This window comes from Aristolochia californica, unplaced genomic scaffold (assembly GCF_029961685.1).
Source record: "Aristolochia californica isolate CCGP_79_NKW_82.1479 unplaced genomic scaffold, dmAriCali1.0.hap1 SCAF_4, whole genome shotgun sequence".
Classification (NCBI taxonomy): domain Eukaryota; kingdom Viridiplantae; phylum Streptophyta; class Magnoliopsida; order Piperales; family Aristolochiaceae; genus Aristolochia; species Aristolochia californica.
In genome coordinates this window covers 5,262,735-5,334,823 of record NW_027182103.1, presented here as the reverse complement: position 1 = coordinate 5,334,823, position 72,089 = coordinate 5,262,735, and the positions used below count along the sequence as shown (strand labels likewise).

Below are 72,089 nucleotides of genomic sequence, written 5' to 3'. Positions count from 1 at the left end.
CCCTCTCCCTGCCGAGTCCCTATCTACCGGCAACAGTCACGAACAACAACTCTATTCGGTCGAGTGCCGAGTTCCGCTGGTAGCAGTGTCGTTTCTCGGCGACGGTGTCGACTCTGCCCTAGCTGCTTCTCACTGCACTGTCTTCGGCGAGACCCAAGTTTCTCCACCCAGCCTGATGCTCTGATACCAACTGACGCCGAACAGGATATCGATTATCTTGTAGACAATTCCAACTGATGATTCACGGGAGGAACACAAGAGATTCACCCCTCAAAGCACAGAGAAACCCTGCCTGAAGTTTGATTCAAAATAACTCAATCAATATCTACCCTGTTCATAGAACATAGTCTTAAACAAAACTCCACGCCCCTGACAAGCTCGGGTTGCAGCTAAAAAAAAAATAAACCCCAAACCCTCAAAATTCTGGTCGGTCCAACCCGGGTTCAAGGAAAAGATCTTACTACTTACCCGCTTTGCACTGATCTGTCAACTTGAGGTATTTCAATGCCAACAACGTGCTATCTAACAACTCAGCATCATCTGACTCAGCTTCTCCAACATAAAAAATGGAGAGAACCAAAAGAGAGTCTTTTGGTTTTTTCTTGGTATGATGAAAGAGAGAATCTTCGGGGTTGCTCCTCGTTCGTCTCCCTTTGTCCCTCTCAGGAGAGAAATTCAGGCAACAAAAAAAAATTAAATCCTTGAGATTTTATGAAGAGAGATAGAAATGGGAGTGAAACATTCTGTTCCTTCCCTCCCTCTTCGATTCCCTGATTTCCCCATTCTCCCCCAGTTTGCTTGCCACTTCATTTTATTTGATTCATGAATCCTGTATGGATCCAGTTTGGATACCCATGATACTTTATTGTATGTTATTTTAATCTCTATCTTTTTTCTTAAGAAATATTATGTTTACACTATTTAAATGTTTTAATCTCTATTTGTTTTGCTAATTTAAGGTTAGCTTCATTTATCACTATGTTTGCACTATACAAATGTTCTGTTCTCTTTCAAATTCTGAGTGACTTCTCGTTCATTTACTAAATGCTCATTCCTTCCCATACATGTTATAAGGATATGAGTATACTTGGTTTGGTGGATTGACTTGAACATTAAGAGTTGGTATCTTTGTCAAGAAACCTACAATAACCACTAAAAAATTATATTACTTGTATTATGTTTCTTTATCTATTTTTTTGGAAAACTAAAAGCATATGTATGAAGGACAATCTATGTTTTAAAATACAAACTTCTATTATTTGTTTGTTTTTTGGGAAAAAAAATGATTAATTCATTTCTTATCTTGACAATTAATCTACTTTAATTGTAGTGAGCACACTTTGATCCTGAAATAGCTTACTTTTGTCGTGAAATGGAAGTGTGAGTGACTAAATTACTATACTTGCAAAATTTGCGTAGATGATAATTGATTGCAGACTAGCATAATTTTTTTTTTCTTTTAGAACTATTAAGTGTAATCTTGGTTTGGTATCTTCTTGGTGTGCGTGGATTTGTAGCATGTGAGGCAGTTTAAACTTATGTACTTTGTATGTTTATCCCTCATGATGTATTATCGAATATAATGTCATATTCTCAGCATGGACCATGAGCATTTTGCATTCGATTGGCAAATTATGCAATATCTAATGTCACTTCATCAAGCAACAACATCTGGAGGGACTGGAGGGACTGTGACTTACAAGGTTTTTGTTGAGAAAACTCATTTTTATTATTCTTGCTAGTTTTTCTAATTACTTAGCATTGTTTTGATAGAAGGGGAAAATGGTGTCAAACATTTGGTTGAACTGCATTTAGAGGATGTAGATTTCTAATTGTTAATGTTGGCTAGCAAAGAAGGTTTGAAATCTTCTCGTTTCCTAGTTCATTTATGCTCTCTTAAAGTGGAGCCTAACACAACCAAATCTGTGGATTGAGTATATCACTTTCAGGCCCTGATGGTCATGTATTAGGCGGAGTGGATGGGCTTCTTATAGTAGCATCCCTAGTGCAAGTTTGTTTACAATAATTCTTTGTTGTTGTTGTTGTTGTTGTTGATGATGTCTAGGTAAAAATAATTTTAAATAGTTTTCTAATCCTATTTATGTTACCGTGTATGAGTTTAACATACATGTTAAGGTAATGAGTTTCTCATTTTCCACAACGTACTTGCTGTTGTTTTGAGTGTTATGAAGATAAAGATCAATCTTCAAGTGTCTAGTAGTCTAATAAAAAGTTTCTAAATGTTAATTTGTGGAGCCTAATCAACGCCCTATGCTGAGTTAGTACGTGGATCGACCTTCGCAATAAGGTCGCTATGGGGGTTGGAAGGGGGCGGGGAGCCCCCTCCTGGGGGTGTGGGGGGGAGCCCCTGCTAGGTCCACGATATATTAACTGTTGTTTCATTAAGGGCAGTTTGGGAATTTTATTGTTGTATCGCAGTTTCCCTAGTTTCCTTCTTATATTTGGGGCGCCGCTATTAGGTTTTGATCATCCGAGGAACATCATTAGTTGCGGCCTGAGAGAGAGATTAGAGAAAAACACATGTAAGTGTGTGTAATCTCTCTTGTAAACTACTGCAGTGGCAGAAGACAGGACATAGTCTCACTTTGAGGCGAACCTGTATAAATCTTGTGTTTTTTTCGTGTTCGCTTTGTTCTTCTTCTTCCATGATTATTATTATTGTTGTCGTTAGTTTGGAATTAGGGTGTCTAATTCCTAATACTAAAAGCATTTGAAACAAAAGAAAGTTGTTTTAGCTATATGAGATATTTGTGGTAGTTTTTATTTTTGGGAATAATGAGAAGGAAGATTGCATTAACGGGGCCCAAATGTGGAATCTTCCTGGGTGATGTTGCTACTATCGCCTAACACCTACTCGACATCCTCATAAAGAAAGAGTTGTTACCAAAATTCTTAGAAATAATATAAGAAACATAAAAACGGAATGGTTGACCTCTCAGAAGGTATGAGAAATGATTTCTCATAGATATAACTCTCTGATCCTTGAGGTTTTTTCATTTGGATCTAAAATAATGTACAACCATGCAACATTTTGAACTTTTCTATGAATTTGGTCATGAAAGTTTAGCCTGTTTCTGGGTCAATAACTAGTTATGTGAATTTTTGTTTAATTTCTTTGTTTGTTTAGATTTCTAATCTTTTGTTCCTTGTTCACTAGCTTTATTCTTTATTTGTATTGTCGCAAGTTCATTAATGAGCAGTCTTTTCAATGGGTGCAAAGAAGTTATTTATTGGTTAGATTGGTGGATAATGACAACATCCATGGAGATATCTTTACTGTATTTAACAATATTTGAAGAAGTGCTGCTTTTTTGAGTACACAATGTGACATTAATGAACTACCCCAAGGAGAAACACCCATAATGACTTAGTGAACCCTTAACTAAACCAACATTGACCAAAAAACAACTTACTATCATAACCCAGCCCTACATTTACAATGACGTTATTCTCTTGTTGGCCTCCAATAAATGTTTGATATGAGTATGATTGGATTACATGGGTAGAAATGATGTTTGAGTTGTTAGTTTTATATGATTACGATAATTTTTATTTTCCTAATTTAGAAGAGTATGGAACAAAAAAAAAATCGGGTTAAAGCCTACTAAGTCATAATGGTCTTTGAGGGACTCATTTTTCTTGTTTTTTTGAATGTGTCTTTGACTTTTTCTATTCTTCAATAGTTTTATTTGACTCTATTTTTTAGTGGTTTGGTTTGAGTTTAACAAGACTAATTTGTTTTTAAATATTTTTTTATTTTTTTTGTATTTGACATTTTATTTTACTGAAAATTTAGCTAATAGGTATGGTAATGTATGCTATTAATTATTAAATTCTATTTATTTCCATGGAAAAGGCACTAACAGTCTATTTAATTTTTCATGTAATTTCTTAGTAAGGCACTAAAAGGAATTTATTTGAAGGTTTCTTAGAAATGTGTATCCTAGGAAAAACATTTCTAGCTTTTCTTGGGATATAAAATTTCAACCAGGAACATTAACTGGTCCTTATTTTTACGGTATAAGCTAGTCAATCACTTGAACTACTGGAGATTGGGCTTATTGACATAGCCATAACTCCTTAGAAAAAAACACACACCCAAGAAGTTGATGTGACTCAAGACGAACTTGAGAGCATACCAACCTTTCACTAGTGGTGGAGGTTACCCAACCCCCAACCTAAGTGCAAGAGGAGTCTTGTAAGAGTTTGAAGCCCCTTGAGAATACTTGAGGGGCCATCTAGCATAGCTAGAGGCTCCTAAGTGCAAGTTTCATAAACTTGAAATTTCAATTCTTGATGGATCTTTTGCCATTTTAATCAAAATTTAAATAGATTCCTAACCTATGTTTTATAATAAATCTTGCATCCTGAGAACATGCTTATCTAGCCTTGACAACAATAAAAAGACAAATAACAAAAAATTATGCAAGAAAGCATGCTTCTAAATTGAAAAAGATCCATAGATGCTTTAAAAAAGGCTGCTTGTATTTAGTTTCAATGTATTCAAGATGTTATGGGTCACAATGGGCTTTACTAGACAAAATAACAACATTCTTTGTTAAGGGGCTTATTTGGTGAGCACATAGTGATTATCTTGTCATGTATGAGGATCTGACTATCACAAGAGACAATAAGAAATACATTGTAAAAATCAAAAGGGCCTAGAGTATGAATGTCAGGTTCACATTCGCGATTTGCTTCGATGCTCAAATGCTATGATGGGAAATGTACTAAATGAGACAATAGGTATGGTAGATGCAGATGTAGGCATTTAGATCCCCTAAGGAATAAACTTAGAGGGAAAGAGGGAGTAGGTTTCTTAATTTTGCTGCTAATGTTTACTCTCTTTTTAAAATCTTATATATGCTCACAACGTGGATTTCAAACTCAAAGTTCAATCACATGAGAATTTATAGTGGTTCACAAGCCTATCTTGGATATCTAATTCATTCCCAAGATATTTGTACCTCAAAGTTAATTCACTATGTGTTTTATTATGATAGTCACATCAATTGTCTCCATAGAAAATTACAATGCTGCCCAAAATAGGGACTTCTACACCCACCAAGGGATTTGTAGTAACTCACTAGATACATCGATATAAACCCACACAAGGACTTTTACCAAACACCAGCTAGGGGCTTATTGTCAATAAGAACAAACAAGGCTTAAGACTCGTCACTCCTCAGCCTCATAGGCCTTTGTCGAGAAAATTGAGATGAGGAAGGTCTTGCCTAAACAAGGCTTGATCAATTTTGTAAGGGTTACTCGCTTACACTTCAGCTAGATACAATAGCCTCTAATATAGGTAGATTTTACAATACAAGTATGGGAAATAGAGATGTTAATTCTAATTACCTATTCTGTGTAAATAGTAGCCCAATAAATCTTTATTTGATTGGATTTCAAAATTCAAAGCTCAAAATGAAATCAGATTGGTTTTTCAAATATGGGGGACACACATGAAAAACAACTCAATAGAGATACATATTTCACGGTTCAAGCCCAAAATTAATATTTTGAACAAAGCAATTTTGATTTCAAAGTAAGGGAGCACTTGTTTAGATATACCTAACGAATTCTAATCAATTTATTTCAAAATACATGCAATTAAATACTTAGATTTTGAAAGTTCAGCCCCCAAATTATAATACTAATAGACAATCCTTTTAAATCCAAATGCTATAGTGAATGGTATGATTTTAAAAGTATAAGAACAATGATTCTAACACAAAAGATGTTAGCCAAATAAATATTTTACATTAAAAGCTTACAAATACTTAGTTCTTTGGAGAATTGTCTTTTGAAGCTTAAATTCAAACTCCAAGCAATGCGTCCCGAGCAAATGAGAAAAAGGAAAGGAAAGTGAAAAGATCCAGAGCTCGAGAAGGGACAAAAGACAGAAGAAGTGGAGGCAAAAGAGAAGAAAAAGAAGAAAGAAGCACAAACAGAAGAGTTGTTAGAAAATGAAGAAGAAAAGGTACAAGGAAAGATAGAAAATGAAGAATTAGAGGCAAAAGAAAGGTTAGAAAAGGAAGCAGAGGTAGAGAAGGAAGTGAAAGTAGGACTGGACAAAGTAGGAGAAACCATTAATAAACTATAGAAGAATTGGATAAGGAAGAAGATAGTGGAGAAAAAGGACTCCATGACATAATTGATAACCTAAGCAATGACACACTTGATAAGGTTGTGGAAGAGAAAAAAAAACAATGGTAGTAGAGAAGGGTGAAGACAAGGAGGAAGGCAAGCACTTAAATATTTTCAGATAAAATGAATTCAAGGGATAAAAGAAATAACTTAGGGGGGTTAGTCAATATTGAAGTTGAAGTTGAAGTTAAACTTCAAATTCAAGGCAATGATGTGATTCAACTTCAACTCTTCCTTGGGTATTAGTGTAGACAAGTTCAAGTGCACTAGAAAACATATTCCAATGTTGGTGCCCGAAAATGAAAAATATGATGTAAACAAGAGAATGAGTAAATTTTTATAATATACTTAAATATAAAATATACCTAAACAGATAATTAACCAAGATAAACATGGTTACTACACTAATAAGTAATTTACTGTAATATTAAAATATATTAATATACTAAATACTATATTATATTAATTAATTATTATAGTTTATTATAAAATAATATACTAATTAATAAAATACTATATTATATTAATTAATTAAATACTATAATATTAAAATAACGTTGGTTTAATTTTTCCTAACTTAGGAAAAATTAAATCAACAATGTCGTCTTCCTCACAACGCCGATAATGGTAGGGAGACAACAACAGGCCAGTAGGCAATGACGACGGAGGTGGCGCTTTGACGGTACGCTAGAGGCGACGGTACGTTGAGAGCGAGAAGAGAGGGAGGGTGAAAGCTCTGTGATGGAGCGGCGGCAGGCAACTGTGACGGAGGCTCAACGATGGTGGCGCTGCGATGGAGGCGCTGCGATGGAGGCCGAGAGGGAGAAAAAAAAATTGAGGGAGGAAGGTAGAGAGGGAGAAGAGACGAAGGAGGAAGAAGATGAAGGGAGTGCGAAGATGAGAGGAAGAAGAGAGCGGGAGAAAAAAAATTCGGGGGATGATGGCTAAGAGGAGAAGAGAGTGCCAAAGTGAAAGAAAAAAAATTCGTCGGGGGGAGGGAACGACGCATCCCGAGCGACGCTTCAAGTGGATGATTCACAAAATTGGGCTAAATCACGATTCCACGATTTTATCTTGAAACGATTACCTGCATTTTTCAGATGATGCTTGGTGCTCATTTACCACTAACAACCTAATTGAATGAACTATATAATGCACATGAACTTCATTTCAACTTCATTGTTGACTAACCCCCCCTTAATTGTTTCAAAAAGATATGCATTAAACTTGGGGGAGCAAAGACACAAAGTAAGTAAATAGGTGCATTCACCTATTAAGAGGCTTTTATGCTATAATTTTAAAACAAATAGTCCTTGTAATTTGTAACCAATAAAAAAAATCCTTCTGTGAGTCCAGGTGTTTGTACCTAGTTGTTAGTGACAAGAAGTCCTTGTGTGAGTTGGTGTTGCAATCTATAAATTTGTGGACTATAGCTATAGATGTTGTTAGACTTTTGAACATAGTGAATTAACTTTAAGGCGCAAACACCTTCAGAAGGGATTAATAATCCAAGATAAGTTTTTGAACTAATAAAAAGTTATTGTGTTTTTGTAGTTGCATGTTGTGATTGTTTATTGACTTGTATGGGTGTTGAGGTGCATTAACTTGAGTTAAAATAAAACTACCGATAAAAGTTTGACAAACCTATTCATTCCCCCTCTTAGTTTATTCTTGTAGGACCCAACCACAACTCCTAATGTCTTTTTCGAACCACTAAGCTAAACTACCAATCGCTAAATTATATGCTAAATTTTAGCTAGGCCAAATTTATTTTTGATAATATTAAAATTTTTACCATATTTTTATGTCCTATAACTCATATAAATCCTTTTTTATCTTTTCTTATATGACAAATATTTATTAACCGTTACGGCGTTAGGCCCTTATGCTGATTCAAAAACATTTGAGCCCAGCCGGTTCGGTTGAAAGTCCCGTGGGCCGTGGGGTGGTTTGGCGGAGTCTCCTTTCTCCAAGATCACCCCATCGGAGCGATAACGAAGTAGCTCACTCGAGCTGACTACAGTTTTATCCGCTGCAGGACTAGAGCAACTACTACAAATGGCTCTACATATAAAGCAAGTGACACGCCTGCCCTCTTATTCCATTCCTCGCCCATTTATAAAATTCGCCGGAAGAACTACACTCTCTCCTCGAACGCGTTCTGTCAAAAACTTCTCTGCAACATCTATGGCATCGAAGGTACTAAAATTTGACTCTTCCATGTCCTTTCTTTGTTTTTTCAAGAGTTCACGTTTTTATGTAAGTTTAATTGACAAACATTTTCTTGCACCAGGTTTTGGTTCCGATCGCCAATGGAACTGAGCCGATAGAGGCGGTGGTCATCATCGATGTCCTCCGACGAGCGGGAGCTGATGTTACCGTCGCCTCTGTGGAAAAAGAGCTTCGAGTTGATGCGAGCTGGGGGCTGAAACTCGTTGCCGATAGCCTGATTTCCGACTGCGTCGATACTGTTTTTGATCTTATCTCGCTTCCTGTATTCTCCTTGTGATCTTCTCCTTGTATGACTTACTCGGTGTATTGGATTTATTATCTGAACTCTGAAGCCTTTCGATCTCTCTAGGGAGGAATTCCTGGTTCCACTAACCTCAGGGATTGTGGTGTTTTGGAGAGCATAGTGAAGAAGCATGCAGCTGAAGGGCGGCTACACAGTGCAATTTGTGCGGCGCCTGCTGCTGCTCTGGGGCCCTGGGGCTTGCTAAATGGATTAAAAGTGAGCTGCCATCACATTTTCTCTGAGATTATTCAACTTCATAATTTCATATAAATTATCTCATCCTTTTCCCTTGAACTTGGTAGGCTACTTGTCATCCTACATGGATGGAAAAATTGCCTTCCGAAGTCAAGGCAGTTGAATCCAGGGTTGCACAGGACGGCCAAGTAGTGACTAGCAGGGGACCGGGGACTGCTTTGGAATTCTCTGTAAAGTTGGTTGAGGCATTGTATGGGAAAGAGAAAGCTGATGAAGTTGCTGGGCCCATGGTATTCTTTAAAGTATTTTACCATTTTTTCCTGGAATGGTGCTATATGCAATTCTATGGCCTTGAATTAGTTCTTAGAAATTGTTTGCATTCTTAAAAGAAATTAAATTCTCTTTAAAAGAACTAGATTATGAGCTTTATCCATATGGATGCTTCAACAAGTTAAAAATTTTCTTTTAGTTTAATGATACTACAGATTATTTTCTTTTAGATTGTCCATTTCAATGAAGCAAACTACTTTTTGTATTGAAACTCTTATCTATGAAGTGGCAACAAAAGTAGCTTGACCAGTTGTTGAAGGAATTAACTTGACAGGTTCTTTGCTTCTCTAAACCTCTGCATCTTGCATTCAGATTTATGGATTCTTAGATCCTAACATTGAAATTACCCACTTTTATTTCCAAAGGGGTGTTACAGTAATTCCACTTGCAATACTTGATAAGCATCGAGTTTGACAGGATGTAGACTGCAAAGAGGAGTTAGAGCAGTGGTTGAACCTTGAAAGTCGGAGGTGGAGAACAAGTTCTACCATTTGTTTCAAATTCAGAACCATGTAGTAATTCCACTGGCAATGCTTGATAAGCATCAAGTTGACCAGATCTAGACTGCAAAGAGGAGGGTGTTGGAGCAGTGGTCCAACCTTGAAAGAAGGAATATTGGAGGTGGAGGATTAGTTCTACCAATTGTTTCAAATTCAGAACCTAGAAGACAAGGTTCATTGCAAGGGGAGGATCATTAGGCATCATCCCCACTTAGATACTTATGATTGCTTGCTGGTACTTCTGTGTTAATCTGAGTAATTTGTTTTGTTGGAAGTTAATTTGATTGGTTGGATTTGTAGATTTTATCAACATTTTAGATTAGATTTGGTCAGGTGTAGGTGTTAGGGAAAAACGATCATACAGAGACAAAGCAAAGCAAGTAAATGGTAATCATGCACAACACAATATTTTACGTGGTTTGGCAAATTGCCTACGTCCACGAGAGTTGTAGAGGATTTCATTTCAAATCAGTTGAGGATTACAATGCAATAAAGAGGTTTATCTTTTACAGTAACAGCGTCGTCCCACTGTCTCTCACAACAACGACTCCCGACTGCCTCTACTAGTAACACCTGGAAAACCTCACTGCAACCTCTGCCTGCAGCCACTGCTGCCTCTGCCTGCAGCAACTGTTGCCTCTGCCTGTGCCTGTGCCTGCAGCAACTGCTGCCTCTGCCTGTGCCAACAGCCAATGCTGCATCTGCCTGCAACCACTGGAAGACCTCCCTACTGCATCTACCTGCAGCCACTGGAAGGACTCGCTGTTGCAATGACTCCCCTGGAATCAGCGACTCTCTGTCCTCTGGCAACGGCGAGCCTCCACGACTTCAGCCTCTGGCAACGGCGAGTCCACGACTCCAGCCTATGGCAACGGCGAGTCCATGACTCCAGCCTTTGGCAACGGCGAGTCTCCACGACTCCAGCCTCTAATGACGGCGAGTCCAAGACTCCAGCCTCTGGCGACGGCAAGTCCACGACTTCAGCCTCTGGCGACGGCAAGTCCACGACTCCAACCTCTGGCGACGGTGAGTCTCCATGACTCCAGCCTCTGGCAACGGTGAGTCTCCACGACTCCAGCCTCTGGCAACGACGAGTCCTTGACTGAGCCTATGGCAACGGCGAGTCCATGACTCCAGCCTCTGATCTGAGCCTATCCTCTCTTTCAACACCGGCAAGTCCCGGTGAGACCAAAGCTCACTGCTTTGTCTTCCTGGCAAGACCGAAGCTCACTGCTTCGTCTTCCTGCCGAGACCGAAGCTCTTGCTTTGTCTTCTTAACGAAACTCTCTTTTCCGGCGACGGCAACGATGTCGCACGGCAGTGCTCACGGCTCCTCTGCTGTATCTCACAGCAGCATCTGGAGCGGCTCCTCTGCTGTATCTCACAGCAGAGTCTGGAGCGGCTCCTCTGTGCTGCCACTGCAACACCGAGAGTCCCCTTGTCTCTCGGTTTTCGGCAACGACGTTGGAGTTTCGAGCTCCGGCGACGGCAACAGCGCCGAGCCCGAGCTCCTCCTCTGTTTCGCTGTGTCACTCTGGACGACGCTGGATGTCTCTCAGTCCCAACAGACTCTCTGCTTCTTCTCACCAGAACAGCGTCGCCCAGCAGCTCCGGCAACGGCGTCGACGGCGAGCCTCTGCGGCAACGACGTGCCTCTATGGCTCGTCTCTCTACGTCAACGGCGAGCCTCTGTGGATCGCCTCTCTACGGCAACGGCGAGCCTCTGTGGCTCGCCTCTCTACGGCAACGGCGCCGACGATGGCACCGGCGTCGTCTGTGGGAATCCGAAACCCCTCTCTCCTCCGACAGCACCGTCGAAGCTTCATGGGTCCACGCATCGTCTCTAGGCCCTCTGCCTTCCTGTGACAACGCTAAGATCCGAGCCTACACGGCTCTCTCTTCTCCGGCAATGGCGACGACTTCGCTTGAGCCTCCTCGCTGCTTCTCACCGAAGCGTCTCTGGCGGACCTAAGGTTCTCCCCCGCTTCGTCTTCCTGGCGCGCACACAGGCACCGATACAAAGCGGGGGAGAGAGTTCCGAGCTTTTCTCTTTCTCTTCACCGGCGTTGAGCGTCCCACGGACGCTCTTTTCCACAGCTCCCACTGACGTTGATACCCGTTTTTCCGCTGTGTCGATCAGTCCCGAGGGAGACCTCTGTCCGCTGCTTCTTAGCCAACTGCAACAGCTCTTTGTAAGTCCCGATGAGAGATTCCCAATCTCCAACGGGAGGGAAACTCAAATTTCCCTTGTGTGTAGCACACGCGAAACAGTGAGAGAAAGTATCAGAGGCGCACCTCTCTGGTGCTGGCCCTGATACTTCCTGACAGTAGGAACTTTAAATACTAATGAAAATTGCAAGTTTAGGCAGCAAGGAAAATTCCTTGGATCTATTATAGCCCATCTCCTTTTCAAAGAAAACTATATATTGGGTCAAATTTTAACCTCTTTGTCACAAGCCTTGTGTAATTCTCCTTTTAGGAGATGATGTATTTGTAAGTTTGTGTAGGAGTAAAGATCTGTTGAAGAACATATATGGAAGAGTCTTACATGACTCTCACAGTAAGAAGTCTCATAGAGCTAGGATTAATATGTTGGAGTCTTACAAGAGTTTCACAGGAAGAGGTCTCACAAAAGAGTAGCAGTTAAAAGTATTTTAGTTATGTTAGTGTTTTATTTATGTTCAGTTGTTCAATTGTTCTAGGACTTATCTTTTAGAGTTTAACTTTGGGTGTAACTAGGATAAGGGTAGTTTAATTGTAATTAGATTCTATTTGTTTCCTCTACTATAAATAGAGGCTAATGTACTTAAATTACATCAAGTTAGTGAAGTATTTCTCTTTTCCAGAATTCAACATGGTATCAAAGCTGGTTCTGTGAATTGACTCGGTCAACCCACAAAGATAATGTGATCCTTTTTCTGATCTATCATCTCTAATAGTTTAGGTTCATATTCTATCTTTTTTCTTTCTTTTATGTCCCTGTACTGGTTGGTTTCTTGGCATTCACACATCCATACTGAAATTTTCATATTTCAAATTATATATTGACGGAAAGATCTTCGAGTCTATTTTCCAATGCAAATTTTTTTTTGGTAAGCAGAGTTTTCTATAAAATAAAATCGATATTTGAAGCAACAAAGGTCAGATTGCAAGAGAGGTTCGAGTAACAGCAGAAAATTTCAAATTTTGAGTCGTTTTATACCATCAAGAATGAGACTTTATATGAAAAATATATCAAAAGAAAGATGCGTGAGTCTATTATCTTACCTATCTAACCAATTCTCAATCTGAGTTTTTTTTAGGGAGATATCGATCTCGGAAGAGTCAATGGTCATGCTGGCCAAAGAAGAAAGAGTACTCATTTCGGCCAAATTAAAGAGTCTGAAATCTATGAGATTATTTCTCTCAAAAGAAGTATATTTTGTGAAGAAAAGTTATACTTGAATGAAAGGTATCAAATTCTACTTTCATAAGGAAAAAATTCTATGTCAATCTGATCTATATTTAAGGAGATATTCGCATTGGAGTCAACAAGGGTCAAGCTACAAAACGATGCAAATCAAAAGGTCATAAAAGATTCAAGAACGAAGTTTTGTGTCAAATTAGGTATCAATTTAAAGTTCTTTGAGTCTAGTTTCTTGAGCAACAAACTATTTGTGATTCTAGGCTATATTTTTGGAGATATCAATATCAAAAGTACTAAAGGTAAGTTCTATAGAAAATCTTTAATTTTTTCATATTTTTTTCCTATTATCTCTTTATACATTGACGTGAATTGAGTTTCCTTTTCTCTTATAATCTGACTTTTTTATCCAATTTCTTTTCTAATCAGAGAGTTTTGGTCAGACTTAATCACTCCATGATGTGCTCATTCAACGTATGCGATATCTTGCTTCGATGTTGTTTTCAAGTTTTTTTTTTTTTTTTACTTGGTTGTGTATCTTCTGCATAGTTAACTCCGAAAAATTGTGTTCACCCCAAAAAAAGTTATGGTCAAAAATTTTAATTTCTACCGTTATAGCCTCCCCTATTTTTTTTAAAAAAGTGGTCATTTTGGAAGTATGAGTATTGCATTTTTTTCCGATTAAAGTTGTTTTCCTTTAGTATTATTTCAGTTTATCATCTTGTGTTTTTATCATTTCAGAGCAATGCCTAGACCTACTACCTAAAAGTATATGAGTGTGCCCAATATCCATCTTGAGTCAAGTCTTTTGTTTTTCACCCAAGAGATGATTTGTTTTTGGGCTACCCTTATAAAGTGAGTAGTTTCTTTGTTAAGTGTTAAAGTTGGACATATAACCGTTTTGATTGGTGTATAGAGTTTTGTAGTAAGGCTAAGAGTAATTTTCTTCTCCCACATTGTGTTTTGTCCGAGATGGGTCTCTATGTTTTTTTTATCTCCAACTTGAGGGGGAGAAGTAGAAGAAGTATAACAAAGAGGTATTTTGTTCCACATGTTGTGGTAATTTTTATGTCACCAAAATATTCAAGAAAGGGGGAGAACGGATGATGAAGATTCAATATCTATGAAAAATTTTTAGATAATGAAGATCGAAGACCAAGAATCTTTTTCATTGCAAGCTGAAGTTATAAACTCCAACTTGAGGTGCAATGTTGAAGAGCAGATATGGAAGAGTCTTACATGACTCTCAAAGTAAGAGGTCTAACAGAGCCAGAATTAATATAGTGGAGTCTTACAGGAGTCACACAGGAGGTGGTCTCACAAAAGAGTCAATTAAAGGTGTTTTAGTTGTGTTAGTGTTTTATTTATGTTCAGTTGTTCAATTGTTCTAAGACTTATCTTTTAGTGTTTAACTTTGGGTGTAACTAGGATAAGGGTAATTTAATTATAATTGGATTCTACTTGTTTCCTATATTATAAATAGAGGCTCATGTACTCAAATTACATCAAGTCAGTGAAATATTTCTCTTTTCCAGAAATTCAACAAGATCAATGGACAATACACAAGTATTTAGTACCACAAAAGCAATATAAGAAGTTTCTTATGGCTGAAATTTATCAAACCGTAATTAGGGTTTCAAGCCAAAAAAAATAAAAAAATAGAACTATCAGACAACTAAGAGATCAGGTATGCTAAAAGCAGGAAGATTTCGGTATTAATCTGCCATGCAAAGCAAAAAAACAAACTCAATTTGATCTAGTATACTTACAGAAAAAAAAAAATTGAAGTTTTTAGGCATCAACTCATACACGGCCAGCAACAAGTTATTTAAAGGCACCTTAGACCTGATGTTTAATGCCTAGATAGAATAAGAAACATCTTAATTTCTATTAAAACTTATCTGGCCAACGTGGAGAACTCGACGGTAGCAGTATGCATGACTTTGGTTTAGCTTCCTTTGAGCTTCAATTGAAATTTTGTGTAGTTTTTAATTAAACACTAGAACCCTTACTCTGGTACCATGTTAGACTTTAGGGTTTCATATCTGAAAGTGTTAATGGAAGAGAGCAAAGAGAGGAAACCGAGTTGTAGTAGAGAGGAGGAAGATGAGAGAACGAGTATGAGAGAAGGCTTGGGAGGTTGAGAAGTGCTTTGCAATTAGGGTCAGCAATTCTCTTGCCTTTTTATTTATATTCCAATTAGCTTATTACATAAAAGACCATTATACCCTTGTCTTCGAATAACATGGGAAGAAGGAAAGAAACATAAATGCTGAAATAGAAACAACTACTTTAAGTACAACTTTATTTCCAACAGAGCCTGAACTTTGAGCCCTATTTGTAGGTTTCCATAGGAAAGGTTCCTCCATAGTGTTTTTTAGCTATTTATGACAAGGTCTGCAACGTCTGCTGGCCCAGTCAGATAGAGTGGCATCATACCTTGCAGAGTAATAATAGTGTTGTAGTCTCATTAATGCCTCCCGAAGATTCTTTGCATTATCCTTTAGTGGGAGAATCATTTGCATTGGCGGCATCTTGATTTTGTTTTTAATGTTTCATTTCTTTTGTTTCCTTATTGTTATTTGTAATGGAGTGTGTGTGTCAGCCACCTTAATTTTTCATCTTTGTATTGGCTTTTCGCCTTCTTGTAGCCTTTTGTAGCTTCTTTTACTTCTTTATTGAGATTTCTCACCATTTTCCAAAAAAAAAAAAAAAAGAAGTTGAGGAAACCTTCAAAAAAAGAAGATCATGGTAGGTATTAAGATTGGTTAATGTCATCATTGAGGCTGCTGCTGGTACGGCAGGAAAGCAAGCCAGGAGCACATCCTCACTTTATGTTGGTAAAGTGTACATATAGTTGGTCTTTGTCACTTCATTGTTCTATTGATGTCTTTTATATGTTTATAAAAGTTAGTAATCTCCTGATTTTTTATTTAGGTTATGCGCCCACATATTGGTGAATATACTATTAAAGAGCTAAATACACTAGACTGGAAGCTCAAAAAGACACCCAAGGTGAGATATTGGATCTGATAATTATAAGGACTTCAATGTTATTCGTACATATCTGTTGAAGGTTTTGTGCACTACCAAATCAGCTATGTTTTTTATTACTGTTGAATGTTAGTCTTTTGTAAATGGTCTCTACAATATCATGATCTGGCAGTTATATATCTGCTGTCTGTTCTTTTTAGTTGGTATATTTGAATTATTTTCATGAAGCATACTAACCTTGCTGTTTAGGATGGTAATTCTTTTATATTCCCTATTTCTGTTTCTTTGTTGATCCACTAAATGATGATGTGGTTTTACTGTTATGAGCATCTCAGAGGTGTTGTTTTGTCTATATCAGATTCTTGTACCAGTTGCCAATGGTTCAGAGGAGATGGAAGCCGTTATGATTATTGATATTCTTCGCCGAGCAAGTGCAGATGTTGTGGTTGCTTCACTTGAAGATTCACTTGAAATTGTGGCATCCAGGAAGGTGAAACTAACAGCTGATATGCTTCTTGATGATGCTGCTAACATGGCATTTGACCTAATTGTGCTGCCAGTAAGTACTACATCTAATGTCAGTTTCTGTCCATGTGCTTTTTAGAGACGGACCCAAAATTATGATTATTGAAGTGTTGTTCTGAGTAGAGACTATAGTTCTATGTAATTTTGTACTTTGTTCGTCGTTAATTTTCTAAGGTTAGACTGCAAATTGTTCTTCATTTTTAATTTTTTTTGCTAGGCAAGGCAGAGCTGAACATTATATTATTTAAATGTCTGTGTATACTTTAATTTATCGATATTATATTTATTTGCTGTGTGGTTGTCTGTGTATGCTTTCATGTAGAAGTATTTTTAAATCCCGCTAAGCTAAATGCTGCATAGCATTATTTTCTCTGTCTTATTGATTGCTTTGTTGCCTTGTGTGCAGCTATGCGTGTGCTTTTCTTTGCTTGTGGGCATATTGATGCTATTGTTAGCTAAGTGTAACTTAGACGTGTATTTTCATTTTGCTTTGGCTAGAAGAGGCAAATATTCACTGGCCTTTGATGATCCGATATTTATTGGTTCATGCCTGCAGCATGTGTTTTGGTTGCTTTTGATAGGGAAAGGCTGTGGTGGGCATTTTACAACCTTTTATTTCGTTTATATAGACGGCTGTGTTGGTTTGCTATGCTTGAACAGTGGACAGTCTCCTATTTAAATAGTTTTTACTTGTCTCTATGTTCTTGTAAGAAAGCTGGTTCTTTCGCTTACTGTCCTCTGTTGACAGGGTGGACTTGGTGGTGCCCAAGCATTTTCAAATTCTGAAGTGCTGATAAATCTACTGAAAAAGCAGAACGAATCAAATAAACCACTTGGAGCAATCTGTGCATCACCTGCATTAGTTTTGGAGCCCCATGGCTTGCTCCAGGTATAGATTTGTGTATTTTCCTTTTGCTCTGCACTTGTTTGTTTGATCGTCCATCCTTCTTTCTATTTTTCTCAAATGTTCTCATTCAACTGCAGATTTAGTGAAAGTCTTATGATGCTTTTCTCATGGTCAGAGAATGGACAAAGCATGAGAAGTCATAAAAAAGCTTAAGTACTATTACCCCTTGAAAAATGTTGGAATTACTCACCCTCCTAATAAACGCAAATTACTTGAACCCCCACCCCCCAGATTTAAATACCAATTACTCTCACCCCCTTAGACAGAATTTAGGGCAAAAGTGACTTTTCGACCTTTGGTTTTGAAATTAATAGCTAATAATCTTTAAATTTATTAGTTAAACTGAAAAAAATTAAAGAGGGGAAGGCTTCTGCCCTCTCTCACTATTCCTCTCACCCTATTGATGTCAGGAGGAAGGAAAAAGGTCCTCCATTTACTGGCGGAAGAAAGGGATTTGCCCTCCCTAGATGGGGTAGAGATGCTGGCCCTGCAGTTCCCCCTTCCTCCTGCTTGTTCTACAAACAGAGAGAGAAAAGGGGATGGAGGGCCAACTGCTATGACACTGCAGGGAGTGCAAGTAAATGGAGGGGAGGAAATCCCTTCCCCTCCATCCGACATTGGGAGAGAGAGAGAGAGGTGGACCCCCTCCATTTTTTAAAATTTTATTATAGTAAGTTCAAAGATTATTAACTATGGAATTCAAAATTTAGGGTTAAAAAGTCAATTTTTGCCCAAAATTCTTAGGGGAGGAAAGTAATTAGTTCTAAAAACAGGGGATAAGAGTAATTTCAACATTTTTCAGGGGTAAGAGTAATTAGCCCAATAAAAGTGCAGTAAAATGGTACTTTGCATTGACTGGACAAATTACTCAGGTTCAGGTACAGTTGTACGAGGAAACATTGTTTCACAATAAACTAGACTCGTAAGAAGTAGGCATTGGACACTGAAAGTTGGATAAATTCAGGGTTAGTGAATCGAATAGAATAAGATTTCAGCTTGGTTCTCTCTGCTTTGAGTAAAGACAGCAGTAACTAGATAAACCTAGTATAAATAGAGAAGGCCGTCCCGGAGTCCCCTTGTTATTCAGTGACTGTACTGCCTGTTTCTTCGTACAGGGAAAGAAAGCTACAGCATATCCAGCCTTGTGCAATAAGCTTACAGATCAAACTGAGGCGGAGAACAGGGTGGTAGTTGATGGGAACCTCATCACCAGCAGAGGTCCCGGAACATCCATCGAATTCTCACTTGCAATCGTCGAGAAACTATTTTGCCGTGAGAAGGCCCTAGAGCTTGCAAAAATCTTGGTCTTTGTGTAATTCTTGCAAATATGCCAGTCATCAGACCTTCAGTACTTGAGAAATGGTTTTGACTGGTAAGGTATAAGGACCCAGAGAGAGAGAGAGAGAGAGAGAGAGGTATCTGTAATTAGTTGGCTGAAATTTACTAGGATATGCTGATCCTGTTGGATGTACTTTTGTAGTTGTTGAAGACTAACTACAATATATGCTATTAGCCTATGTTTAATAATTTAAATGCTAGAGGTTGCATTTAATTAAACATTAACATAAGTTACATGTCATGTTATTAAAATCTAATGGAGTTAAACTAAATTTATCTTATTATAGATATAAAAAATTGATCACGGGACATTTCAATTGTTATAGCGGTTTACAATCTTATCTTGGATTATTAATTTAGTCTCAAGGGTTTTTCACATCTTAGAGTAAATTTATTATGTACAGTTATCAAAGCCATCTACACAAATAGCCATGAAGACCTAATTACTATGCTACTCATGGAGGGACTTATATCACTTAATTGACCATAACAACCAATTTTTATAGCTTTTATTTTAACAATTACATGATACTTAGGCTAAATTTTTAGTAGCTAACTAGGCACTTTTGACCCCACAAAGGGATTTTCAAAAGCAAATACAACATTCTTGCCTACACCCTCTAGGGTATCTTAACAACCCACTACGCTCTTATCAACAACTAGGCCCTTTCACATAGACTCAGAAGGGACTTATCAATAACCCAAAAGGCTCGCTAGCTTAGACCCACAAAGGGTTTATCAGCAACAATCCTCAACCATAACAACTTTTCTCAACAAATTCAGGTGAGAGAATGTCTTGCCTACGCAAGGCATGACTAAACACTTGCGAGGGTTAATTGCTTACACTTAACTCAAATACACTGTTTTTTAATTAGGCAAATTTAACAATATAAGCATAAGTAGAACATACAACTAATCCTATGTGCCCAATCTATGTAAGAGCAACTCGATAAGTCCTTAATAAACTTGATTTCAAAATTTAAGGCCTAAGATAAATTTCAATTGGTTTGTATATTAGGAGGCATACTCAAATAATCTCAATGTACTTGTTGGAAGATATGAATATGTTGGAGGTTTATTGATGTAATTAATTTATGTTTTTTATCTCTTCTTCACTCTTACTAGGGTGAAGGATAAAATTATAATATTGATATGTTTATTATTTATAAATAGAGCTTAAGGGGGAGGGTTTGGACTTAGTCCATAAACCTATTCATCCTCTTTTTTTCTCCCCAACGTGTGTTCTCTTCTTTACCCAAGATGTAATTTATGGAGTCCTGAAAATCAATATGGTATCAAAACAGTGATTGATTTTTAGGACTCATAACTATAAATTCCAAACTTGCTATTGCTTGGCGGATGATCGATTTGTTGATGGTTATGTTTCTTGTTTAAGGCGAGAACCCATGAAGTTGTCGATCTACTGCTTCTTGGATTGAATTCTAGTGCTCATATTGACTGGGTGTTTCTAGTATCGTGGCACTCGACAAAGACGTGACTTAAATGTGGAACAAAAGAAGATTTATGTAGACAACCATAGTCGAGAAAGGCCGCATCTATACAGTTCATATCCGTTACATTTTCCCACTTACGTTAAAAGCAAAGGCATCAGACATTGATACCTTGGAGGACTCTCCCACGGCATGCCCCCGTTTTTCTTGAAAGAACTATCAAACTACACTTTGGCGTGGAGAATATATGATATGACGGACTATTTGGCCGATTTCACGACACAATCTTTTTTGCAATTTCCACTTCACCATGGTGATCATAGTACTTGGCCTGGCTTTTCTCTTTCTTGCAATTGTACCCTTCGACAACCATTGATTCCAATCTGCTCTATTTCCCATCCTTCAACACTAATTAATCGTTTGTCTCATCGAGTTGGGCCGTTGGTATTCTACTAAAGATTCCACATTGCTAATTGATTTCTCATGCCTAACTTGCTTTGTCTGCTTCTGTAACTTGCTTTGTTACTTGGTATACAACATGGTAAATTGGTATCGTCGTTTACTCGGTTTTCTGAGACTTCGAACCAATTACCAGCTCTATGTTTGAACGTTAGCTTGCTTTGGTCTACTACTGTCTCAGATATATCAGGAAAGGATCGCTTACTGTTGTCAATGATCTAGCCAGCTCGTCAATCTCGTCCAGTTTGTTTACAACAGTTGCCTTCTACCAATCGTTATTCTTGTCAATCTGGTATGCGGTTGGAAAGTTGTCTTTGTTGTTTCTAGCTCGTCTCCTTCACTGGTGTGAGATATTCGTAGCTTTCAATTACATCCCGAGCCAACTCCTAATTTATCTTAGTTGTCTGTTGAGTTCCTTCGATCAAGGATATTGCCTCGTATCTTTTGACACTACTGATATTGCCTTGTATCTTGTAGATAGTGCGCTCTTCAGCAACCTCAAACCAGTGGCCTATGTTATAATCGTCACCTATGGTATAATTGCTTCTTTGGTATCTCGTGCATGCTATTATACAACACTCGTCTCATTGGTGCTATTTATTTCTAGAAGAATTGTTGCGCTATCTGCTCGATCTATATCAAGGAAACAATCACTTCCTGGAACATCATGTGTTCCAAAGACTGCTACGACAACTACGTAATTGATTGTTGTTTTACCTTCAACCAATCTATCTATCGAAGACTACTACAATAGTTGCGTTTCCTACTTTTACTTCACTAGTTCTCTCTGGTAGTCTCTCCAATGTCTCCCGCTTTGCTGTCTCAGCTCTCGTCCGGCACGTTATATGCTGACCGAAAGTATTGCTGCTATCCGATTTGGTGTTATCCTTAGTGGCGTTGTTACGGTCCCGGATCTGACACGTGAGGAAGACGATGACGATGAATAGGAATGGGATGATTGAGCTTTGAAGGAAGCTCGACCTGGATCTCAAAGGGAGAATCCGACCTGTTTACTCTAAGCTTATTCTAAATTAACTTCAATATTCAATGCTTGTGTTTCTCATTACTCTTACCCCTTAAATAGGATTCACCCGGTTAGGGTTTACAATAAAATATTCTAAAAATACCCCTATAAATAAAATATTCCTAAAATACCCCTATAACCTAAAACTGAAATAAAATAAAGTAAATTAAAAAAATAACTAAAATAAAAATGTAATAATGTTATTGCGTGCATAACATTACACCCCCCTCGAAGACGAGCTTATCCTCAAGATCAGAAGCAGTGTCTGCGCAAGTGTCAATCGCGGTATCGGAGAGCCTCAAGCCAGCGAAAGATTTTTTTTTTTTTCCGAGATGACCCGGTCTCAGTTGGCCTGGGTTGACTCGGTTCTGGAAGCCCAGTCCCGCGCACGACTCAGCTTCCCACATTGATCAAATTTTCCTAACTTAGGAAAATTTGAATCGGGAGTCATCTTACTCCTTCGGCGGAAATTTCGCTGACAGGTCTTCTGGGGAAATCATAAATCTTCCTCATCCTCATGCCGATCCCGAACAGAGCGGTCGCCAGACATTGCGGGAACCTTAGCTCCTTCCCTCACGACACCGACTAAGGCAGGTGATGGTCGTATGCCGTCCTCACGGCACCGCACAGTGCGGAAATTTTGCAGGTCTTTTGGGATAACTCACGTCAACATGTATAAATCCCTAAAAACCATGCATCTACTGTCTTATATGTAAAAGAGACCAGAGAAGACCTTTCCAAACACAGAAAAGGTAATCAGAAATACCCCTTGAAGATCTCCTCTAACCAGCAACTCAAAAGCATCCTCCTTTGATGATAAGGCTCACGCAAGCCTCCCCCTCTTGCTGTTGGTTCGTGGCAGAGGTAGATTGCTCTTGCAGCTTGGAAGAGAAGGGTTATTCCTCTTCCTTTTCCTTCCAAGATCTCCTCAAAGACTCCCCAATAGATACAACAAACCACCAAGAGAGTTCACACCAAGAACCCTAGAATAGGGAGCCTAGCAAGAACCTAAATTACCCTAGTTTATGCTAATTCCAAACTTGTTTTATTTCTCCATCCTTACCCCTTAAATAGGGTAATTAACATCAATATAGGTTAGGGTTATAAAACCCAATTCTACCCCTACCTTTAAGTCTTATTACAAATCAATAAAATTCAAAATTAAAAACAACATAAATAATAAAAGTAAAGTAGATGACTCAGTTGTTACGGTCTCGAATCTGACAAGTGAGGAAGACGATGACGATGACGATGAATGGGAATGGGATGATTGAGCTTTGAAGAAAGCTCGACCTAGATCTCAAAGGGAGAATCCGACCTGTTTACTCTAAGCTTACTCTAAATTAACTTCAATACTCAATGTTTGTGTTTCTCATTACTCTTACCCCTTAAATAGGGTTCACCCGGTTAGGGTTTACAATAAAATATTCTAAAAATATCCTATAAATAAAATATTAAAAAAATACCCTTATAAATAAAATATTCCTAAAATACCCTGTAACCTAAAACGGAAATAAAATAAAGTAAATTAAAGAAAACAACTAAAATAATAATGTTATTGCATGCATAACATTACACCCCCTGGAAGACGAGCTTGTCCTCAAGTTCAGAAGTAGTGTCTGTGCAAGTGTCAACCGCGGTATCAGAGAGCCTCAAGCCAGCGAAAGATTTTTTTTTTTTCCGAGTTGGCCTGGGTTGATTCGGTTCTGGAAGCCCAGTCCCGCGCGCGACTCTGCTTCCTGCGCTGATCAAATATTCCTAACTTAGGAAAATTTGAATCGGGAGTCATCTTCCTCCTTCAGCGGAAATTTCACCGACGGGTCTTCTAGGGAAATCGAAAATCTTCCTCATCCTCATGACGATCCCGAATAGAGCGGTCGTCGAACATTGCGGGAACCTCGGCTCTTTCCCTCGCGACACCGAATAAGGCGGGTGACAGTCGTATGTCATCCTCACGGCACCGCACAGTGCGGAAATTTCGCCGACGGAGTCTCCTGCTGCTCCGGCAATGAACAACAGCCCTTGGAGGCTTCGCCGCTTGGAAATTGACCAATACGGAGTGCTTGCGGAAATATTTCCTGGTCGGAATGGCTGAAAATTTTTCCCTCTCCCGTTCTGAACGGAGTGTGGTTTGCCGTGAGTAGGGGAGGTTTGATTTCGGGATTTTTGGATTTTAGAAATCTCTTCCGAAAGGGCGAGCTTTCGAACTTGAGGGGGGACCTGGAAACAGTCTTCCATGGGTGTCGCCGAAGGGATTTCGTGATATCCTTCAGATATGGGACATGTTGAGTCCCCAATTTCGGAGGTCGCTGTCGCGGAATCGACGCCGGTGGTCGGCGTTGGTAGAGGTGAGGGTGGATGGTGGTGCTGAGGCGTTTGGGGTGAATTTGGATTTGAGGTTTCCCCCAAATCCTCCGCAGTAGTCTCGGCCGATAGACGGAACGAAGCCAAAGCCTTGGTGTTACCCTTTTTCCCGCCAGAGACAGTTTTTCCACGGGATGCCTCTCCATACCTCTTCATTCGCCATAATTTCACTCCGTCAAAGATATCTTCTCCGAGGAATGCCTCTCCGTACTCCATCGTCAGCCAATATTGGACCCAACCAGCATGCCACATCTGTATACTTTCCGGCGTGTCACCATCTTCAGCCATTTCACGGACTTGTCTGTGCATCGCCAAATATGGGTCTTCGATGGGCATCGTATTCCTGCTCTGATACCAGTTGTTACGGTCCCGAATCTGACACGTGAGGAAGACGATGACGATGAATAAGAATGAGATGGTTGAGCTTTGAAGAAAGCTCGACCTGGATCTCGAAGGGAGAATCCAACCTGTTTACTCTAAGCTTACTCTAAATTAACTTCAATACTTAATGCTTGTGTTTCTCATTACTCTTACCCCTTAAATAGGGTTCACCTGGTTAGGGTTTACAATAAAATATTCTAAAAATATCCTATAAATAAAATATTAAAAAATACCCTTATAAATAAAATATTCCTAAAATACCCTGTAACCTAAAACGGAAATAAAATAAAGTAAATTAAAAAAAACTAAAATAATAATGTTATTGCGTGCATAACAAGTGCTCTTCTAGCACTAAGCATACAAAGTTTAAGGTGTTGGAAACGTGGGGAATCATCTTCTCCTTATTTGAAAGGCCAAACAACCATTGCGTCAACTCCTAAGTTCACACACCTCTTTGAAGTTCATGATTTTTATCTTGGTATTCCATACGGGTTGTTTCTTTTTGAGAATCACTACCTATCAGCCTACCGGTCAACTTAGACTCAGGTCAGATAAATCAGTACTTGACTCGAGTCAACTCAGACTTGAGTCAACCTGACTCCCTCGACTTGCTCTCTGCCTCTCGTATATCGGTCCCAATCCCGAGTTGTTGAGTTGGTTTATCCCAAGTTGGCGTGTCGTGCATACTGGTTTGATAACTCCATTTTGGTATTGATTCGGTTACATTGGTCTGAAACTGACTCAGTTATTGACTCGGATCGGGTCAACTCGAACTTATGAGTCAGCCTGACTCGGCTATATTGGTTTGAAACTGACTCGATGTAACTCGATCTTTTAACTTGGGCTCACTCATTCTTAACTCGATCCCTTGATTTCGGTTAGATTATTACCTTGGATTATCGCCATCTCATTTCTTGGTGAGCAACTCCCTTATTTAATAATGGACTCGCTGCAAATTAATTCGTGTGTCTTTATTACTCTTAAGGACTTTTATTATTTACCAATTATCTATTGCTATATAATTGCATATTTGTTACGTGTTATTTGGGCATTGGCTCATTACCACAGCTGCTACTGTGTCTCTCTCTCTGATTGAGACATTATTATTGAAGAAGAAATCCTCGGTTGCTTGCCTTGGGCTCATTATTTGTTGACTACTGTCAGCATTGGTTCATTGGTTCATATGATAAAGAATTTGAATTACTTAGAAAAATAAAACACATGATAACCCCGATTTCTTCATCTTAATAGGATAGCACCAGAACATCATATTTGAGGTACAAATAAGTTTTTTGAAGCTTTAGGACATATTTCATTCAAAACATGTTTTTCCAATGCATATCAATGTTTTAAATTTGTTAGAAGCCTTTAGGATCATTTCATATCATGATTAGAAACCTAATTTATAAAACTAGCTATGGCATGATCAATCATTATTGCAAACTGGAAGAAAATATAAAGCATAATCCATCAATCAAGTGGACTGATCAATTAGACAGAACTAAGCAAAAATGAGCTTTAAAACATGCTCGGTCATTCCCACTGGATTGATTGATCATACATATCTAGGAAGTGAAAAATTATAAGGCATGATCAATACCCATGTGTTGATCGATCAGACAAAATTTTACTAATGAGGACATAAAGCATGATGGATCATACGTACAATATTGATCATTCATACTTAGTCTTGGACAACCAAAGCATCACTGCATAATCAGTCATTCGGGGTTGATTGATCGATCAATGTAACTTTTCTAAAAGGCTAAACAAGCATTGAATGATCAACTGATCATCAATTAGCATAAGGTCTTCCAAAAATAGTCTTTACACAAAATGGATTGATCATACCTTTTCATCGATCGATCAGAACCATCTACTTTTTAAAAACGGTCATATAACAACTAGTTTGGCTTAAGAAAGCTATAAGTATCCCACCAAACGAAACTTAGAGCATTCAAAGAGCTTTTATTTATAAACGTACTGCATTCAAATAAATTCATACTTGAAATTCACTCCAAACCCACTTTTGAGAGAAAAGAAACAAAAATTCCAAAGTCCACTCTCTCAAAGTTTTTCTCTTTGTATCATATTTCTTCAAGCTCCAAAATCATTCTCGGTTGTACATTTTTGGAAGATGTAATAATTAGTTTAAGTTTTTTGTCTCTTATTCACTCTTACTAGGGTCCTTTAGAAGATATGATGTAATTACTTTATGTCAATGACACCCTAATTACCACATATCTTCCAACATACTTTAAAGTTGTCTCTCCATCAAATTCAGTGTAAGTTTTTCTTCTTTTGTATTTTTACTCTTTACTTCATAGGTTGATCTAGGACCTTTAATTCTAGATAGAAGAGCATGATAGAACTACAATCTAGCCAATTAGTCTCAGCGGAATATTTTTTTGTAAATCATGTATTTGAGCATACACGTGGCTTAAAAGAGAGCCAAAATCTTTTTTATGTGAATTTTAGCTAATAGAGCTAATTAGTGGAATTTCTCAACCAAGGGTTCTTGGGCAATGAATACCAATAGGATAGCATTGATAATAAAATATCATTGTGTTAAATTTGTAGTATGTGCATATTTTTACTCTTATTATTTTAATTTTTAATTTGGCACACTAAGTTTTATCTTGAAATATCTCAATTCATCCTCTTGAGAAGTCACTTGGGCCAACATTTTGCTTGAAGAATGAAGTAGTTTATGTCACATCTAAACAATGTAATTACTATGGTTTAGGACCCAACTTTGAGCTTAAAATTTTTAAATCCATGGGTTCTATAGCCAATACAATTTTTAGTAAGTCAATGAAGGTGAAGTTTGTCTAGTTAGGATGCCTCTTTGCCTATGAGTTTATGGTGCACATGACAATTACATAAGCTAAGGTTAGTATAATAAAAGAGTTTCTTAGAAATGCAAGGTACAAGCGAAATAGGCCAACATGTTCTAGCTACATAAGGTTAGTGGAAGCTAATGAGTTACGTGAATGTTGAACTAAGAGAAGTTCATAATAGGCATCTATATGAGCGTGAAAGAGGTTCAAGAATCTGTTTTCTTTTTTATAAGGGATTTACAATAGCCAAACTTGATTGGTACAATTGGCTATAATTCTTTAGAAGTATGTTTGGATTTGCTTAGTGCAAATTCAAATCTGCCAACCTTTATAATTATGAATGAATTTGAATCCCTCCCTCACAAGGAATAGATTTGAACACCCAAAATAAACTTGGTAAACTCTCCCCACCTTGGTTTCAAAAGAAAGTTGAACAAAAAGGAAATTTTGGTTGTGATTTTTAAACTGTGACATAGATTGCTCGCTCACTAATGTTTGATTTTTGGAAATTGGATGGTGAATAGGTTCATGAAGTGTCCCCGGGTGCACCTAGAATATAAGCTTGGTGAGAAGATAGAGTGGGATTTGAGGATTTCGTTCATTAGAAGATGAAGTGAATGTGTTTTGTAGAAAATTCAGCATGAACTTTTAGTTAAATTTGATTCAAAGTATAGCAAAAAGGGGTGAAAATTTCATATTTAGCCTCTAAGATTGCCAGAGATTATTGGCATATACTCTCTAGCTTAAAGGGAAAGGGAATGGAAAAGAATACAATTATTGATGGAGTCCAAAAACTGTTTAACAGGTGCAAAATCCAACAAGGAAGCCACAAAAATAGTCAAAGATCTCATAAAATCCATGAAGCTTTGAAAGTTACAAATTTGTACCTTTTTGCACTTAAAATAAAAAATATAATATTTATTTTATAACAAACTAAAGTTATATGCTCCAGTTAAAAATTGCTAGCATTAACTAATTTTTTATTTTGTTAGAAACTATTTTACTATTGAAAATAAATTTATAAAATCAAAATTTTAAGGGCCATCATCAAATTAGGGAGAAGGGGGAGGGAGTGACAAAATGAATAATGTAATTATTTATTAATTAAAAATACCTCGGGGCCCCACTTGTTGCAGCTTCAGCTCGCCCGATTGACATGAAAAATTCTCAAGCCTATACATATTTCATTCAGAAAAACCGTGAAAATTTATCGAGAATTGAAAAGCCTGTGGCTTCATAAATATATGCAGAAGAAGCTTACTTTAGGATGATGCTTTACAACTGATTCCTGTGCAGAAGAAGAACTTGAAAAAACAAAAGTTTAAACCAAACTGATTTTTATTAACCAAACCATGACATGGTATAAGTACAGCAGGCACAATATTTAATTATTTTTTTGGTCTAAAACGAGTTTGTTAAGTCTAACCTGCTGCCTGGAAATCTCCAAAATCCTCCTCAGTATCCTGACGGTTTTGATCCTCAAACAAAGAAGGCTCATGGGATTCTTTCCAAGAATGTACAACAGTATCCTTGCTACTACCCTTAGGTTCAGAGTTGGTGTCTGTTTTCTGAGAGCAAATGACCGGCGAAAGTCGCCTAGGTGAGGGTGGTGGTGGAGGAGGTTTAAGAACTACAGGCGTTTTCATGCTCGCTCCCTGGTCAAATGAGGAACTCTCTGGACCCAGCTCAGAAACGGCAGATGTCAATCCACTCTGTAGGGGCAGAGGTTTGATAAATGTTGCAGGCATTTCCTCGTCGGATGAGGAAGTTTCGAGGCCTTGCTCAGAAATTGCAGGCTTCATGACCCGAGATCCTTTCTGGAGGGGGCAAAGGAAACAAAGAGTAATCATACGTAAATGGATAACATTAATTAGCTACACATAAAGGTAGTGCAAGTATTTGCTCACAACTGAATTTTTCTGGTGTAGGAAATCTAGACACCTGCCATTATATGACTGAGGAGAGACTTACGTTCTTTAGCTGTAGAACTAAGGTCTGTCCTTCTTTTAGGCTGTAATCCACAGATGAGGTTTGCTGGTAATGCTGCTCCATCTCCTCAGCAGTCTTCTTTTTGTTCAAATATCTATTTGAAATCTAAGGAGAGCATAATTCTTTCACTCAAATGGGCATGTCACCAATCATGTGCCCAGTTATGTTGATATAATCAAGAAACATATCAAGGTGAAGAAAAGATGCAGAAGAAATAAAACAGATGTAGCAGATGGATACTTCATATGATCATGGAGAGCAGCTTGGAAGTCGTAAGCCTGACTTCTTTCTCGAAAGCCAAGACCAATAAAAGCATGTCGTAGACGACCACCTAAATGTTTGGGGAAAATGTAGCTCAGATTTTGTAGTTGCATGTAGAAGCATGAAGATAATTAGGTTAATGGGAAGAGAAACTAAAGATCAAAGTCAAGACTGGTTATTGGTCAAATTAGCTTCCAGCACAAAGTATTTGTACCCATTAGTATATGTACTCAATGCAGCAAGCCTTCACCAATTATCGAGTTAGTGTGTCATGAAATGTTCGTTTAAGCATGAAGTCAATGTATGCTGAATGTCAACTGGTTGCTAAAGATTGAGTAACTTGAAGCTAGTAAAGATCATAATCCATGGCAAAAGCGTTACGAAACTATACTTTTTAAGCATTAATACTCATGATAATCAGTGAAGAAAAAAGAAGTTAAAAGAAAATAAGAAAATTTACAGCAGTTATAAGTATGAAGAATTTAGCTTACCAACATTCTCTTCAATCCGAAGGACAAAGTATCTGAAACACAAGACCAAATCTCAGATACACAAAATTGAATCTAATAAACATTGCTAATACTATTTTAATGCAATAAATGGGTTAACAAACCTGCTACTATCAATTACAGATTCTAGAGGATGAGGCTCTCCATTTCTCAAAAATGCTCGAGCATAAAGTTCCCCTGCTTCAAATATTTCATGTTATCACATAATTTCCACAGATTTCCCCCCTTTAAATTTGGGGTTTAAGTGTTTCAGAAATCGTAGTACTAGAATCTATTACTGGAATGTAAGGGATTTTTTTTTCTTTTTGGAAAACAGTGATAAAATTTTATTGCTTAAACTGAGCATTAGTGATACAACATAAGGTACAACCCTAGAAGAGATAAAGCTCAAGTCTAGGCGCCAGCGGCAGACTATCTCTGGAAGTACCATCTTCTGCAACCTTGTCAGATTTGAATAGTTTGATGGTACCTTATCTCTGGATTTTGAATAATGCTTTAGCTTCTATTTCATTTGACCCATAAGTTCCCGCTGGTCCTGAGTATACCTATTGAATAGCCCCATTACAATTTCTAATTACATCACCAACTGGATAGGGATTTCCAAAAGACAACCTATCAAAGTTTAGTTTCAACAGGTTTGACGGAGGGGGGGAGGTGTCGGAATGACTTTTTGCCAGAACTTTTTTATTATGGAGTGATGAGGGACGCTGTCTTTGTTTTGATTTAATGACTCCGATGGTGAAATTGGGGAAGAAAATAGGAGAAACAGATAAAGAGGAGAGGAATTGAGAAGAAGAAAAAGAAAGAGATGAATAGAGAGGAAGGAGAGAAAGATTGGCAAGAGAAGAACAGTAGAAGGAAATTTTTAATTCATCATCAATCAATATCTCCATCCGGTTACAATCAATAAATAAAAGAGATGAGAATTAAAATTTTAAAACTAGATAAAATCAATAACTGCTAAATCTCCTAAAATAGGGAAGACAAGATAATTAAAAATAAAACAAATTAAAATAAATAAATTATGAAAATATAGAATTACCCAACCACAATGTGGTGGATCCTGGTGGGGCCCTATGCCTCCGAGTATACACTAAGCTGATCAGTGGTATACTGGTGTCCCCACCATGGAGCTTGCCAAGGGCGGCACTATGTATTTTCATTTTCCTTCAAATGTTGCAATTGCTCTCCAGCCATAATTGTCATGTTACTGCTTCAACTACAACTTTCTAGAATGATATACAGTATTTAAGCAAGGGCCATGAGTGGGCTTGCAGCAAACAATCTGAAAAACACTTGGGCTTGCATATGGGTAAGTTGAACTTGGACAAGATAACCTCATAACTGAAGCTACAGTGTAGGAAATGACTATAGTTTTCCTCAAAGCTCCAACATAGCTTACATAAACGGGTTGACTATTGGTGGCCCCCTTTTGGATAGTTCTTCACATGTAAGTATTTTTATCATGGCCTACTGTCCATATGTATTGCTCGTCTCTGGGTGTTATTAATTGCCATGCCTTGCTGGTTCCAATGGTCGTGCTGAGGGGGATGCTGCTGCTCAAGGATGTAGTATGAAGCCACAGAAAAAGCACCTGATGGACATGAGCTCCATACTAGGTCATCCACCTTTTCTTACAAAGATATACAGATTCGAGCAATTTCAGTAGGCTGGTGAGCTCAGCCACTTCATTTAATTTTATCCTAAAATTGAAGTTCAGCCACTGTTTGCCCTTCTACTTTTGATTCCTGGACTGTGGTAGATAGATACCTTACTAAGTTAAATAGGCTTGCAAATGCTTGTTTTTGTGGTTTCTCACCTACCCAAGAATCCAACAAAAAAGCTACTGATGTTCCCCCCTTGCATGAAGCCAGAAATTTTGTCTTAATTTATTTTTTTCCTTCAGACTGCTCTCCAAATACAAGATGTTCTGCTGTATGGGCTGTCAATAGGCTGCCAATTGCTCTAGTCAGTCTCATACTTCTTTTCTATTACCATTCTCCATAGTGAGCTCTTCTCTGAGACATATCTCCAGATCCACTTTGCCAAAAGTACTGAGTTCATTTGCCTTATACTTTTATCACAAGTCTGCCATTTTTTTGCTTGTACACATCTGGCTCCATTGAACTTATGGGTACTTGAACTGATTTGATCTACCATTCCACAGGAATCTATGCTGGATGGCTTCCAGCTTGGCAGCAATACTGTTGAGCATGGTATTAGTAATAAGAAATAGTTTGAGATTCCAGCTAGGATGTTTTTGTTAGTGTAGCTCTGCCATCCTGGATAAGTAACTGTCCCTTCCAAACATCCAACCTTTGTTCACATCTGCCTAGCACTGGTTGCCATAACTGCTTATTCACTCTACCAACAATGAGTAATAGACTCAGGTAGGGGCTTGAAGCTCCATGGAAGAACAGCCCTGAACCTCAGTCATGCCCAATTCCATATTCTTGCGGACATTGATGCCTGCCTGCCCTGATTTTCCCCAGTTTATTACTTGACCAGACGTGCATATAGGTTCAGCACAGCCTCAACATTGATGACCTGGTCTGGCTGCCCTTCATATAGTATGATCGTGTCATCTGCAAATTGCATGATGAGTACTTTGAATTGAGCATCCCCCAAGCTGAAGCCTGTAATCCATCCTGGATTTTGTCCCTTGTAGAACATAGAGCATAGTGCCTCACTTACAATATTGAACAGCAAAGGGTGACGATGGGTCACCCTGCCTGAGCCCCTTAGAGCATCCAAAAAACCCTTTTGCTGTCCCACTGACGAAGACCGCAACGCAGCTCCTGATCTTACCCTCTTCTTCCGTCCTTAAAAACCATTTTCAGCATTAGGAAGTCAAGAAATTCCCAGCTTACTCTGTCCACAGCCAGTCATTGGTGCTCAAAAATCGATCTAGCTTGGAGAGAATGGGATCCCTTTGTGATCCATGTGGATGCGTTGCTTGAGGCCAGGATTTCCTGCAGCCCATAAGCCCCAATGAAGTCGCAAAAATTCTGCATTGGGAATGATATGCGGAAGCTGAAGTGCTCTTTTCACTGCAAAATCTGATAGAATTGAAGTGCCCCGCAAAGAGCCAAGGAGCATTCCAATAGTCAACTGTTTAAGAAAGTTCCTCCTAGAATCCAGAGCAGAGTCTGTATCTGTTGGGGCCATAAACTCCTCCAAGACACCAAGTGGCCCACCTCTCTATCTTCGAATTTGATTGATAGAGAGAAGTCGACAATTATGCTGTCTAGTGCTTCCAAGACTGCCTTATCCCAGGTGATGAGGATTCCACCAGCAGGTCCGACAACATCCCTTAGTAAGCTACCAAATCGTGTAATAAGCAGAGGTCCCTAATCGTAGAATCAAACACAAAGCAAGCTTTTGTTTCTTGGAGAAGTACAATTTGGGCTTTCCTTATGATTTCTGAAGACCCCCGCACCGGCCAGTCTGGGGCACCCTAGAGCACTTCTGTCGAAGTTCAGCTTAATGCAATCACTAGGGGGAGGCTCCCACTCTGCTATGATGGAAATCTTCTAGGGACCCACCATATGGTCTAGAAGACACCAATTCCATCGAAAGGAGACACCGGCCTGGGGAGCAAATTCCTTTCTGGTGTGGAGCCAGCTAGAAACCATACCCACGGCGCAAGAGACCGTACTATCCTAATTGCTGAACTTGGAATTCAATCTCTGGTTGTTCCTCTCGAACCATAGACACCAAGGGATGTGAGCAAAGCATGCAAAGAGAAGAAACTTACCAATTTTAGGTAGGTGAGTCCCCAACACCATCTGAAAAGTGCTGAATAGATCTTGATCGAGGCCCACTTGAATGCCAATTTTCTGGAAAATTGTCATCCAAACTCTCCACGAAAAGCCCAGAAGAACATGCTGAACTGACTCCTCACATATGCCACAAAGGGGGTAGGTACTATCCGAGGCGGTGATGCCTCTCTTGTGAAGGTTGTTTACAGTGAGGATTTGATCTATGATGGTTGTCCAAATAAAGAATCTTATTTTGTTAGGTGCTAAGAGTCTCCAGGCGAGATTTGCCTTGTGCTCTGGTAGACTGGAGTCATCCTCCTTGATGTGGGAATAGGCTAAAGCGACTATGAAGATACCATTGATGCTAGGCTTCCAAATCAATTTATCTTACACTTGCTCCCAGATGATGGTACTACTGAGATTGGACAGAAGAGAGTAGAAGGCTATAGCTTCATTGTCGTTCAAGCTCCGACGGAAGAGAAGACTCCAAAAATGATTACTCCAAGATTCCTCTACCGAGCATGATAGGTCCATAGCAATCCTGGAAAGCCCCGGGTACTCCTTAGAAAGGGGTTGGGAACCGCACCCCTCATTGGCCCAGAACAAAAGAGTCCTCCCATTTCCAGGGTAGAAGGAGGTCACAGTCTTGAAGGTTGGAAGTAACTTATAAACGGATTTCCATATCGGGGATAAACAACGGGGAGCCCCTCCCTCTCTCCACCAATGCCCTAGAATCTGAAGATAGTAACACACCATATTTCTCCACATATTTCTATGGTTGGCATTAATGTTCCAAATCCACTTTAAGTAGGAGGACATTATTCATATCCTTTGCAGGTCGTATGCCCAGCCCACGCCTATCCCGAGGTTGACAAATCTCCTTCCAACTGACCAAATGATATTTGAACATGTGTTTTGAACCTTTCCATAGGAAGCGACAACGAATAGCATCAATCTTTGAACACACGGAGGCCGAACACTTAATAAAAGATAGGAGGTAACTGGGTAGGCCAAGCCGAACAAGACTTTAACAAAGTGAGTCGACCCGCTGTGGATAGGAGCTTGCCCTGCCAAGTAGCAAGATGCTTCTCAAATTTCTCGATAAGAGGGGACCAAAGCCCTAGGTAAGTTGATGTTAGGGACAGCAAAATTGATTAGGCTCTGATTTTGAGGGAAACATGTCAGTTGGTCTAGGGAAAAATGTGCTCAGGTCAGTAGTGCCAGGCTGTAAAGTGGGTGGCAGACAATTTTCTGGTTTCTTGGCAGGTCACTGCTGGAGGTGTCTGTTTGGTTTTTGGAATTTGAATTTTGGACACCTTGCACCTCAACTCCAGCAGCAAAGAGAGTAGGGATGGCGTAACTAAGTTGGCTTCACCAGGTGCAGGGGGCTGCATCACAGCCTGCTGACTCAGAGCTGAGTTAACTCACAAGCATTTTCTCTGGCTTCTCCTCTGCTTTCTACGGTTTTTATCAGATTCTGGTTGAATGGTTACTCGTTCCAGCTTAATGAGTTTGTCGAACTCCAGCGTAGTTCTTTGGAAGACTTCATCTAACCATAGCTGGCCCATGATATTTAACCACTATCTTGAGGGCCCTGTCAGGGTAGCTCTGTGCCACATGGAAATGGTTTTACATGGAATTAGGGTAGATGAATTCCATGAGGACATTAGAATATAGCTCTACTCTTGGCAAGTAAGATGAATTAACCATCGATTGTTGCCAAGGAATGTAAGACAGTTTTCTGAAGTCTAAGATCCATTTGCTTAGCTCCAGTCTTTTTTTCAGGTTCCAGTAGATGTCTGATACCAGGCAGTGGGATAAGTTTTGTTGGCCATTTTCGAGCAGGGTTGCAAGTAGGTTGATGAATGAGTGGTTTTGGTGTTCCAGTTGGTGGTTGTTTCAGATGGTTTAAAATTTGAGTTTCATGATTCAAGGGTGTCCTAGATTGCGGAATCTGGTTGGTGTAGGAAAAAGAATTTCAGATCTTCAAGGAATTGCATCCATCCAAATCCGTCTGCAGTGGAAGGTCCTGATAAAGAAGCGTCTTTCACCATTTGTTATCTCGAGTTTGATGTGTGTCCATGTCTTCTGTACACTTTCCTTAACTGTAAGTATTGTGCCTTCTAATTGAACCTTCCTAATTCCTGTCTCCAAGCCCAAGCTACTATTTCCTTTTCTCTTCCTTATTAGTACCATCTGCCACTCATCATCCTTGTTCTTTTCCTCCACCAACCTGAGCTTGTCTCTAACTTCTGGAAGTCGTTGCAGGTTCGCATCAACAAGCTCTCAATCTCCTCTACCGATGATTGTCTCCTTGCTCACTTCTCCTCGCATCCCTTTGCACTCCCTCTCTCACCCTCTTTGTCTCTCACTTCCTCTCGCTCTCTCATCTCTACGTCTAGAACCTAAAACTTCCTATCCAGCCATTTTTTATTAACAAGAAATCTGCCTAACTTTGATAGAATTAGAGGATTTCTTCTATTAGTTCATGCATACTCTGCCCTGATATGGAAGACTCTTTTAGTGAATACTATTTATATATTCTGTGAATTTTCGCATTGACAAGGTTTCCATTCCTTTCCCCCTTTGTCTCATTGCTGGATCTAATAACATTGAAGTCCACAGCTACGACTATGGCAAATTATAGAGTTGGATTATTGCCAGCATTTCTTCATGGAGTGTCTTGCACTGTGCTGAGCTTGTTGGCCCATAAACAGAGTAGCCCAATGCCCCTAGTTCCTCACTGATTTAAAATGTATTGCAATTGAAAAGCTTCATACCTCCTGCTCAATCGCCTCAATTCATTTAGGTCCTAAACTACTACCATTCCTTTTATATCAATTGCAGGCCATCAAGAGCTTCTTTTGTGCTACACGTCCTTTATTAAACTATCTATGATCTCTGCCACTTTGGTTTCCTATATAAAAGCTGCTTCAACCTAGTGCTTTTTAAAAATTCCACTTATAATGGCTCTTTTCCTTTGAGAGCCTAGTCCATGCATGTTCCAAGAAATGATAGTCATTTAGCCATTGTGCTTGTGTTTCCATCCTTTTTCAATAGCTTTATTGGCGAACCGCATACCATCATTGACCAAAAACCTCTCCTATCCATACCAGATGAGCATTCCTTCTCCGTCTGGCCCAAGGTACTCACTCTATATGCCTCAAATGTATTCTTTCCACATTTTCTAAGATGCCCCAAACTTGTTAACCACATCTTGAGGAAGTCATCTATCCTTTTCGCATAAGTTGTTCTCTTTGTTTCTACAGCATTAGACAATTGTTCTGATGTGACCCTAGCTGACTCTTCACTATCGCTTTTAGCGAACTATTTTCGACGATTTCTGACTCTGTTTTCTTGAACAATTTTTGTAGCTTCTAGTATCTGGTCTACTCACCTTCTAGCATATGTGTATCTTAGGAGGGCCTTTGCTTGTTCTTTCTACCAGATTGATCCTGTCTACTAGCTTCAGGATACATTACTCTGAGTCGCTTCTTCTGTCATCACGATTTGGATCTCATTTTCCTCCAGGGATGACGAGTAACCATGCCCCGAAGGGTCAATTTCTTCTCACGCTGTTGAAGAGATGGACCAGGCCAGGGCAAGAGTCGAAATTATATTCTTGGGCCTGCCCATCACTTGGTTCAGCAATACCGCATGTACATGTTCACACATACATGATAGTTTTATGTCAGGTGGAGTAATGACATCAAAATTTCTAATATAATAAATGAGCTAAAATTATCCAAAACCATTTGAAAAATTAATAATATATAAAAAAAAGTTGTAAAAAATATTTTCTACAAAATTCTAAAATTTGAACGCCTTAAATTTTGTATTATATTAAACTACATAAAAATTTAGTTAAAATAAAAAGCAGATCATACTTATTACAGTAAATGTTACAGTTAGCGTACTAATTTAAGTTGTCATATTTAATTACCATTATATAATATTTCTGTATAATGTCTAGATAATAAGTTCTTTTTTAATTTAAAAATAATTCAAAGTTTTTAAAAAGAAAAAGGAGGTGGAGTCAATCTCCTTTGTCAAAAGAAGGGTCACATACAAATAGAAAACGAAAAGGGTGAAAAGGCTCTCCCCCTTTTTATGTCGGAAGGAGGGGATCACTCCTTCCTGTTTTTTGGTTCAGAGAAAGCGTGAGAGAAAACTAAGGTTTCTCCACTTTCCTGAATTTATTTCAATTCTCCAGAAAATAAATTAAACTTACACAAGTGGAAACATTGGGGGTATAACATTCTACTTCGAACTTAAGTACACTAACTATAGAATACTGTTCATCTGGGATTGAATTCCAATTTCAGATGAATTCCTGAACATAAATAAAACAATCCCCCCTCCTCTCCTCCACATGACAATAATTTTTTTCTCTTGAGAATCTTTTCTATAGAAATTAATAAAAAGATAAAAGCAAACCTGTTGTTTTGTCTTCCAGCTTGATGATGCATTCCTCTCCCTTGCTGATTACTTTTAACGCCCCTTCCCATGCCCATTTGTTGACATTCCACTCATCAGCCCTTTAAAGAAATCAGCATTTGAGGCTTCCCAATAGCAGAGTTCAAAGTGCTTCAATATAAACTAAAATTGTAACTTTTTAATTGTTAAAGTTTGTATTTGATCATAAGAAACATCAATACTGAGGACTTTGGGAAAAATTTAAAGATCAGACCATCAACAATTATTAAATGGAAACTGCTAAATGGAGAAGAATGAAAAGGTCCAGATTGGGCAGCCCTTTCATTAGCAAGGGCAGTAGGGAGTCGTGTTGGTGAGTCTAGTTTAAGTATGGGCCACGAAGATGTCTATGAAGTCTTCTTTTTGGTTAAGGAAGCATTTCCGCATGAGATAAAGAGAGAGAAAATACTTATGGTACCGTCAGAGTTGCCAAGGGGGTGTCACCTAGGTAGCATTATTATGATGCCAATTGTAAGCAAGTAGGCCACAGTATGTAAGCTCAAGCTCTCTAAGTACAGAATAAGCACACCTAGGGAGCTAGCAATTTCCCAACCATTCATTTATCTTGAGGATGTCCACCAAAAAAAGGGCACCCGTAAGTTGGCAGTTAGAGTATCCACGAATAACATCACCGTACCCAGCATTCCATACCATTTGACTTCAGTATCTTCCAAACGCATACCACATCATTTAAAAACCCCAAACAGACGAGAAATCTAGGAAGTTGGTACTCTACCAGTGCGATGCTCTGCAATTAAGTGATGAAAGATGGAGCACAAGAAAGGAGTAGGAAGATTCTGAAGAAATAGGGATCCTGCATTGAAGAAGTGGAGAGGTGATGTTCTGTCACTGCTACTCTCATCTACAGAAGAGAAAAGATTAAGAGAGACAGCAAGACATACCTGAAGCAAAGAGGAAAGTTGTGCATTGACTTTGAAAAGTTGAGATTGAAAAGAAATAAAAAAAGAAATAGAAGAAAGAAGAGAGATAGAGGAAGAGAAGAGCTGCGTTATGCAGCCTGCTCATTAGGGGTCAAAGATATATCACTCACCCTTGAGGGGAGTGTTAAAATATCAAGTAGGAGTATTTTGGTCATGTCACATGTGTTGTATTTGAAAAATAGGTGATTTGGGGAGAAAATAGAAGAGGAAAAGGATTTCTGGACAAGGGGCAGCTTTGCTGCCTACGAATCCAAGCCAGAAATCTTTTTCCTCTTCTATTTTCTCCCCAAACCACCTATTTTTCATGGTATCAGAGCCAGAAAGACCCTTCCTGCTTCTTTATAATCAGGGTTTAAGTGAATATTTACAAAAGGACAAAAATGCCCCTCGATACTCAAAATTACATATCTCCTAAAATGCATGTCTAAATTGAATGAAAAATTAACTAGAGATAAAGTAAGACATCCTTTATCTAATAGCCATACTATAAGAGAAAAATGTAATATGTAAAATATAATAAATGACCAAAATACCCCTGAACTTGTATTTTAACACCTCTCGCATTCAGGGGGAGGGTATAGTTCACACTACTGCACAAATATCCTTAGATTTTGTTTTATTTGTACCAAAGTTTTCAGTTAATCTCTTGTCTGTGAGTGTCATATAACTGTTCAGTAACCTTTTATCCTATTTCTTGTGTTTTCCAGGACTTGCAGACGAAGAGGACGATTGGTTCAAGAAATGAGAATGGAGGGATCTACATGCTGGATGATGTATCCGTTTCTCTAGTTGTAGCTCTCACTATTGCAGATTCTTCTTACTTATGGCATATGCGCTTGGGACGTCCCTCACCAGTTAAGTTGTGTCAGTCTTTTCCTTCTTTGTCAACCGATATTTCATTTGATTGCGAATCTTGTCAACTGGAAAAACATCGTCGCTCCAATTTCCCAGACAAAGCACCAAGTTGTTTGAATTAGTCCACTTTTATGTATGGGGTCCATGTCGGGTTCCTAGCCTATTTGGTTTTAAATATTTTAAGTCATTCATTGATGATTTCAGTAGAGTCACTTGGGTGTATCTCCTATGGGAGAAGTCTGATGTATTTGATGTATTCCTCAATTTTTTCAATGAAATAAAAAACCAATTTGGTGCATGTGTTCATGTACTTCGTACTAACAATGGTTTGGAATATCTTAACATAAATTTTCAATATTTTGCACTTCTCATGGTATTACCCATCAAACATCTTGGCCTTTACACCACAACAAAATGGGGTAGCTGAAATAGACATTTCCTTGAGGTTACAAGGACACTATTATTGCATATGGATGTTCCTAAAGCTTTTTGGGGAGATGTGGTTTTAGCTTCGTGTTACTTAGTTAATCGTATGCCCTCATCTATTTTGAGTAGTCAAGTTCCTCTTCAGCTGCATTTATTCGTGGTAGGCATATCTTGGACTCCACTATGGCCACTCACGAACTCCTAGACTCTTTCAAAAAATCCAGATCTACCCAGATTTGTCCTGAAACTTGACTTTGAAAAAGCCTTCGACCGTGTAAACTGGAAATTAATCGATTACCTCTTTGACAAAATGGGTTTTGGGACCAGGTGGAAATTTTGGATGAGAACCTGCATATCTACTGCATCATACTTTGTCCTTATTAACAGAAAACCGTGTGGTTTTTTCAATTCAACTAGAGGAATAAGGCAAGGGGACCCTCTTCTCCCTTTCTCTTTAATCTCATTGCTGAACACCTAGCATCGATGGTCCGTTTTGGTAAAAGATTGGGTTAGCTAAATCCCATCTCAGATGATCCCAATCAAGATATTGCACTTCTGCAATATGTTGATGATACCATACTCTTTGGCGAAGGTACAATGACCCAAATCTCCCATATAAAAGCTCTGCTCAACTTATTTGAACTCTTCTGGGCAAAAGGTGAGCTGGTCAAAATCATCCATAATTGGGTTCAATATTGACCCCTCGGTTCTAAATTCTATGGCTAGTTATTAGGGATGTAAAATTGCATCGCCTCCCTGTACATATTTGGGACTTCCATTGTCACCTGTTCTTCCCTCCAAAAGTACTTGGCACCTTGCCATTGAGCTTCTTGAAGGTCGTCTGGCTTCTTGGAGAGGAAGATTTTTTTCCAAAGTAAGAAAGCTTGTCCTTATCAAATCTTATCTCCACGTATTCCTTCTTATTTCCTTTCCTTGTACCATTGCCCTGCCTCAGTTCGAAAAAAAACTGAATTCGTAAAAAGAAGATTTATGTAGGGTGGGCCAAACGGTGAAAGAAAGTACAGCCTCATAAAATGGGCTGAGGTATGTAAACCAATTACCATGGGAGGCCTTGGGATCCAAGATACTGTAACAACAAACTCTGCATTGTTACTTAAATGGATTTGGAAATTTAACATGCAACGTGATTTGATTTGGCGGACTATGGTTGCTACTAAAGCAAACAAAGTTACTGGGTGGTGGACAAAAGGTGGAAGATATAATAAGTAATCTCCCGTGTGGAAAAAGATTGTAAAAATGGTGCCTAAATTCAAAAAAACAGTCAAATGTTACACTGGTACGGGATGCCTGACAAAATTCTGGTCAGATTGGTGGGTGGGGCCAAGTAGCATCAATATCAGCCATTGTCAAATCTTTTCCTTGGCAAGAAATAAGGATGTGACCATTTCTGACCAAAGGACAAATTTCGGTGAATGAAACTTAAATCTTCGGAGAGCGCTATCAGATGTTGCAATACTAGAAGCTTCTGACCTTATCACTTGTCTATCATTGGTACGGCTCAGAAATGTACCTGACTCACTCATCTGGACTCCATGCTAACAAGGTACCTTTTCTACTGCCTCAGCTTACAACTTCTTGCTTTCCTTCTACTCTCCTCAAACCAACCAACCCGCAGCCATTGAGTGGTCCTTACTTGTGCCTCCTCGAGCGAAGTTCTTTATCTGGAGCACATGATGAAACAAAATACTCACATCCGATTCCTTAATCCGTCAAGGAACTCCTGTTCAGGACCCCCTATGCCCCTTCTGCTAAACCCCTCCCGAAACTGCCATCCACACCTTGTTGCATTGCAACTATGCCCACACTATCTGGACTGGCCTCCTCAACAAAATCGGTTTGCAATATTGCCCTTCTCAGAATCTCTCATCCACAATCCTCACTGTTACTAGTGCTCATCTCCCTAAGCTCGGAAATTTACTTATCTCTTGTTGTGTTGGTCGGATCGTTTGGGCCTTATGGAAAGAAAGAAATAATCGAAAATTCAATATAAAATCTCTTCCTAGTAACATTCTGTTTGAAAGAATTGTGGGCCAAGTTTCCACGTGGATACTCATGCGTAAAGAATTTCAAATTTTAAAAGGCTCCAACTTACGAGGAAACTGGCGGTTGGTAGGTGAAATGTCATACCCATCCCACCCCAGCTATGGAAACTTGGTCCCCTCCTCCGATGGGACACCTCAAATTAAATTTTGACAAAAGCGCATTTGGCTGCCCAGGGCCTGCCGGATTGGGGGGAGTTATCCATGACGAAAATGGAAATCTTCTTTTCTCCTTTGCTGGGCCAATCGAAGTATCTGACTCAACTACTGTTGAGCTTTTTGGGCTGTATAATGGTTTAAAACTTTTCAAACAATGGCTGGTGGGCCCTCTTTGTATCGAAGGACTCAAAAATCGTTATCAACTGGAATGAGAAGTCCTCTAAACCCCCTTGGCGGCATTGGGATTTTTTTTATGATATCTGTAATTTATTTTCTCAATTGCAATGTAATTGAAAATACATTCCTAGATGAGTTAATCATCTAGCGGATACTCAAGCTAAATTAGGCGTTTCCCTCCAACACCTTGTTGTGGAGGAAGGTCCTTTTTAGCCAAGCTTTGTACTTTTCTCTCTTTTTAATGACATTTACACCTTTATTAAAAAAAAAAACACAATTGTAAATTGTTTAGCGTGGTTCCTCGTATTTTTGGATGTACCTGTTTTGTTCATATATGAACTTTGATCGATAAGTTGTCACCTTGGTCTATCAAATGTATTTTTTTGGGATATTCTCGTCGACAAAAATGGTACAAATGTTATGATCTTATTCGAAGGAAAACATGTGTCAACCGATGTGAACTTCTTTGAACATACTCCATATTTTTCATCATGTACTAAGCTTCCTGTATCATCTGAATCTCCTTCAGAAAGTCTTGTTCCTATTGCAATTTTGGATATACCAGCGTCATCGAGTTCTTCATTGCCTCTTCGTGTTTACAGTCGTCGCTCTCGTACTCCTGCAGTGCCTCCAGTAGTTATCTCTACAGAGCTCTCTTCTCATGATCCACTAGCTTCCTCATTGCCTGCAAATCCTGTTGTCTCTGATTTGGACCTATCTATTAGTATACGAAAAGGAAAACGAACTTGTACTTCTCATCCGATGTCCAAATATGTGTCTCTTGATTTTTTGTCCCCATCCTTCAAGTTCTTTGCGATGTCATTGTCTACTTCTCATATACCTCGTTCAGTGCAGGAAGCTTTGTGCTCTCCAGAATATAAACCAGTTATGGATGATAAGATGAGTGTTTGGTGTCTTGGGGAACATGGCGTCTATGTGATCTACCTGCAGGAGCAACTCTTGTGGGGTGTCATTGGGTTTATACTATCAAATATAATGTTGATGGCTCTATTGAACGGTACAAAGCTCAACTGGTAGCAAAAGGGTATACGCAGACTTTTGGAGTTGATCTCTTTAAGACATTCTCTCCTGTGGCTCGACTTACTTCGGTATGTATCTTAATATTTGTGGCTGTTAATAAGGGTTGGCCTCTCTTTCAACTCGATGTGAAGAATGTCTTTCTATATGGTGATCTACATGAGGAAGTGTATATGGAGCAACCTCTTAGGTATGTTGCTCAGGGGGAGACAAAAAAGGTGTGTAAGTTGCAGAAGGCTATTTATGGACTTAAACAGAGTCCACGGGCCTAGTTTGAAAAGCTTAGTGATGTGGTACTATAGTTTGGGTTCCATAGGAGCCATTGTGGTCATTTTATGTTCCTACTTAAAAGGAAGACTGGTATGGTGGTTTTGGTTGTCTATGTAGATGACATTGTGTTATCTGGTGATGATCTTGATGTATTTGAGGGCCAGAATAATGGCAAAATATATAAATGATGATCCCCCAGTACCTGTTACTGAAGATTGGATGGCATAAGATAATTTAGTAATAACCTGGTTGGTCAACAATATGTAATCTAGATTTAGTGATCAGATTTTGAGTTGCAGTACTGCTAAGGCAATGTGGACTACATTGGCTTCCATTTTGTCTCAAGAAAGTAATTTGTCAAGGATCTATGAATTATATGTGAAGTTCTTTAATATGAAGCTTGGAGTTAGATCAATGACAAATTATTTCACTGAGATGAGAGGAGTACTACAGGAGATTAATACATTCCATCCTTTTACTACGAATGTTGAAGACATTCATAAGAAAGAAAATCAGAGTAGTAACGCAAGTCTTGGGCAAATTTCTTTCAATTTTAATGGATCCTGGTCTAAAGACTTTACATAAGGAGTTACCACCTTCCCCTGCATAACTGCATCTCTAATGAAGTGGCAGTCAACCTCTATATGTTTTTGCCTCTCATGGAATACAGGATTATTGGCAATAAAAATTCAGCACACTAGAGCGTCAATTAACCAAAGGGAAGCACTTTCCCCAAATTTCTATGTTTGCGTAGTCAAGTGGGTCCCACACCAAATTCAATTAGAGCAATGAAACACCTAATTCACACAATTTATGGTCTCAATTGCTGATTTGATCACTATTGGTTCTAAATTTGGTATCAATTTTCCCATTCTGAGTAAACAAAATACCTTTTCCAAGTGCACCCTTCAAGTACTTCAAAATCCTCTAAATGGACTTTTTGAGGATCCTCTCCTGTGGCCCGACTTACTTTGGTATATATCTTAATATATGCGGTTGTTAATAAGGGTTGGCCTCTCTTTCAACTCGATGTGAAGAATGCCTTTCTATATAGTGATCTACATAAGGAAGTGTATATGGAGCAACCTCCTGGGTATGTTGCTCAGGGCGAGACAGAAAAGGTGTGGAAGCTGTAGAAGGTTATTTATGGACTTAAACAGAGTCCACGGGCCTGGTTTGAAAAGTTTAGTGATGTGGTACTACAGTTTGGGTTCTATAGGAGCCATTGTCATCATTCTATGTTTCTACTTAAAAGGAAGACCAGTATGGTGGTTTTGGTTGTCTACGTAGATGACATTGTGTTATCTGGTGATGATTTTTATGGTATTACAAAAGTTAAACAATATCAGGCTACACATTTTTAGACAAAGAAATTGGGCTCTCTCAAGTACCTCCTTGGCATTGAAGTCGCTTGTAGCAAGCGAGGAATTGTTCTTTCTCAGAGAAAATATATATTTACCAAGCCTTTGGGGAGACGTGAACATGTATCCTTTAGTGACAAGCTGGAGAGTAGCTGGGATTGTTTGATATCTACTCTCCAGCTTGAGGGGGAGTGTTACAATACAAGTTCAGGGGTATTTTAACATTATTAATCTGTAGTCGGGTTAATCACACTGGTTACTTGTTAGATGTCTACATTTCAAGTTACATGTCATTCTGATATGTAATTTGGAAGTTATGGTGATTTAAGTAAGGGCAAGAATGTAATTTTTTACTCAAGAGCTTAAGTTATCAATAAAAGGCAGAGGGGTTCGAAATTTTCTGACCTAACTTCATATTCTCCTCTGACGTACTATCTTCTCTCCATTCCCTTTATCTTTCTTCTTCTTCTTCCTTCTTTTATTTTTCTATTCTTATCCCTTTTTCACCTACTAACTAACAGCTGAATCTAGGACTCCTCGTCGAGCCAAATACCCACATTTCTTTTTTTCCTTCTTGAACTTGCTTGGAATCACAATCCAAAAAGAAGGTTGGAAAAGTATTTGGATGGGAATGTCTAATCGGGCACAAAAGGTGTTCAAATTTCATTGAGAAGACAGAAAGAAGAATAGGCAGAGAAATGCACAAGCAGTTGCATACTACATGCAACATCCATTACAAACATTAGAATGCAGGAGGGAAAAAGTAAGGATGCTTCAAGCAGAAGTCATTAGCAGCAACAGAAAGAACAATAAAAAAGAGGGGACTTCATTGTATAAACAAGTATAGCTGCACAAGCACTTTTGAGGAGAAGCAAAGACACTCTAGGTATTCATCGAAATTATGAGAGGAGAAGTAGACAAATACCAAAAGAGAAGAGAACAACAACTTTCAATCAAAATGAGCAATGCATAAACGCATTCAAGTGAAAGCAGAAAACAAAAGGAACACAAGACCCATTAAGAGTCCGGAAGTTAGCAGCAACTAGTAACAATGACACTAGAGAAATGGGAGTGGCTGAAAATTTTGATAGCCTGGCAGCACGAGTGGGAAAGTAGAGGAAAGAGTGAATATATTCCAGCAGCATTTCAAGCAACATATGGACAAGCATGTAACCCAGGCGAAGAAGGTAGATTAAGCACTTCATGCAAAAATAATAAATGAAAAATAAAACTTGAAGTTGTACATGCCATGAAATGTAGTGAAGCAAATGCTAAACAAATTAAAGAGGATGGATGTTAAAAGTGAAACGATAATCACACCCAGAGACCCAACTACAAGTGGAGGCAACAAATAGGGGCGGCTTCGAACCGGGTATACCTGGATCTCGAAGTTTGAGATCCAGCTACGGCTCGTTTGAGTTAACGAGCCGAGCTCGACCGAATCAAGGTTCGGCTCGAAATCTCGCGAGCCGGCTCTTTAACGAGCTCGTGAGTCACGGGATTGAGAGCGAGGGAGACAGGGGGGGCGCCTCTGTTTCCGTCGCCGTCGCTTCCATCGCCGCCGACGACAGGTCCTCGCCGGCGAAGACGATTTCGCACATGTGAGATCATAAACAAGTTAAAAAAAAAACTTTTTGTCCCTTCCTCATGCTCTTGAAAAAATTGAAAAGACCTTCTAGTAGAAATACGTTTTTAGAGACTATTAGTGGTTTAGTAGAAATATAGGGACTATTAGTGCCTCATGTTTTTTGGTAACATTTTTCTAATTAGAAATTCTTATTAAAAAATCATATAATTTTCTAAGTAAGATTTTCTTGCCAAGATGGGCTAGAAAACCGTATAGAAAAATTTTGAATAAGTATTTGACAGTTGATGCTATAATACTTTTAGCATGAGGCAATTTTCATAGCAATTTTGTGTTTGACATTTTATTTGATTAAAAATTTATCGATAAGTATAGTAATATATTAGATATTATTAATTTTTATTTATTTCCCTAGAAGAGGCAATAAGAGGTCCATTTAACTTTCCTAAGAAAATTTTAAAATATTTCTTGTAATTTTCTAGTAAGTCTCTAATAGTAATAGGATTTTATTTTAAGGTTTTTTTGGAAATATGTATCCTATCTAGTTTTTCCTAGAATATAAATTTTCAATCAGGGGCACTAAGGAGGCCATAGTAAATTTATGGCCAGATTCAAAAATTACAAAATAAGCTAGACAACATTTGGGGTAAAAAAGATTAATATTGGTGGGTTCTAATCCATTATTGAGATTCAATCCCGAACCTCCCCTATCATTCTTTTTTTAAAAATGTATGCATAATTTTATAGATAATTTATTTGACATATATTTTATGTAGAGTATTAAATGGAGGTTAAAATCGAACTCATCTAGAACTCGAGCTCGAACTTGGTTAAAATTATTTGACTCGAGCTCGATTACAATTTTAGGCTCGAGGCTAGGTCGGCTCGAGCTCGAGTTCGAAATCTTTAAATCAAGCTCGGCTCGAACATAGAAAGGTTCAGACTCAGCTGGATTCAATGTCACCCTTATGCCCAATTTTAAGTAGAGGTCATGCACAATTTTATGTAAAATGTATGTATAATTTTATATACAATTTATTTGACATGTATTTTTTGAAAAGTTTTAAATGTATGTTGGAGCTCGAACTCGAAACATGTAATTTTTGAAAAGTTTTAAATGAATGTTGAAGCTCGAGCTCGGCTCGAACTCGGTTAAAATTATTGGGCTTGAGCTCGATAACAATTTTAGGCTCGAGGCTAGGCTCGGCTCAAGGTCGAGTTCGAAATATTTAAATCAAGCTCGGCTTGAACATAGGTAGGTTTAGGCTCGGCTCGGCTCGATGCCACCCCTAGCAACAAAGAACAGGATGGATCACTCAGACAACAGCAGATAAGCTTAGCAATGCTAGACTTGCCAAGGTTCAAGCCAACCAACTGATGATCCTACAAGTTGGGTGTATCAAGCAGATATATTCCTTATGTACCATAGAAGTGCAGAAAATCAGAAGATCTTGCTTGCTTCATTTCATTTGGAAGATAGAGGAACAAAGGGGTACCAGTTGAAAGACAACACTCATTTGGAATAGAAGATGTTTGTCAAGGCTTTGTGAATTCAATTTGGAGTATCAAAGTACAAGGATTTTCATGATGCCAGGTTGAAATTAATACTAAGGGGATTTACAATACTATCAAACAAATTTTAAGAACCCAGCAATCGACTGCAAGGTCTGGTGGAAGAAGCATCAGTGGATTGTTTTGTCAATGGGCTACATGAATACATTCCAGCAAATTTTGAAAGTTTATTCGCCCAAAGACCCTGTTCTAGGCTATTAATTTGGCATAAACTTATGAGGAGAAGCTGCAGGCATTAAAGACTGTGGCAGCTAGTAGCAGTCTATGTTCACTTAAGGGTGAGAAGGTCAGCAATTAAGACAATTGGAGAAGCAGCAGGAGGATCTAAACCAATTGGTGTTGGCACCAAACCACATTTTGAGCATCTTCTTTTAGGAGAAATGGAAGGCTGACGAGCAAATGGACTTTGCTACAGCAAGGATGAGAAATTTTTGCCATGGTACAGGTGCTGGATAGTCCTAGTTTTCTTTTTGCAGGATACACTTGAGAAGGCAGTAATACTGGTGGCACAGAAAGACTTGCTGTAATACACTTGTTTCGAGCCTTGCAAGTAAGTTTCACTCAAAGTGGCAAGAGGGGCCTGTGCCAAGGTAGTAAGGGCACCCATACCTCAGTTGAACCTTGAGAACAAGGTTCAAACAGGTCATAATCTTATGCAGTAGGTGTCTTTTTTAATTAAAAAGTTTGGGAAGCAAGAGAGAGAGTGAGAGAGAGAGAGAGAGAGAGAGAGAGAGAGAGAGGAAATTTATGGTCGGATAGGGGTGGGGAGGAGGTGTAACCTAGGTTAAATTTTTAATGGCATCCATTATAACCAAATGGATCAGGGCATGTAAGTCAGGCTCCTTAAATTAAAAATAAGCATGCCAAGGGAAGCAACCACCATTGAAGTTAGCCGTTACAGTATCCATAGCCATATCACTCATAACAGAACCATATCCAGCAACCCATGCCATTTCACTTTATTCCTCTATGTGTTCCAAATACATCTCCACATGATCTGAAAATCCTACACAGAATATGGAAGAGAATTGTAATAAGTGGCTGACTCCCGAAGTGATCTTGTTTGAGTTGAAGACCTGGCACTGATTACACAGATAATGCATGTGCAAAGAATTTAGATAAGAGTAATGGTCCAGGCAATAAGATCAACACATAAAACAGCAAATGTTGACATGCACTTTTCCATGTCAGCATGTAGGTAACATAAGCATCAAGAATAGTTGGGAATCAGGAATCATAAAACATGGTCTGCTCTCTCACATTATTCAACTTTTACAGCATAGGAGTAAAAACAAACATAACGCACAGCTTTTAAAACTGGCTTCATTTTTTACAAAGAAGTGATTTTCAATTTTCAAAGCCAACTCTTTTAGGTACCTAATTTTTTTTTTCTTTTTTGAGATGTAGGTACCTCAATTTTTTTCAAAACCAATGGAACTTAGCAGCTATCTCTTTTGCATTCCTGAGGCTAGAGAGCTGAAATTTTCGAATCAGTAAATATACCAGGATTTAAAAGAAAAAAGTCAAAAGGAAAGACAGAAAGAAGAAAAATGAAAATTTTTTGTTCTCTGATTCAATCCAAGTTCCTTTCAATGGAGCATATTCAGCCTCCTCAATAAAGTCAAGATTCATCAGATTAAAAGATGACATTCAAGGTCGTTATGCAGAAGGTTTTGAGTTTTGAAGTGGAAGAGAGTGTCTTCAGACTGGTAAGTAATAAAGAGGGTCTTCCCTTGTCTGTGGAGGAGACTCATAGGAAAAGGGCAGGCAACAATTTCCAAAGAGAGGAGGATGCCACCTTGTATGGAAGAGAAAATTAGCTGCGAGTATGAAATGGGATGAAAGTAAGATGACTTGGACATGAGAAAAATTGATAACCTAAATATTTTTCACAAGGCAAGGAATATATGCAAAGTGGGGCAAATTGGACGTCACTGCAATGTTTCTTTTAGCATCTAACGGACTTACCTGGGCTTCCCGTTGACTGCTGGCACACCCTCCAAAAGTAGCTGGCATCATGTGATTGAGCGAATGGAGGGTCGTCTGACCACGTGGCAGGGTAAATTCCTCTCAAAAGTTGGAAAACTCGCCCTTATAAAATCTAGCCTTCATGGAATTCCCAATTGTTATTTATCTCTCTTCCACTACCCAGCTTCTGTGAGAAACTGCTTGGAGGGGCTCAAACGGAGGTTTTTGTGGGGTGGGCCCAATGGAGAGAGAAGGTATCATCTGGTCAAGTGGGCAGAAGTGTGTCAGCCCATCCAACTCAATGGGCGTGATATCAGAGATATCGCTAAGACCAATTCTTCACATCTCATGAAGTGGATCTGGCGATTTAACTCGTCACCATAATTGATATGGAGGGCCCTTGTTGCTGCCAAAGCAAATAAGACAAACGGATGGTGAACTGATGGCAGCCGGTGATATCGCATATCTCCTATCTAGAGGAAAATCTTCCTCCTACTCCCCACCTTTTGTAAGGCAATCAAATGCTATCATGGGAATGGGCGTCTCACAAAATTCTGGTCGGATTGGTGGCTAGGGAACAAACCTTTGGGCCCATCTGGAACATTTCCAGCCTCAACAACGCCCACGTCTTGGATTTCTGGTCTGACTATGGAGGTTGGAACCTCTATCTCCATAGGGCCCTCGCGGATTCAAAAGCCTTGATGGCATCCACCCTTCTCACTCACCTCGCAAATGTTAAAATTCGAGATCATATTCCAGACACTCTCATTGGGACCCCATGTCCTAAAGGTTCCTTCACCTCAGCCTCAGCTTACAGCCTCCTACATGGCCTCAACAACCCCACAGCCCCAACATCCTACAACTCAAGCCTGGTCTCTGCTCGTTCCGCCTCGTATAAAAATTTTTATTTGGCGTGCTTGTAAAAATAAAATCCTCACGTCTGATACCCTCATCAGGCGGGGAACCCCCGTTCATGATCCTTCCTACCCCTTCTGCAACTCCCCTGAAACCGCCACACATGTTCTCCTACATTGCCAATTCGCCCATGCAATCTGGAGCAATCTCCTCAACCGTATAGGAATACAATTTTGCGTCCCCCACAACCTGCCATTCATGCTCCACTCTATCACCAACAATCGTCTGCCAAAGCTCAATAAAATGCTCATTTCTAGTTGTGCGGGTCACATTCCCTGGACTCTCTGGAAAGATAAGAACAAAGGGAAACTCCGTTTTAAATCAGCTCCAATTGAGGTAATTGCAGATAACATTGCAGGACAGGTCTGTGTATGGCTTCTGACACAGAAAGAATTCATTCATCTTAGCGGCACCGATTTCAGGAGAAATTGGCATCTGATTGCCAACATGACTGGGCCTTCACGCACAACGTGCAACCCCCTTCCCCCCCCCCCCCCCCCCCCCCCCCCAGCCATTTCAAGATAAACTTCAATGGCAATGCCTTTGGCTTCCCTAGTCCTGGGTTTGGAAGGGTCATCCATGATAAAGAAAGTTGTCTCCTCTACTCTTTTGTCGGCCCTTTACACATTTATGATTCTACTACTGCAGAGCTTGCTAGGCTGCTTCGGGTCCTCAAGATTTTTCATGACCGTCGTGATGGGCCCCTTATCATCGAACATGACTCCTAGGTGGTCATTGACTGGTGCACAAAGAAAATCCGCCCCCCTAGCGGCACTGGGACACTTATTTTGAAATTTGCAATATAACTGCTCATTTAAATTGTATTTGGGCTCACACACCTAGATCCACCAATCATTTGGGGGATTTTCATGCTAAAAGGGGTTTTTCCCTCCAATCGTTGTGGAGGATAGGCCACCGTGCTAGGTTGTATATTTTTTCCCTTCCTTTCAATTAAATTCACATCTTTTTCTAAAAAAAATGTATATCATTTTGTGTTTGTTTGAGAATGATAAGTGCTAGAATCCATATAAGAGTATTTTGGTCATTTCACCAATCTAGTATGCACCTCGAGAGATAGCAGTAGACTAGGTATCATGCTAGAAGTATAGATTTCAAGTTTGATAAGGTTTTGAGTAGTATTCAGTAAGTTATGGGAGTTTAAGCTATGAGGGGTATTCTTGTTACCATTAAAGAGGGAGAGAGAGAGAGAGAGAGAGAGAGACTACAAGGAAACACTCTGACACACTAGAGTATCTACCATAGAATTTGTGTCACCATTAGTGTGAACCAAATTAATTTAGAAATGCACATAAAATTCTTTAATCTCATCATAGATGTGGAGAAATTGCCGCAAAGGAGACTTTCCTAAGGAAAATCAAGAAATGACCACCAAAAAGTCTCCCTCAATCACTAGAGGGCAAACAAAACTCTACCAACACACAGAGACCACAAAGAAGGGACATATTTCAGCTTAGAAGAATCACATTACCCACAAAAGGTAGAGTAAACTTAATGACAGTACCTAAATGATCACGAATACTCTTCCTTTAATGGGGCCTGGATTAACTCTACAACTACATTTCAAAAAAACTCTACAACTTCCATCAAAATTCAGCTTGAGCCAAACCTCAAGAAGAGGGCCCCAGTGAATTACTTGACGTCTATTATTAGAAGCTACTATATCTTCCTAGCATATCTTCAAACTGGAACTACAAAGATGAAGCAACGAAATCCTGCTAATCAATAAGAAATACCTCCAATCAATCTGGACTTATTATTAGAAGTTCTATTGCTTCTCTTTTTCAAAGAGCTCAAATAAAAGCTATAAAAAAAGAATGCCACAAAATTCTTTCTTCTTTAATAAAGGTCTTTTAAAATTTGAGACATTAAAGTTAAGTACAAAGCAAATATGCCAAAGCTCCAAAGCTGGTGAAACGTTAAAGCTAGGTCCTTAAACCTATTCCATATTAAGCTGGCCTACCTCAAGCCCATTCCCCAAGTTGGGGCCCCCGAGACCATAATATTAAATCCAAAAGTGAAAGGAAAACAAACCTAAAATCCAAATTTACGTACATATATGTTATGATCCTGGTTACATGCAAAGATGGGTGAGCATAGTTTAGGGCCTATGAGGATTATTGGACGTGTTACACGTAAGAAATAAAATGATTTTTATGTGGAATGGTGGATAGAAAGACTAAGAATCCGATAGGGACAGAATTAGGGTTTTGGGTTCAAAGGGATTGAGGGACGAGAGAGGGAATGTAATTGGGTTTTATGGGCTAGGTTCAGTCCTAATTGGGGTTTCAAGTAGGTGGCACTAGAGTTTACAAAGAAAGAAATGACTTTTGGGAAGACTTAGAGAGGTAGACTTGATTAAGGTTTCGAAGAATACATGGTGACTTGATATACTTAAGGGACTGGAAGATTGTTTTAGGGAGGGACAAAGTTTTAATTAGGCTAGGGAAAGGTTAGGACGTGGATTAGGTAGAATTAGAAGAGTGGGTGAAGGTTTAGGAAATGTGGGAGAAAAGATAGGGTAGTGAGGGGAGAAAATAGGTAAGGAAAGGTTGGCATCTCCTAAGATGTAGGGAGGAAGAGTATTTTGGGTAGAAGAGGATTTAAAGGACTCTAGAGAGGAGTGAATCATGTGGAGGAAGGCACTGGGAATGATGGGACTTTTTCTGAGAATGTGGGGAACTCCAGAAGGAACTAGCAGTCGTCTAGGGATAGGAAGGTGGAACTTAGGAACAATTAGGTTTAGTCTAATGGGTAATTAGACTATGGTTTTGAGTAGGGCAGCTTGGCTAGAGGGAAGGGCTGGACTGGACTCATGGATGGGAGAGGACGTTGGGTATAGACTGAGCATTTATCAAACTATAGAAGGATGAGAGTGCTAGGCTAATGAATGGAAATGGCTAATGATAAATAATGAAAGAAATGGAAGATAGTACCATTAACTCTTACCATTATTAGGGGTCAGCCTACTTCGGGGAGTGCTTGAGTTGGTGAGACTCGATACACCGAATTGTAACCCTTGGGTCGGGGGTTAGCCACTTACTGACCTTTATTGAATCGAATGCATTGAGTTGGCTGAAGCTAACAAAGGGTTTTTGTATTGATTGAATGATTCAAAGGCTTATAAAGCTTATAACTTACAAACTAAGGATTAAAGCTACTTCTACTCTCTTCTCTATATGGGACTAATGGAATTTGACTCTAGAAACTTCTTTTTCTAATAGTTTTACCCTTGCCTAGTTGACGCCACTTTTATAGAGTCTTCACTAACTTTTCTGCTCTTGTATTGTTAGTGACACTTCTCCAGGGCATTTTCTAATAGTTTTGCGCCTCTTGATTGGCACCACTTGTCTTTTCCTCCTCGTTGGCCTTTTGTTCCACCTTGGATTCTCCTACTTGACTTAAATAACTTCCTAAAGACTTCTAATTTTAGACTCAATCCTACTAAGCTCATGCAGGGTTTTACTTCTCTTATTCTCCTATATATCACTCATGGACAACATGGCCTCTCTCTAGACAAATAAACATAGGGTTGTAACAATCCTCCACTCTCAAGACGAACCTTGTACTCAAGTTTCTAGAGTGACTTTGAGGTTGTGGGATAGTGATGGAACAGAGTAGAGGAAAAGAAAGAAAATATAACCTTTCAGTAGGGGATATGTAGTTTTCGGCGGAATTGGAGTTCTGGCCACCTTCCACGGTCACCACACAAAATTTTTATAATCCTGATTACATGCAAAGGGGGCAGGGCTTAGTTTAGGGCCTATGTGGAGTAATGGACATGTTGCATGTAAGAGATAAGGTGGTTTTCATGTTGAACTTTGACAAGAGGTCTAGGACTGTGATAGGGAGAACTACGGTTTGGGTTTGGAGGGATTAAAGGACGAGAGAGGGATGGTATACTGGGGTTTATGTGTTGACCAAGAGTTGACTCCCACCCATATTTTGTTGATAACAAAACTTAATCGAGGTAACAATTATAAATTTAGCATTTCAAAGGCTTTTCCTTCAAGAGACACAAAAATTAAGGTCTTTGCAAAAGAACCATCATATGTATCTCAAGACCTCAAGCTCCATTGGTGTGTCAAGTCATCTTGAAGAAGCACCCACAAGTAAAGAAATGAAGATTGGCAGTTTAGAGTCAAAATTGTCTAGAAAATCTCAAAAACTCTAACCATGTAAGAGAGCGGCCCCAAATCATTAAAATTGAGGCACAAATGAACTCATTGGAGCTATAGGGCATACTGCATTCAAAATATATCTTACCAATGCGTATCCAAGCTTTTAAACATGTTAGAATCACTTAGGACAAATTATATCATGCTTTGAAGCCTAGATTAGAAACTTGGCTATGGCATGATCCATCATTACCTACCAATGATCGATCATCCAAAAAGTATATTGGCTGCAAATATAAAGCATGATTGATCAATCAAGGTCATTGATCGATTAGAAGAACTTGGCCAGAATGTCCTATAAAGCATGATCGATCAACATTGTCAAGGCACTGAAAAATTATAAATCGTGATCGATCATACTTACAGTACTAATCCATCATACAAAAGTATGCCAATGAGGGACACAATGTATGATTGATCAGACATACGTCACTGGTCGATCATACATAGTTTTACATAGCCAAGAGGAGCAATGCATGATCGATCAATCAGGGTGGACTAATCGATCAACTTAAAATTTCTAATCTAATACACAGGTATTCATCGATCAATCAACCTATAGTTTGACAAAAAAAAATTAATCTAATAGACAGGTATTCATCGATCAATCAGCCTTAAGTCTGACAAAAATACAACCGTTACACATGATTGATCGATCATTACTTTTCATTGATCGATTATGGAGTTGTCAACTTTTTGAAAACTGCCAAATAACAACTAGTTTGACTTGGGGAAACTATAAATACCCCATTAAACGTACCTTAGCATAGTTATTAAGCATTTATTTGCAAATCTACCATATTCAAAGCACTCAATACTTGAAATTCATTTCAAAGTTAATTTTGAAAGAAAACGAACTAGAGACTTTACAAAAATCCCATTTCTCTCAAATTTCTCCTTGCAGTACCTACTATCAAGCTCCAAAATTATTTTCAGTCGTACTTCAAAGTTAGAGGCGTGGAGATTCTAAAAGGAGAAGGCTATCAGATTCAAATTTATGCTGGACGAGAATGTTTTAGGGAGAGACAAGGTTTTAATTAGGCTAAAAAAAGGCTAGGACATGAATTAGGTAGAATTAGAATAGTTGGAGAAGGTTTAGGAAGTTTCGGAGAAAAATTTAGGGAAGCGAGGGAAGAAATAGGTAAGGAGATGTTAGCATCTTCTAAGATGTAGGGAGGAAGAGTATTTTGGGGTGAACCATGTGGAAGAAGGTGCTGGGAATGATGGGACTCTTCTGAGAACGTGTGAGAAACTCTAGAAGGGACTAGAATTCGACTAAGGATAGAGTGATTGAACTCATGGACAGTTAGGTTTAGTCTAAAGGGTAATAAGGCAATGGTTTGGGTAGGGTGGCTAGGCTAGATATGAGTGAAGGGCTGAAATGGACTTGTGAGGGTGTAAGATATAGAGGAAGTACCGATCAGATTATAGAAGAGGAAGGGCGACTAGGCCAATGAATGAAAATGGCTAATGATAAATAATGAAAAATATGGAAAACACCCTAGAGTCAAGGTTTAGTCGCCTAATAACCTTTATATCATCAATTAAATGTCTTAAGTTGACCATAGCCGATGAAAGGATTTTGTATTGATTGAATGATTCAAAGGTTCATAGAGCTTACAATTTATAGACTGAGTGGAGCAATTTCTACTCTCTTATCTATGTGAGACTAATGGAATTCACGTCTATAAACTTCTTTTTCTAACATTTTTAACCCTTGCTTAGTTGGTGCCACTTTTCTAGAGTTTTCTTGACTATTTTGCCCCTGCAAAGTTGGTGTCATTTCTTTAAGGCACTTTCTAACAGTTTTACACCTCTTGTTTAGAACCACTTGCCTTTTCCTCCATGTTGGCCTTCTGATCCATCTTGAATTCTTCTACTTGACTTAAGTAACTCCCTAGGGACTTCTAATTTAAGACTCAACCATATTGGACCCACTGCTCCATCTTTCTCCTATCTTTCTCTCGTGGCCAACATTGCTCCATCAAGAATATAAACATGTGGTTGTAACAATATACACTCAATACAAATTAACTACATAATCTTATACTTTGAGAACGAATTAAAATATCCATGATCATATATGTCTATGCCTGATCAGACCATTTACAACCCTTGACACATATGTCCACATGTGTGACTAGAACTAATGAAACCCATTAATTTTTATACTAATATTATCATGCGGAATGATGGGTGACCTAAACATTTCTTCTCGTCCTGACCTAAAATCACAGATTCAAAAACGATTTATATAGCGTAATGAGAATCAGAAGAACAATTTGATTGTTGAATCTCAACATTCAACTGCCCATCACCACGTGTTAATGGATTGCCTTCATTTGTTAACAAAGGTAACGTACATGAATTGTCAGTCGTACATCAACAAGAAAATAAAAAAATAAAAATAAAAAGAGCCAACCCCCACCTCCCACATAAAAAATGGTATTCAGGAGAGTTCTGCAAGTAATTTACAGAAATTTCACAAACACTACTGTTTCTTCTTCCTTCTTTTTCTTTTGTTGAGGCCATAGCTAATCTGTAATCATCCAGGTTTTCCTCCTGTTACCTAGCATGAGAAATTCTCTCATGGACATATGTTCGTCCTTTCCATTCAACATCCTTCCCTGCCCACCAATACTGGATCTCTAAGGTGCAGAACTCAACTTTATTGTGCAGTTAACTGCAAGCAAGAGGGTTTATATCAATTAAAAGTGATTATTTTAGTTGTATTTCTGATTTTTTTGGTATCTCCAGATCAATTACTATTTGTTAGGGATTTAAATATCTGGGCCAGAGAGGCTGGTCATCTACATCTAAAATCACATAACATTTAAGTATACAAAGACATTTATTGCGGGCCTATTTTTGGATAATTTCTAATAATTTCAACAACCACTCATGATATCTAAGGAAGGTAAGGACAGATGTTGCTCCAAAATTTGCTCCCAAAATGAATCTATAAATGGAAAATAAGAGCGATGCCTTTCAAAAAGATTATTAGAGAATGATAAAAAGAAACATAGTTGATGATAGGTTAAAAGCATCAAAGCTCCATCAGAAACTCAATAAGCTAACGAATTCATAATGATGAACTCATAGACAAACAGTATAGAATGTGATAGCGGAAAACACTAAAAAGTGTAAAAAACACCTGTAAGAAGCTGCACTTTTCCTTGGAGGTATCTGTCAAAAAAACAAACACGGTTATTCAAAAAATTAATAAAATCCACACGCAAAAATTGAATAGACAGCCAAACAGTTTTCAATCACCAGCAGTTACAAAAAGAAGCATGAGATGAAGTACTTCAAATTTTTGGACGAACTGAAAGCCAAGAGAAAGATTCTAAAGGAAGAGGAGAGAAAATTTGCATCCCCACATATGTATCAAAAATGGCATCCCAAGATTGATACACCAGTTAATTTAAACAAATATGTGTCTGATTTATAGATCGACCGCTTGAAATATAATTGTTGCGATGCACACAGGCACTCCTTGGAGACATCAGATTCTATTTTTCAAAAGCTAAAACTTGGAGACTACAGACTACTGATTATCGGACAAGAAATTTTGTTAGGGAGGTCAAAGACCTACCAAGTAGACATAGCAATCACTGACTTGAAAGAGCACAAGTTCCAGTGATTCAGTTTGCTCGTATTCGTCTCCTCGATCCTCCATTTCCCCTGATTCTTCTCGCTCTTTCGGCATGCTAGAAATCGGTGAAAGTTCCCAGACAACAATATCGCGGGAGAATCAAACGGGAGAGAAAGGGAAGGAGGGAGGAAATAAGTGTCCGAGGGTGCAAGTAATGGTTGGCATCGGACCGGCTTTAGATGTGACCCAGACCCGAATCGACCGTTCCCTCCCGACCCGAAAATCCTGGGATGGGATTACACTTCCACCCCGCGAGGCTGGGATGGGGATGGAAAATGAATCCCATTGGGTTTCGGTTCGGGGACGGACCCGCAGGGATTTATACATGTAATGCCCCCTTCTATTTTAAAATGTCATGAGCTTTAATAAACAAAAGACTGAAATTTCTTAACTTTAGTCGGGGTATTTAAGGAACAAAAATTCTATTTCAACACATTTTCAAGTAGACTTTTATACCCTTTTATTTAAAAAAAGTTAAATACTTTTCTCCTTTAATCCGCCCTTTAGCCCTATTTCCTTTCCTTCTCTCCTCCTGAGTGCCATCGGTCAAATTCTTTAGTACTCAAATTTTTTTTTAGCTCTAAGCCTTAAGCCCTAAGTCTTAAACCCTAAACCCTAAGTCTTAAACCCTAAACCTTAAACCCTAAACCCTAAACCCTAAGCCCTAAGCCTTAAATCCTAAACCCTAAACCCTATATGTTACTTCCATGTTGTTGTTTTATGACGTGTAATTATGTTTTGTTTTTGTGCTACTTAGTATTTAGATAAATTGGGCATGTATGATTTGTTAAGTTAGGATCTTGTTTGAATTCTTTGTTTCTTATTCTTGAGGTGATTGTGTTGTTGATTATAGTTTAATGGCTGAAACATACCATGGTACTACTGAAAATCAACTATTTGTAAGTGAAGGAAATGCTAGTATAGAGAGAGAAGATAATACGACCATTGGTAATGCCATTGAAGGCTTTATTAATTCTAATCCAGCCACTAATACTCCTAGTCATGCTTCGGAACCTTTAGAAACACAAAGGAGAGGAATAAAAATCAAGAGAGACTGAGAGTTAGTATCACTAAGTGGGTTGTACTAGACGGACAACCATTGTCTACAGTTGAAAGTCCACACTTTATAAATATGATCAAGGAAGTGAACCCTTTGTATCAACCTATTTCTAGTACCACTTTGAAAAGGGATATTTTGAAAATATATAATAGTGAAAAAACAAAGCTTTTGAATGAGTTGGATAAGCTTTCTAGTAGAGTGGTCATCACAACAGTTATGTGGACTTCAGTGCAAAAGAAAGGGTATATGGTCACTACAGCTCACTATATTGATGACGATTGAAAGTTACAGAAACCTATTTTGAGATGTCTTAAACATATCAATACTTTTTATTTATATGGCTTTGCATATCTCATAGTATGTTTGTGCATGTCTTGATAAAAAATAAATTATACTTTTTTATTAGGTTTGCTTACATTCCTTCTCGCCATACAAAAAATGTATTGTGTGAAGTTACATCAAATTCTTTATTGTATTGAAATATAGAAAGAAAATTATTTTGCATTACCATAGACAATTGTTCTACTAATGATGCATGCATATCATTACTTAGGGAAAAACTTTCTCACCCTCTTTTGTTTGATGGAGAGTTTTTACATGTCCGATGTGCTACCCATATTTTAAATATAGTTGTTCAAGAAAGTCTTGGACAATAACAAAAGTGATCGAGATTTTAAAAGATTGGTTTGTGGATTGGACTACAAGCCCACAAAAAGTTGAGAAACTTGAAGAAATGGATCATAAATTAAGAATTTCATGTAAAAAGAAGTTTATTTTAGATTGTAAAATCTGTTGAAACTCTGCCCATAAGATACTCCAAGTGGCTTTAGAATATAAAGATGTATTTTCACGTTTGAAACAACATGAAAAATTGAACATGAAATTGCCAATTGACGAATAATGGAGAATGACAACTGAAATAAGTTCAAGATTGAAAGTGTTTAGTAAAGTCATTGAGTTGTTCTCAGGTACTAAATACCCCACAATAAACATTTTCTTTGAAAAAATGTGCGACATTAAGTTAACATTGAAAGGTGGAGTGAGTCTATTATTAAGTTAGATCTTCGGTATAAGATGAACATAATTGGGTTTTACTATCACAAGTTATACATAGATGAGATGGAAGAAGTTCGCAAAGTTTGTGATTGTTTGTATTTACTTTTGAGGGAATATCAGAAGAAAAAGACAATGTCCAATATAGACATAAATGTATCTTCCACAAGCATAGATCATGTTAAAGAGGATAACTTATAAGAATTTGAGTCAAATACAAGAGTGAACAAAATATCAAGATCTGAATTCGATTTCTATTTAGATGAGTCGTTAAATCCTAAAAATTTAAATTTTGATATTTTTGACATGGTGGAAGTCTAACAACATTGTCGTTGATTGGAAAAAAACAATATTGGCCATCCTTATTTCCATAGTTTCATCTTAGTCAGTTTTTTAGCACAGGCGATAGAGTGATTAGTACTTAGAGAAGTACTCTACATCCATTTACTATCGCGGCCATAATGTGTATGCAAGATTGGAGTTAAATTCAATGATAATTTTAATCAAGTACTATTAGTTTTATTTAATTGTTCTTTCATCCTCATCTGCCTATCATTACTCGTGGAAATCAAAATTGAAACCAGATAATCAGGGGATTAGTTGTTTAAAATATCTGCTTGGTACGTCAGCTACGCATCCTGAGCACAAACGCGAGTAGTTGCAGGTAGTGGATTGAGACCTGACACTGAACTTCTGAAGGCCGTCTCTGGAAAAGGAAAAGGACGGAGGAGAAACAAGGTAAGGCGACGATGAAAAAACCAACGTAGTGCGGTCTAACGTGGATTTTCTCTTTCTCATTCACACGGCCACAAGGGTCAACTTCGGTGTCTGCACTGTGACTCGGAAATCCATGCTCGAGGACCTGAATCATCATCCGCCATTAAAGCTACGCTTACTCCAACGAACGTATCGTGGAGAAATTTACTCAAAAAGCTTATGTGGTATACAGTAAAGTTAAAGAGGTGGGAGATACAAGATTGTAGAAATCCAGGAAGCCTTGCTGGGTAGAGGGTACTGAATACCAATTAAGGAAATAATATCAAATGGAAGTTATAGTCGTGTAGGAAGACTTGTGGCCATGCCAGAAACTGTTGGAAGATTAATTTATGGTTTCTTTTGAGCCCAACTTTTTTGTCTCAGGCTTTTTAAATTAAAGTGTTTTTCTACATGTGATGTCTGCAGTCACTGCGCTCTGATATCATCTTCGTCTCTTAGAATTCTTCTACCAACGATTCTCCTACAAGGAAGGAGACCTCTGTGGATCTCTCGACATCTAGTTGCAAAAGATGTCCAATTCTTCCTGGTTCTCTTCTTACTCCATCAAGCTTCGGTTCTTCGCCAGAGTAAGACGATTCTTGCAGAAGAAGGCGTCCTGTAAGAGCCATGAGTCTGGTGAAAAGGCGAGAGCGGAAGAATTAGTGATGGGAAGAGGGAAGGATATTGAAGAAGCGTCTATTGTGCTGCAGAGGTCGGTGAAGAAACTTCACTTTGGAGACTGGGAAGAGAGGGAAACTGCCGCCAAGGAAATTACAACATTGGCTGCAGAGGATTTACGGACAAGGAAGTCACTTGCGGCTCTCGGGGTAATACCTACCCTGGTTGGTATGCTGAATTCCGATGTCGCCGGTCGCCGGATGTCGGCTGTTCGGGCATTAGTCGAGCTCTCTAATGGTACTCAAACGTAAGTCGCTTACTTTGGCCACTTTTCTATTTGTCTGTAAATTTCTTCTGGTATGGAAATCTATAATCTATACAATATGGTGCCAACTGCCAATTATGGCAGATTTCCAACCATGAACATAGTAGAAATCATCCACTGCTCAGATCATTTTTCCCCTTCTAAGGCTGCTCAACTGAATTTTTTCCCCTCGTCTGAATCTGAATTCTGAGAAACTTGCAAGTTAGACAGGACTGGCAGCTCGCAGGGTCTTGAAGAATTGGGAGGGAAGGGAAAGTTGACTTGGTGAGTCATACTCTGAACATGTGCACTGATCACATTGACTTGTGAGTTCCATTCTGGAGCCACTCGCTTAATTTTTTGTAAAATACTCCAGTTCTTAGGTGTTCTGCTCAGATGACAAAACGAACCTGGAATTTTTTATCACCATAGTCAGTGATTTAGTACAGTCCGGTGGATCTCCTACTTATGGAGGATTTCCCAACTTCACCGACTCGCAAATGTAAAGGTCAATCTAATGGCTTGCAGCACAGAAGCCATTAAATGAGCACTGTCTGCTTTTTTCAAAGATTCAACAGTACAGCCGTCTACCCTTTTGGCTTTTTTGTTGGCTACTTAGGAGGGTAGAAGACGACGACTCACATTGGAATTTAGATAAGGTAGAGGACGCCAACTTTGACAAACTTTCTATCAGCTATTTCAACGAACATCTAGTTGACACCTTTAGTCCAACCAAAACAATTTCAAAATGCCTTCGTCAATCAACCTCTTGTACGCAGAATCTTGAGACGTCAAATACCAGATCTGATTAGGAAGTCTTTCTTGCTGATATTTGATTTTGTAGTTAATTAAACAAAAAAGTGGGCATTCGTTGATAACTTGCTATCCTATTTTTGTTTTTTAATTTCAGTAACAAGTCTCTCATGGTCGAAGCCGGAATCTTTGCGAGGTTGTCACTGCTGATTAGAAACCGGGAAGAGTCGGGCACCGAAGATGTTGTCTCGCTTCTCCTGTCTCTTTCCTCTCTCCCCATCACCCAAACCTCTTTCCCCACCACCGACATCCTTCCTTTCCTCACCGGAATTCTCGATTCCGGTGATACCGAAGAAACAAAACTGAGATATGCATGTATGGATACTCTATACAACCTCTCCACCGTCCTAGACCACACAAGTGCTCTCGTCTCGAGTGGCGTCGTGCAAACACTCGTAAGACTCTCGTCGGATAAGAATACTTCTGAAAGAGCATTGGCGACTCTTGGGAATTTGGTAGTGTCAATGGTAGGGAAGCAAGCAATGGAAACACATCCCTCTGTTCCAAATAATTTTATAGAGATTTTGATGTGGGATGATAAGCCCAAGTGCCAAGAATTAGCTGCTTACATATTGATGATCTTGGCGCATGGGAGCTCCGCGCAAAGAGAGAAGATGGCTCGATCGGGTATCGTTCCTGTTCTTCTGGAGGTTGCGTTGCTTGCTTCTGCTCTGGCCCAAAAAAGAGCGTTAAAGATACTACAATGTTTCAGAGACGATAGGCAGATGAAGATAGGAGCACACTCGGGGCCACAGACAGGAAGGTTTCCTGTGTTGACAGGTTTCCCTGTGAATCAGAAGGAGACCCAGGAAGGACGGCGAGAGATTAAGATGATGGTGAAGCAGAGTCTTGATAAAAACATGGAATCAATTATGAGGAGAGCTAATGCTTTGCAGGATCCTTCCACGTTAAAAGGCTTGATCATTAGCTCAAGCTCGAAGAGCTTCTTGCCTTTATAAGAATTCCATGAACTGATTCTGTCACATACTTATTTGTCCGTGCCTCATGGAAGCTGTACACTACGCGAATTCAAACTCATAAAAAAAAAAAAAAAAAACAGATCAATGAGACTTAGGACTGCCATTTAGCTCGTCGTTACCTTGCATTTTGCGTCTTCTACTTCTGATAATAGTTACAGAAAAGGAAACGCATTTGCCCATAAATGAATACTAGAACTGAAATCTATCTATATAATAAAGCAAGGAGGGTTGAGAATTTCTAGGGGTTTTTCAGATGGCATGGCAGTCTCTCTCCCCGCCCACTAATTGTCTAGGCAAACAGGATGCAAGAAACGGAGAAAGAGTAAGAAAGAAAAATGGCTCCGAGAGAATTTTTAGGAGAAGAGATATATTAAAAAGGAAACATGTGAGTAATCAAAAAGGTTTGACTCATACGTCATTTTATACATATGTGCAGTCATTACAAGAGATGTACTTAATTACAATGCTATGATCAATAAAAATTACAATCATATAAGCATCCATAAGTACAAAAGGGAGTCAAAAGTGGATGTCTTATGGACTAGTAGAGAGGTAGCTATGCTGAAGGTGGTAAGCAGCTGAGGATAGTTTTGAGAAGACTCTCAATCTTCTTATGATGATGTTGTAGCTCAATCTGCTCAGCCTTCAATTGTTCTTGCGTCGCAAGAACTGTTACTTGAGTCGGTGGATGACAAAATACCTTCTTCAGAGTATCTCCTCTTTGCAAATTCAAACTGATCTACTTGAGGCTATGGACTTAATTCATCTCTAAATCCGACTAGCTAAGGGGTAGATACTCTCTGAATTGAATCTTTTTGAACCCATTGACCCTGCTATTTGTCAAAGCCAAAATTTCCAACCTTTGTCTATCCAATGTACATCTTCTTGGTCATGCCCACCAACTCCTCATTTGAAAATCAGCTCTGCTTCGTCGCATGATGGCTATGATGGCTTGAGTGAAAGGAAGTCCATCGACTCTGGAGCTAATCGTTATGTCGGCCATCCTACTGAGCATGAAGTATCTGAATTTGAGTTTCACCCCGTGAGTGATCGTCCACATCCAGAATATGTTGGCGGTCGCCAACCTCGAGTATGTCCCCTTCCTCGGATTGAGGACATAGGTGATAACTTCCATAATGATCTGCTGACCCATCAAGAGGTCCTTGATTTGGACCTCGTAGGAGCTTCTAACCTACTGCCCAAATACCAACATGGTGGCATCTTGTATGTTTTGAGAGCAATTATGGTGAAGTTCAGTAGGCCAATTTTCCGTCACATATCGGGTCATCCCAATGAAGGTTGTCCCGAGAAGATCATTCAAGTCCATAGAATGAATCAATATCATCGTTTTCTTCACATAGGACGAGATTTTCAAGTTATTAGGCCCAAACTCTTCTATCTCAATGCTCAAATAGAAGACCTTAACGAGTACGGGATAAACTAAGTCATCCAATTTGAGAAGCCCCTTATAGGAGGAAAACATCCTCTCAAAACCATCAATTTTCCTTGTGCAAAAAGCCATGCCGACCTTACACGGCTCCACTATGCTCTTATTTACGAATTTTGAGAAATACCTACCCCATTGTTACCTCGTTCGGAAGTGTTCCCTGCAATTTGGCATATCCTCAAAGATTTCAGGCTCCTTTGATGGGGTCTTCTTCTTCACTATGACCTTTGTGTGCACCATAGTGGGAAAATGAATTTTGAGAGGGGAAGAGGCCGAAATGAGGGTTTTAGCCTTGGTTTTGACTGGGAATTGCTCAAAATTGGAAGAGAAACGGAGAATTAGGACTTTGGAGTACTTGGAGTGTTGGAATAGGATTTTTGAAATGATTTGGAGTGAAGAGATAGGGTTAAAAATTGTTTGAGTCACTTCAACTTCTCATTCTACGCCTTGAATGATTAATCAATCGTTCAAGTTGATTGATCAATCAATGACCTATGTATAATGACATAAATGTAATCTTTTGATTTTCACTCCACTCTTTTGGCACTACTAAGGTGGAATGTGTTCATTGATCTCATATTTTCAGCCTACGTGAATCAAGGTGGGTTGTTCATGCCTACTCCTTGAAGCTTAGAGAAACAGTTAAATTCTAATGTCTTTGTAAAGATGTCCCCTAATTGATTTTTAGTGGGGACAAACTCAATTCTAATATTGGTTTGAACCAACTCTATGATAAAATGATCTCTAATCTTTGTGTTTTGACCGACAGTGGTGAACCGGATTCTTACTTAGACTTATGGCGCTCATTGTTGTCACAAAGGACTGAAATTTCTTGTTGCTCTAACTTATAGTCATCTAGTTGTTGTTTCATCCAAAGAATTTGAGCACAACAACTTCCACATGCAAGGTATTCAACTTTGATGGTGGATAGTGCAACCGAATGTTGTTTTTTGGAAAACCAAGTGACAAACATATTTTTATGTAATTGGCAACTACCTCTCTTCCTCTTTCTATCAATTTTGCAACCGAAAAAATCAGCATTGGAGTAACCAATTAGATTAATAATGGTTGAGTACCAAAGACCTAAGTTTGTTGTCCCAAGTAGATGACGAAAACTTCTTTTGACTACCTCTAAGTGAGATTCTCTAGGATCGGATTGAAATCTAGCACATAAGCATACCAAGAACATTATATCCCGTCCATTGGCCAAAAGGTTGTTGAAGAACAAATATGGAAGCTTCTTACATATCAATCATAGTAAGAAGTCTCACAAAGCTAGAATTAATATGGTACAGTCTTAAAAGAGTCTCACAGAAGAGTTTCAGTTAAATGTGTTTTAGTTATGTTAGTTTTCTATTTATGTTCAGTTGTTCAATTGTTCTATGACTCATCTTTTAGTATTTAACTTTCGGTGTAATTGGGATAAGGATTTTAATTATAATTGGCTTATACTTATTTTCTCTATTATAAATAGAGGTTTATGTACTCAAATTACAACAAATTAGTGAAACATTTCTCTTTTCCATAAATTCAACAAAGGTAAAGCCTTTCACACTTCTATACAATTTTTTATCTATGACCCTACCGAACTTGTCCGAGTCTAGTTTCAAGGATGAATTCATGGGTGTGCTAATTGACTTAATTCAATATTGAATCTCTTAAGTAATTCCTTAATGTATTTGGACTGATTTATGAATGTGCCATTATGAAGTCCAAGAAAGAATATGAATTCATCCATTAAACTCATTTCAAACTCATTCTTTATTACACTAGGAAATTCTTGACATTGAGAAGGGTTTGTGGAACCAAATATGATATCATCTACACAAATTTGAACTATATTCAAGTTATAATCATGGTTCTTTGTAGATAAATGTTATTTACTCTGCCTCTCTCATAGCCTTTCTTTTCTAAGAATTTGCTTAATCTTTCATACTACGCTTTAGGAGCTTGCTTTGACCCCATATAAAGTCTTTATGTAGTTTGTATACATGGTCAAACTTGTTCAAGTCTTCAAAACCTTCAACTTGTTCAATATATACCTTCTCGAATGTACCCATTTAAGAATGTACTATTTACATCCATTTAGTATAATTTGAATTTCATGTGACAAGCGTAGGCTAAAAGTATTTGGATTGCCTCTAGTCTTGCCATAGGTACATAGGTTTATTCGAAATCAATACCTTCTTCTTGGTTATATCATTTGACAACTAACCTAGTTTTGTTTCTCACTACTCAATTTTCTTCATTTGCTTTATTTAGTTCCTATGACTTGTTGATTTTCGAGTCTAGGTACAAGAGTCCAAACTTTGTTTCTTTGAAATTGATTCAATTCTTCTTGCATTGCCATGATAAAAAATAATATTTTTTGGCCTCGACAAAGCTTTTAGTCTCAATTTGAGAAATGAAGACATAATTTGCCATAGTTTAATGAGTTGCTCTTCTAGTTGTAATTTTGCTTTGAGGGTTCCCAATGATATGTTCTAAGGGATGATCTGTTGTAATTCTTTGGCTCCATAGGTGGTTCTTCTTGGTTATTCAGGTAATTTGAGTATTCTTCAAGATTTTGGTCATGAGGTTGAGATCTCGGGGATGAATTGAAGGGAATTCCCTATTTGATATAAGAAACTGGAGTTGGGGTTGGATTTAGTGAATCAGGTTCGTCAAACTCAACATGATCCGACTCCTTGACTCTCATAGATGTATTTTTATTAACTCTATATGCTTTGATATGAGTAGAATAACCCACAAAAATTTCTATATTAGCTCCAGAGTCAAACTTCCCTAATTTTTTCCTTTGGTTCTTTCAATATGAACACTTCACTTCCAAAGGTTCTAAAGTAAATAATGTTGGGAAGGGTGCCCGTATATAACTCCTATGGAGTTTTGTTGAGAAGAAGCGTTATGCTAAGCCAGTTTGTGATATAGCATGCGGTATTTATAGCTTCTGCCCAAAACCTATGTTGCATGTTGTATGCATGAAGCGTACCTCTAGCCATTTCAGTTAAGGTTGGTTTCTCCTCTCAATAACACCATTTTGCTAAGGAGTTCGAGGAGCTGAAAATGTATGGTCTATACCATGCTTTGTGAAATATTCCTCGAAGTATGAAATGTCATATTCTCCTCCATGGTCACTTCTAATTTTGACAATGTTATAGCCTTGCTCCTTTTGAAAAATTTCACATAGTTAGATAAAGGTTGGAAAAGCATCATCCTTCTGAACTAGGAAATCTACCCATGTGAGCCTTGTCATCTACCACCACTAGGGTGAGACGCTTCCTCCTTAGGCTTAAGGTTAAAGTAGGTCTAACTAAATCCATGTGGATTAGTTAAAGAGGACGAGGGGTTGAAACTATGTTCTTTGATTTGATAGAAGTTTTGTGTTACTTTCCAAGCTGGTACACAAAGTTTCTCTTTTACAAATTTTTGATATGGTAGTCCTCTTAAAAGTTTTTTCTTCACTAACTTCTTCAAGGAATCTATTCCTATATGTCCTAATCTCTTATGCCATAGCCAAGATTCATCAGTTTTTGCACCCAAAGAAATCACACTAGTTGAGTGTAAATTGACTAAGTTCATTACATAGAGATTCCTATTGCTATGCCCTTCTAGAACTAATTCATCATTTTTGTTCTTTACTAAGCATTGGTCCTTTTCAAATGAAACTTTGTTTCCTTTATCACAAATTTGACTAATGCAAAGTAAATCATGCATTAACCCTTTTACATAATGCACATCGAATATGAAAGTGGTTGAGGTGCCCATTTTACCAATTCCTTTTATGGTACATTTGCTATTGTCTCCAAATGTTACATGACCTCCGTCTTTAGGTTTTATTTCAACGAACTTCTTCTTATCACTGATCATATGCCTCGATCAACTGTTATCCAAAATCCAAACATTTTTTCAGTGCCTTGGCTTTGAGATAAACCTACATCATGAAAAGTTTAACCCTTAGATCCATTTTAAGCTGATTCCCTTTGGGATGACATTTGATGCACTAGGTGATTTGGGCTTCCAAATTTGTTTGCCCATGTTATTTTGGGTTACCACAACCTTTTCGATTGTTTTGGGTGCACAACTTTATTTAATGTATTTTGAATTTTGAATTTTGCAAATATAGGCATAGTGACCCACTTCATTGCAATAGTGGCATCGAATATGAGGAGTGAGAGAAAACTTCTTGATTTGATTTTTCTTTTTCTTCCCAACTTTCCTCTTGGGTGTGGATTTGAGAGAGAGAATTTTGACTTGAAGTTTGAAGTCTAAAAACTCTTCTTTTCAAATGCAAGTCTATCACATGATAGTTTATCTATCAATCTACTTTGTCTTGAAGCATTGGTCATATGGCTTTCATTAGCTTCCTTCAAGACACTACGCTCTTCTTTGAGCTTTGCAATGTCGTGTAATTGAGCAATGCATTTTTTTCTTATATTTATTAACCTTTCTAATAACAATTCAAGTTACAGCTTCATAGTTTGAGTCGCTTACCTCTTTGGAAGTGGTAGACTCATCATCTTCAAATGCCATGAGTTCAATATCGCTCTCTTCTTCTTTTCCATGGCTAGGCTCTTCTTCCATAACATCCCAAGTTGAGATCAAGACCTTCTTTTTCTTGTTCTTTGGATTTTTGCTTGTAGATGGGGTTCTTCCTTCAAGATTTTGACATTTCTTCCTTCTATGTCCTAGTTTCCCATACTCAAAACAGATATTAGATTTTCTAAAAGATTTGTCATTTTGAGTTCTATGTTGGCCTTTTATAAAGTTTTTCCTTTTCTTATAAATTCTTTGTAAATGTCTAGTGATGAAACTCACTTCATCAGAGCTTTCTTCACTAGAGATACTTTCAGCACTCACTTTGGCCTTAAGAGCAATACTTTTTTTCTTTTGGGTTGCTCTTCTTCAATTTCTTGTGGTTCCATTTCATATGTGAGAAGGATTCCTAGTAACTCTTTCAAGCTCATAGTCCTAAAATTTGCATTCTCACTAATGATAGTCTTCCTCATGTCCCATGACTTTGGAAATGTCTTGAGAAACTTATTATTTTGCCTATATAAAGAAATCTCTTCTCCTAGGATATTCAACTCATTAATTTTATGAGTAAATGTAGATTTCATTTCAGCTATTGATTCACCTATCTTCTTTTTCAAATCGTCATATTGAACTTTCAATAAGCTAATCCTAGAGTCTTTTAATCTAATTGTTCCTTCATGTGTAACATCTAGTTTTTCCCATATGTCCTTGGCAGTCTTGTATGTAGAGACCTAATTGAGCTCATTGGGTCCTAAGGTACACAACGAAAGGTTAATTACCTTAGAGTTAACTTTGAGCTGTTCTTTATCTTCCCTAATTACTTCATTGAATTCCTTTGTAACCGGAATGTCATTTTCAAGCTTTTGAGGCTCAAAAAGGTCATTCTTGGTTACATGCCATATATTCCAATTCATGGATTAAGGGAAGAATCATGTCTTACCTTCAAATATCTATAGT

The 72,089-nt window shown here is 38.5% G+C and overlaps 3 protein-coding genes across 3 annotated transcripts; 2 read left to right on the top strand and 1 right to left on the bottom strand.

The window, feature by feature from the left end:
* The first annotated feature begins 8,193 nt into the window (after positions 1-8,193).
* LOC137962465 (protein DJ-1 homolog B-like) lies at positions 8,194-19,072 on the top strand. The gene is made up of 8 exons (XM_068809344.1): positions 8,194-8,367; positions 8,462-8,662; positions 8,750-8,899; positions 8,986-9,168; positions 16,049-16,126; positions 16,464-16,664; positions 17,379-17,519; positions 18,653-19,072. Exons 1-8 carry the CDS (start codon positions 8,227-8,229, stop codon positions 18,851-18,853), a joined length of 1,296 nt encoding a protein of 431 aa, XP_068665445.1. The 5' UTR covers positions 8,194-8,226; the 3' UTR covers positions 18,854-19,072.
* A 9,642-nt stretch (positions 19,073-28,714) lies between these two features.
* On the bottom strand, positions 28,715-59,695 carry LOC137963047 (uncharacterized protein At1g03900). Its single transcript, XM_068810227.1, has 8 exons — positions 59,509-59,695; positions 59,068-59,099; positions 38,352-38,452; positions 30,258-30,330; positions 30,136-30,167; positions 29,624-29,714; positions 29,366-29,477; positions 28,715-29,211 (listed from the first exon to the last, which is right to left on the bottom strand). Exons 1-8 carry the CDS (start codon positions 59,620-59,622, stop codon positions 28,816-28,818), a joined length of 951 nt encoding a protein of 316 aa, XP_068666328.1. The 5' UTR covers positions 59,623-59,695; the 3' UTR covers positions 28,715-28,815.
* Positions 59,696-62,901: 3,206 nt separating this feature from the next.
* Positions 62,902-65,331, top strand: LOC137963907 (U-box domain-containing protein 45-like). Its single transcript, XM_068811140.1, has 2 exons — positions 62,902-63,362; positions 64,270-65,331. The coding sequence occupies exons 1-2, from the start codon at positions 62,968-62,970 to the stop codon at positions 65,129-65,131; spliced, it is 1,257 nt and encodes a 418-aa protein (XP_068667241.1). The 5' UTR covers positions 62,902-62,967; the 3' UTR covers positions 65,132-65,331.
* The last annotated feature ends 6,758 nt before the right edge of the window (positions 65,332-72,089 follow it).

What these genes read in the sequence shown, in the direction of transcription:
- LOC137962465 (XM_068809344.1), top strand. Translation starts at nt 8,227, where the DNA reads ATGGCTCTACATATAAAGCAAGTGACACGCCTGCCCTCTTATTCCATT. An exon ending in ATGAAGTTGCTGGGCCCATG is followed by an intron (nt 9,169 to 16,048) that starts GTATTCTTTAAA and finishes TTTTTTATTTAG; the next exon opens with GTTATGCGCCCACATATTGG. An exon ending in AGCCCCATGGCTTGCTCCAG is followed by an intron (nt 17,520 to 18,652) that starts GTATAGATTTGT and finishes TTCTTCGTACAG; the next exon opens with GGAAAGAAAGCTACAGCATA.
- LOC137963047 (XM_068810227.1), bottom strand. Translation starts at nt 59,622, where the DNA reads ATGCCGAAAGAGCGAGAAGAATCAGGGGAAATGGAGGATCGAGGAGAC. An exon ending in GTGATTGCTATGTCTACTTG is followed by an intron (nt 59,100 to 59,508) that starts GTAGGTCTTTGA and finishes TTTTTTTGACAG; the next exon opens with ATACCTCCAAGGAAAAGTGC. An exon ending in AAAAGTGCAGCTTCTTACAG is followed by an intron (nt 38,453 to 59,067) that starts GTGTTTTTTACA and finishes ATTTCTTTAAAG; the next exon opens with GGCTGATGAGTGGAATGTCA.
- LOC137963907 (XM_068811140.1), top strand. Translation starts at nt 62,968, where the DNA reads ATGTCCAATTCTTCCTGGTTCTCTTCTTACTCCATCAAGCTTCGGTTC. An exon ending in CTCTCTAATGGTACTCAAAC is followed by an intron (nt 63,363 to 64,269) that starts GTAAGTCGCTTA and finishes TTTTAATTTCAG; the next exon opens with TAACAAGTCTCTCATGGTCG.